The 72089-nt window shown below is 44.2% G+C and overlaps 1 protein-coding gene across 1 annotated transcript; it reads left to right on the top strand.

Moving 5' to 3' along the window:
• The first annotated feature begins 34856 nt into the window (after window positions 1-34856).
• LOC119436672 (cytochrome P450 4V2) lies at window positions 34857-65424 on the top strand. The gene is made up of 11 exons (XM_037703634.2): window positions 34857-35264; window positions 41243-41355; window positions 43133-43218; window positions 44857-45047; window positions 47274-47343; window positions 47795-47921; window positions 55023-55238; window positions 60083-60256; window positions 60336-60402; window positions 63004-63183; window positions 64957-65424. Exons 1-11 carry the CDS (start codon window positions 35066-35068, stop codon window positions 65124-65126), a joined length of 1593 nt encoding a protein of 530 aa, XP_037559562.1. The 5' UTR covers window positions 34857-35065; the 3' UTR covers window positions 65127-65424.
• Window positions 65425-72089: the final 6665 nt, after the last annotated feature.

Below are 72089 nucleotides of genomic sequence, written 5' to 3'. Positions count from 1 at the left end.
ATGACGTGTTTTGTTTGCATGTAGTCAGGCAAAATGTGTTCTTGCGAGCTTACGCAATAGGTTTGATTTCCTTTCCATATAAATAAATGTTGTGTTTCAACATTACTCATACCATGGTGATTGCCTTTAGGTTGGTTGTCTTCGTTCTGCACTGATAGGGAAATTAGCTTACAATACATGATACCAGCTTCGTTCGTATTGGATTTCACACAAATAACTTTTCCTACTAGAAAACATTAACCGTCATTCACCGCAGCTTCCCCTGCCCCTCCAATTATAGTCTAGTTTTTTCGGAACCGGGGGTTATGTGGCGGCGGACATCATGTAATTGTAGGGCTAATAAAGTAAAGTCAGGTTATTCACTTTTTAACTAATGCACTTAATAGGCGGATCGCAATAAATAAACTGAAGTGACTTGTCTGTACATGCTACATCAGCGTTTTGATTACGAAAATTGCGATTCTCGTCGCCTTTTTAGCACGAGGAATCTCCGTATTCATGCGAAACCAAAACTCAGACGCTGATGAGTGCATGCAGCCACGCCCATTAAGAGACGCCACTGGTCTGACCACAAGTGGAATTTTGATAACGATATGCAATGTCATACAGTTGACTGATAAACTATGATAATGGGGAATAGATAAAATACTAGCAGTAATGAAACATTCTCTTCGTGAAGGGAGACGTACAGATTTCTCCTAGTCAGCTGGATGGCAGTTATTATTATTTGGTTTGTACACATATAACACAAGGACACGAAGGAAATAGGGAGGGAGCAAGCTGAAAACTGCCACCGAGAGGGGCACAACGCCTGCCTACTCTTTCAGGAGGAGGGAATAGAGGAAATGAAAACACGAGGAAAGAAAAGAGGAAATAAAGAAATGACGGAGACACCGACAGAACAAAACAAAATACAAATAATGTCTATAAACGGGAGGCCAAGTCAGTGTCCTTCAGAAAAGTTAGCAGGGCTCGATGGGCCTGGTCACGTCGGGAAGCACACCCCCTTAAAAATAGGCAATCGTCAAGGGTCGCACATTGCAGCCCAATAAGTCCATATTCCTTAATTAGCAATGCGCGCTGCGCAACGAACGCGGGACACTCTAAAACCTAGATGTTCAAGTGTCTCACAGGAGCAACAAAACGTACACGATGGGCTGTCCACACGTCCTTGTCGGTATAGGCGTTCGCGCACCAACACAGACATAACCCTTAACTTATATAGCAGTGCTCTAGCACGACGGGGCAAGCCTCGATCACGAACACGGGGATGGAACGATCCGTAGGCAACACGCCGGTCTGGGTGCTGCTTTAGGAGGTATCGGCGTATCAGAAGACCAGCGTTTTCAAACATGCAGGAAATGTCAGGGCAGCCACATTCGTGGTAGGCACAACTTGAAGCGAGGCGATCAGCCTCTTGATTTCCATCAGAAGTCATCGAGAAAACGGCATTGGTTAGCGTGTTTCCGGAGAAATACAATGGCGTCCTGGGAATGCTAGAGGCTGAGTTGCTTCAATATCTGACAGCTTTAATTAAACTGCTCAGTGTTAAAACATGAACATGAAAAGTTGTTAAAACATGAACTGCGTCGAATAAGTTATAGTAGCTCTGTTAAACGCACGGAAGCGGAAACCTATAATGAAGTGCCAAGAGAAAGACACAAACCATGAGAGTATGAGCGCGAATATTATATAGTACTTCAGGGCCAATCATCTTCGGCTCAATCGTCTTAGCGAATGCACCTGTCATAGGTAAATTCTCGTGGCACTCGTGTAGGAACGTTTCGCTGCAATGTCTGGGATGCCACCAAACTTGATCTACGAGCAAACACCAGCGATAGTGCTCGTAACAACTAAAACAATATTGGCTTGAGAATTGCATAGGGGCTGACGGGCAGCCTTTAGTCAGCCCTTCATTGTATCACAGTTGCTACAAATTGAGTAATAGGCGTAAGCAATTAAACGAGAGAGAAAATTGTGCAGATTCCACTCACAGGGGGAATCAGTGCTGCGCAAAGCGTAACATTTACAGTTATTGTCTCTATATATGTCTCGCGTATGTGACTCTATCGGTAGAGCATCCGGCTATGAGCTAAAAAGATGCTGGTTCTTATCCCGCCTCTATAAAATTTTAAATTTTTACAGAAGAGGTCCCAAATCAGTCGAGACGGCAACCTAGCTACTGCAGTGTTTTGCCAAGGGGCAAAGAATGTGTTGCATCAGAACTCACATGCCTATAACCGCCCCATCACTGATTGGTGTTCGCGCAACCAACAAAAATAAGGCGGTGTTAGTGTGCAATAGAGCACGGCACGGGCCGATTTTTTCAACCCGGGCCTGGCCCAGGCCCGTTTTTACGTTGGGCTGCCGAGCCCGACCAAAAGTTTTATGGTGAGACCCGGGCCCGGCCCAGAAATAATCTACGTTACCCGCCCGGCCCGGCCCACCACCACTTTACCTTAGGCCCAAGCCCAGCCCGAGCCCGGCTCAAAACCGGCTCGAACCCGGCCTGAGACCGTGAAAGATCACCGAGCGGCATTAAAAAAAATAAAGAACAGAGTGAAAGGAATTTATTCTTAAGGCATAAATACAAGTCACATGCAATTATGAACGCCATTTGAGCGGTCTGAACGCAAATACCAGCGCGCGAAGTAGTACGAATAACCGTGCCGAGCAGTAGCGCCAGCAGTTTCCAACGGCGCGACCTTGATGCGGCCCAATCCACTTCCATCGCAGCGCCGCCACAGTATTTTTCCACGTCGGGCACCTCACTGCAACGCATGCGCCGCCCCAGCCATTCGTCCCACTCAACCGTAGTCTAGTACACTATTCGCGACTCCATAGGGTGCCTCGATGCCAGCGCCGCCGTTCAGGGTGGTGCCACCCTTTGACCGCCCCCGCGCCGCCGCTTTCTCGCTGCGACGCCATCTTGAATCACAACGAGCGGTTGCGATTGCTTAGTGCCGGTGCTTAGCTCGAGACACAGTGCACGCGGATGCTTCGCTGACGCTTCTACTTGCTGGACAGTGTTCAGCCGCATGAATGACAAGCTTGTCAAGTGCATCGAGTCGACATGACGGGCTGTTGTGTTCCCATGTGCACCGGATCGACGGGTAAAGGGGTCCGTTGTTTACGCTTCCCCCGGGACCCAGAGCGGAGGAAGAGATGGGAAGCCCAAGTAAAGCGGTATCACTGGAAGGCAACGGATAGCTCCTACATTTACGAGGTAAGTGTCAAGAAAGTTTAGACTATCGCACCGTGTTTTTCATTTAAATAAGAAAGTATTCTCTGATCCTCGCTCACGTACCTACGTTCGCTCACGAACTAAGCACTGCACCGATGCTGTCTGAGTAGCCTATGGTTTGCGAGCGCGCGTCGCATAGGCTTTTGCCGTTTTGATCGGCGCAGTCTATGCGAGTAGTACCCTTATTTTAAGTACTGACGAAGATGCTTCGCCGCGAAATAGTCTTACATTAGCTACAAATCGTTATGTAAACCACCTATTTTACTTTATCACGGGAAGCACACATCGTGTGTGTCTCTTGTTTCTTTTTTTTTCTCAGTTTCTTTTTTCGCTACTGGTTATTTGGGACTAAAGAACGCAGTGCTTCTTCTGGGGAGAGCGGCTCTTGTGTACGTGGCAAGCGAAGCATTGTGATTTTCTCTGATTTCTCAGCAGATATCTTGCGGATCTCAGGTTGTTACGTTATATAGCTGATTTTTTAGACGAATATATTTGTAGCGTGGTGCTCGTAAGCCGATGGTCATTCGTGCTCATTACCGATCGTAGTGGGTACTGTGACGGTCTTTAAATGCCTGTGCACGATATGCCCAGGTGTAGTAGAGTTCAGGGGCATCATGGGGCCAAAATGTTTCGGCGCTTTCAGGCACGGTGTCTGTTGTAGCCTGTACATTTCTTTGAGACCCACTCCTCTCTGTAACGCCCCACGTGGCATTGAGAGTATTGAAATAAATAAAGAAATAAAACGTGTGAAGCGAGGTAATACAGCATTACTTCTGCGAAAATTTATTTTTAAGCACTGTAATGGGTTCTCTGTACTTACAAGGCAACTTTTCATATCAATAATCACTTTTGTTGTTTTACTTGTACTTAGAAACACTTTGAAGAGGGCCAGTACGAGGGAAATCGACAGGATGGGCGCCGTCTGTTAAAGTCAACAGCCCTACATCATCATGGACTATATTTTCGATGTGAAAAACATTGCTAATCTGTATTTGACTGTCTTAGTTTCATTTAAGGTTTTTGTACGCGATATGTATGCAGTGTTGTTTATTTTTGCAATATAGTTATCAGTGTTCTAATGGGTATTTATAAATTGTTCTGTACTCGCCATCGATGTGTTTGGCTGATGCGACGTATTCGATGGTAGCTGATGTATTCTGGCTGGATATCTTGATTAATATTACCCACGGTTGCGTTTTCTTGTTTGTATTCTTGTTTTCGATTTATATTGTGTGTAATAAGGTTGATGTACTCACTTGAAATCCCCCCCCATCTAATGAATAAATTAATAAAATCTCTCCCTATCCCGCATTGTGTGTGTCGATCCTACCTTGCGAATTTTTTTTATCTTCGTCTTTCAACACAACCTTCACGCGCCACACATTACATATAATTTTTCATGTACGTATCTCTTTCATGATTGACTGTACTAGACATTACTAAGTAAATGTATTTTGTGCATCGTTTGGTTTCTTGTGTGTACTACGCAAGATTGACACAGACAAGTTACGTTACATGTTTCTCTACAGCACAAACTAAACCTTATTTTCACAACGCAGTTATTTTTACACCAGCTTAATCCTGTCAGCACACAGTTTTGCGGGCAAAAAAAGCAAAATTGCGCGTAGATATCGTCAAATAATTGCAACGAGCGCGAAGAGCACGCGCAACGCAAGGGAAACTAACTGCCGTGCGCGAGTGGCTGGCTACGGTAAAGGAGGCGTGACGTGTAAACCAAACTACAACAGCGAAAAAGAAAAACTTCCACACACAGGAGATCGCAAACCTTATATACCAAGCATCGAAGCGCAAAAAAAATAGTGCGTATTTCAAACATACACACGGCATATTAAATGTGATTGAATTAGGCAACTTGGGGCATGTTCCTGGCGCCATACATTTACGTCTTCGACCTTCGACGAGTTAACGGCTATTCGTTATAAAGATGTGCAGATGCGATACCGATAAAGAAATCCTCATTGAGGCAAAGCACTTGGAAGCGCGCCGCGAGTAACACTTTATGAACGCAAGCGTAGCTGAGCCTGAGCTCGTGTGATTCAATATGGCGGCGCCAGCGGGGTTGTCTCCACCCTGAACGGCGGCGCTGGCATCGAGGCACCCTACGACTCCAGCTATTCATGCGACACCTAGCGGCGAGCGCCGGAAATCTCGTACGGAGGTCGGAGCGCCGGAGCAGACGCTCCGTCTGTGTAGCTTCGCACTGCGAACGGGTGCGCGCCACCATCAACGAAACTCCGCACAGCCGTGGAATTATGCTGCGTTTTGCAGTTTTGCGGCGCCGAAGAGCCACATTGATTGCGAATCTTATCATAAGCTGCGACAATGGCAATTGTTATGTTCTCAACATCTTGCTCGAGAAAGCTTTCATTTTTTTTTTATCAGGCGAGGGTCGGTTTGTTGTTTGTGTGAAGAGAACGCGATACTGTTGCTTGTACTATGTTTGCAGTAAAGCGCTACAGCGAACTTCAGGAAGTTTGCGTTGAGGTTGTTACTGCCATCGTGATAACGTTCAGCGTATGCGTGCTGCAACAAGCAGTTTCATGTGATAGCCGGCGTGGTAATTCAGTTTATGATGCAAATGTCGCCGCAGTACTCAAGCTTTCCTTCATTAAAGCTGTTATATCGGATACATGCGGCGTACAACGTGGAACTACCGAGTATGGTACATCAGCGAAAATCGATCGTTACATCGGAGTTTCAGGTACTCCCGGGTAACGTCAGTAAATCATTCTATGTAAGTACAACATGTACGCGCCAGCATGCAAAATAACTATGGGGTGGCAAAGCGGTACGCCTTCCTTGCGACCTGGACACGCTACCCGTGTAACCACTGCAAATTAGTAGGTGCTCATTTGAAAATGCGTAATTATCAAAGCAATTGTATCTCTTATCAGTGTATGAAGGAAATTGGCAGTTCAGAGGCGAACACAGTTCTGGCCACTTAAAGTGCAGGATACGTAAATTATAATAACATGGAAATTAATTAGATTCATAATGCAGTAGCTTAGTTAACATTAATTTACACAGAAACATTTGTTTTATTTCATTAGTTTACACAGCAGCCATAAGCGACACGTTCGTAGACAGCGGGGAGTAATCAATCATGGTCAGGCCACGCAGCACAAGCCATACATGTACATGGTGTGCAAATGTGTTTTTATTGTAGTAAGCAGATATTTCGGTTTCTTATTTATCGTATTGTTCTCTACGAGAGAAACAATGCGCCAACTACTGGAATAACTACATCTAAGCGAAGCAACAGTCACGTTGCGCAAATCTTGAATGTAAAATAGGTAACAGGAACGCAAAAGTAGCGAGAAAGGTTCGCCACAGATTCGTAGTGCATGCTCGCGATAAAGTGCAAAGCTTGATTTTAGGTTCGCTTGCTCTCTGGACTGAAAAGAGCGTGCAGAGTTTGCGCCTTCGCCGAACGAAAATGTGTTAAGGCAACAACAATGAGAAAGTGCGCGCCGGCTGCGCATTTATCCGCATGTACAGCGGCAGCAGCTGATCGAGCAAGTCGGTGCGCTGCTCCAGGCCATGTTAAACGTACCAAACTGAGCAGGTTGTAATATTTCGGAAATCCTGGCGAGGCCAACGTGACGTATCCAACTTCGCCGGCCGCTGTCTCGCACGCTCGAAACACCGGACTATCTCCCGTGCCATAACAGTGACTCAAAGCAGCAGAAACGTGCTTGTACTTTTCCGACCATCCAACAGTGCACGAGTAGTTTGGTTCCACGACCAATGGGTTCAAGAATACATTGGTGATTTTCATCAGAATCTCGCGCGGGTCCGCTGTCACGCCAGATGTTTGCACACACCGTGCGACCACTTCAGCCTCATTACCCACTGTGCCTCTCTCAGATCAGCTAAAATGATTTGGTCGGCGTAAGCTACTCGCTTTCCTTCCATAAAACAGCGCAAACCGGCATCACACTACACGAAAATCATCAAACTACAGTGTACTGTACATCAAACACAGCGGTTTCGGCGACGCGGGAATCTCCGTATAACCGCCATGTTGCACAGTGTAGCCAGACGCGGCCAGTTTTCAAAGCGCCCCCTGCAGTTCATTTCAGTTGCGAATAGCCGAAGCGCAGCCACGACCTGTCGTGAGCGCAGCGCTTGGATGGAGTAAATGGAGTAAGAAAGCTTCTCCCTACCTCCATGGTGCAGCGTAAAGCGCTGCTGCTAGGCGGCCGGTTGAGAACATGCGTGCAATCATGGATGGACGTTGCGCCATATTTCAGCGGCGTGACGGATTATCTTATCTTACCAGTCATCGTTTTACCAATTCGCCTTTGAAGAATCAAGAAGTCGCGAACGCGCTTACACCACGCTGAAAACATTCATTACATTGATTTAGGTAAGGAATACAATGACATACTTTGATTTGAGGCGACTTCTGTCTTTCTGGACTTTTACATTCTGTTCAAACAGCGCAAAATACGACGGAAGAAGAAAAGGAAAGTACACAGGAGTAGCACTGCTAGCTTCCAGCTGCGCCGGGGCAACAGCATTTTTCAAAGTCGAGACGCGCGAGGATAACTCGCTGCACGTTACATGCATACCACCAGAAAGCCCGAGCCCAGCCCGGGCCCGCGTCAAAATACCCGAGCCCGGCCCGGGCCCGGGTCAAAAAGCGCATGTCATGCCCGAGCCCGGCCCAAGTCCGTAAAAAAACTGCCCTACCCGGCCCGGCCCCGCCCGCGGGCCGGGCCGGGCACGGGCTTTCGTGCATGCCCAAGCCTGTGCAGTGCTCTAGTGTGCAACCTGAGACCACCCCCGTGTGTTAGTTTAGCTATATCAGTAACCCTCGTCAGCTCTGACGACGACGAAGTATCTTCTTGATAGAACACTTGTCTCTGTGCTCTCTGAATTTTTGGTGAAATCTTCGCCTTTCGAGGTGCCTCGCCTCCCCATCTTGCGGCCATGGACGCGGAGCATTCCAGAGGCCCGCCTGGCCAGCAGTCATCACGGCCGTCAACCGCAAGGAAGCGAGTTGGCTCCCCCAGTGACACCGAAGACACCGAACTATGTCGGAAGACGACTCATCCGACGACAGCTTCATACCCGTCCGGAACAAGAGGGCGAAGAGAAAGATCGTCAACACATCGCCGTCAACTCCTGCGAGTACAGCGACTATGAAGTCAAGGCCTGCGCGCTGGCCGCACGTCATCATTTTTATGCCGGAAGAACCCTCAAGAAACCTATGACTGCTGAACAGGCAAGCCCTATCCATTTTTCTGCAACGTGCGGTGCCAGATCAAATTAAAGACATCAGAATAAACCAGCGGAAGAATATACTCGCCATAGACGTGTACAACGTGAGTGCGCTTGGAAAAATTCAAGCAATCACGGAGCTAGGCGGCATCAAAATGCGCCCCTTTATCCCGATTCACGATACATCCATAGAAGGTGTAATTTATGACATCGACAATGCCATTCCGAATGATGACTTACCTAGCCTCATCAAGCCGGCAAACGAGGGAACTACATTATGCAAGTGTGCCGCCTTGGGAATACGCGCTGCGTAAAAGTAATTTTCAAGGCGGATTGTACACTATCCCACGTTAAAGTCGGGCATTTCCGACGTCCGGTTCGACCATTCATCCAGAATCCGCTTCAATGCCATCAGTGTCTCAGGCTAGGACACGTCAAGGGCGTGTGTCCCAACTCGCTACTGTGTCCCCGTTGAGCTGAACCTCATGCAGAAGAGACCTACGGTGGCACGATTCTGAAGTGCGCCAACTGTAATGGCCCTCACGCTGCCTCGTCGAAAGACTGTCCCCGCATCAAGAAGGAGCATCCAGTTCTCAAGCAAAATGTCCAGAGACAATTCGACCCACAGGGCGTCGGCGTCGACGTCGGCACCATCGTACGTCTTCAAAGAAGGCGCATGCTCGAAGTGATAGTGCCCATTCCACTGCGGCACCACTTAGTCGCGCCGCGAAATGGCCCACCACTTCCACGAAGGAAGCGGATTATAAGACTCTTTCTTTAAAGGAATGGCCTACGCTACCGAGCCGCTCCCTTGCCAAGGAACCTCAGAAGGTCGTCGTCCCACCGGAACCTTCTCCAGCCATGGATGATGCACCTAAAACAGATCGTCAGGTCATTTTGGTTCTGCGTTCCCTCATGGAAGCCATCCGAGTGCTCTTGGTGGACATGGGGACAACATCTGCTCGAAGCGCACTTAAAGTGCTGGACGCCTTAAGCCCAGTGCTTGAATCCCTCAACTAGAAAGATGGCTACCCATACCCCATCCTTCCGAAAAGAAGTCAAGGCAGCGTCCGTCATCCAGTGGAACGCCAGAGGGCTAAAATCACGTCTTTCAGATTTTCGTCAGTTTGCGTACACCAATGTGTTTCCACTCATCGTCATTTGTGAGCCCAACTTGTCGAAACCAATCAGACTGTCCAGGGTACGAAGTTATCATGTCTTCAACAAATGGTGCATGCAGCAAAATCATCGTTTTTGTTCGTCGTGAACTTACCTATGTTTTGTAACCAATTGCGACCCACGACGACAATCCATATATATGCATCACAGTTAAAAAGAACAAACTCTTGTTTACTCTCATAGGCGTGTATATATCGCCTTCAAGCAATTTTGATACGAAAAGATTAGCGGATAGCTTGAGTGTGTGTCCTGCCCCATGGGTCATCATAGGAGATTTCAATGCACACCATCCGGCATGGGGAAGTACAAGAACAAATGCAAAAGGACGAAGATTAGCAAGCATCGCCTACAACTATGACCTTACTCTCCTGAACGATGGTAGCCCCACCTTTCTTCGAGGCGTGACATACGGCAGCTGCCTCGACCTTGCTTTCGTCTCCAACTCTCTCACCAGATGTGTGAAGTGGTTTCCAGATATTGAGACGCATGGGAGTGATCACATTCCCACTTATCTTAACATCAAAGGCTTGTCGTCTAGATCTGGTCCACGGAAGACCATTCGGAGATTCAATGGGCCACCTTCAAATCTGATATAGAAGATGCTTGCTGCGAGGGCCTATGTGATGTGCAGGTTCTTGTTTCAAAACAGGTCTCTGAGGCAGGGCCTTAGAGGACCGAATCAAAGGACGAAGCCGTTGGTTTCAAAGAACAGAACGAGACATTTAATACACACGTTATGAAGGCAAGTAGGAGAAATGAATTGAAGAGCAGAGGAAATAAATAGAAAGGAAGGCACAAGTGAAATCTAAGTTAGACAACACACAGAGGTAGGGCTAGGCACAGGTGACAGCGCGCGTAACAGTTCGATGTGGATTGCGTGGTGGTAAGGCGACGAAAGAAGGGCGTTCGTCTCACCAACTGGATGACGGGCTGGTCGACGACTGGGTAGAGCACCCGATCGCATCGGCTCCGGCTCGCGGAGGGGACACGGGCAACTGGCGGCACGTGAAGAGCGAGGCGGCGTTCTCGCAAGGCAGCTAGGCGCAAACTCGGGCCCGTAGCCCGACAGCTCGACCGCTGCTTACAGACGCTGGAGCTCGCCGGTCTCAAGTAGCAGTCTCTGACCGAGTGGAGTGGCGATGCCCAGGAAGGCAGGCGGCTCGGCAGCATGGGCAGACGGCGGCGGCGTTCTGGCCGGGCAGCTGGCTGTGGAACTCGGGCCCGTAGCCCGACAGCTCTCCTTCTGCCCACGTGCGCAGACGCTCGCCGGCCTCGGGCAGCAGTCCCCGGACGGATGGAGTAGCGACGCCCAGGAATGGGTTGGCAGGAGGCCCCGGCCGGGTGAAGTCCTGGTGACTCGGGTCCGGAACCCGACGGCCGTCTTCAACCCCCGATCCGGTGGCCGACCTTCTCCTGGTGCCGCTTCTGGAACTCTCCCTCCGTCTGCCAGCGTGCCTCGTTTTTCTTCCCTCTGGTCCGTGTGTTGCTTTCGGATTCGTTATCTTCGGGCTCCGTGGGCATTGGTCATTGGCCCCCGTGAGTGCCGTGGTTCTTTCCAATTGGATGCTTCGTTTGTTTGTTTTCTTTTCTTTGTGCCGCGGCGCCTCGTGCTTGACGCTCTTTGTCATCGTCGTCGTCTTGCGCTCAACATGCTCACGTTCACACGCGCACAATTCACTGAACTTTGTCTTCGCGCACTACCACACAACACAGCCAACCATCTGGGTTAGAGCAAACAATTAAAAGTACGATGCAAAACGCCACTCGCATGATGACGATCTCTTCCATGCGAAACGACTTCGACATAGAATTAGAGCGACTACGAGCACTTCGTCGTCGGGCGGAACCTCGATATTGGCGTACAAAATCAATGCATGACCTTAGGGCGGCCAGGAGGATGCAAAAGAAGATTCAGCGTCGCATGGATAGATTAGCATCGGAACGTTGGGCAACGTTTTGCCAGAAACTAGACCCCCGCAAGCCACTGTCTCACATTTGGAAAACGGTGCAAGGTCTGCGTTGCCTTCCGGAGCAGCGTTTTCCATTCAAGGCGCTCGCGCTCTTCCAAGGGCGGCAAGACATCGATGTCGCAGAGGACTTTTGTGCTAGGATCGCCGACCAAGCGACTCGTCCAGATCCTCCAGCCCGAGGTGACGTCCCCCATTCCCGTGATTGCTGCATGGACCTTCCTTTTACAATGGAGGAGCTCGATGCGGCACTAGCTCTCTGCAGGCGCTCTTCATCTCCGGGTCCAGATGGTATATCATACCGAGCCTTGTGCTATCTTGGAGAATCTGCACGGAGAGAATTGTTGAGCCTTTACAACTCCTCATGGCAGGAGGGAAACGTTCCTGACGAATGGAAAGTAAGCCGCCTCGTGCCACTCTTGAAGCGGGGCAAATCCCAAGTCGAGCTCACCTCTAAACCGCCCAATAGCGCTAGCCAGCTGTATAGGAAATATACTGGAACGGATGATCCTTGGCCGCCTGGAATGGTACCTTGAGCACTACAAGATTTATCCGTATTCCATGGCTGATTTCCGACGTGACCGCTCTTCCATCGACAATGTAGTTGATCTCTTTTCATATGTTCAGCACGAAAGGTACCGTAAGCGTTTATCTGCAGCTTTATTCTTAGATGTGAAAGGCGCATACGATAACGTACTACATGAGGCCATTCTCGATGCTCTTGCAATGGTTGGCCTAGGTGGTCGAGTCTTTTTGTGGATTGTAAGTTACCTACCTGCAAGATCATTTGTGTTAACTGACGATGGCCCGACTACGCGACGCTATACCAGCAGAGGCGTTCCCCAAGGCGGTGCTCTCTGCCCGACGCTATTAAACCTTGCTCTTCTTGGACTTGCTGAATACTTACCAACTAGCATCAAGATTTCAATATACGCAGACGACATCGGTGTCTGGACTTCGGCAGCCACACGTCCACAGATACGTGCGCGGCTTCAAAGAGCAGCAACTTTGACAGGGAGCTACTTTGTAAACAAGGTATCATCATATCACCAGAAAATTGCGCACTAGTGGCATTTACTCGCGAACCAATGACGCCTTATGTCATCTCAATCAATGGGCGGACCATTTCCTATGTCAGAACCCACAGGTTTTTTCGCGTAATCATTGACCGAGACCTCTGTTGGAGCCCGCACGTGGCCTACATGAAACGGTGCCTGACAGCAATTTGCCAGTTGCTTAAATACTTGACAGGAAAGACGTGGGGGATGTCAGTAGACGCAATGCTGAAATTCTACAGAGCTCTCTTTTTCGGTTTTTTAAGATATAGTCTACCTGTACTGAACAACACTTGCAAGACAAATATTCGTGTTCTGCAGGCAGAACCAACACAAGCACTCAGAGTTTGCCTTGGTTTGCCCAGATGCACGTCAGCAGAGGCAACTATTGCGATTGCTGGGGACCATCCGATGCAAACTCACATTACGATGGAAGCCCTGAGAACGCACATCAGACATTTTGCACGTGCCCCCTATCACCACCTTGCAACACTACCTTCAGACAGGAGCCAAGCATCGTTCTCTAAAACTATCATGTACAACAACAAACTTCCCTCGGGCTTCACCGCTGCATCTAAACAATCGATGCCCCCTTGGTGTCTTATTAGCCCCACAGTACATCTCAGTGTACCAGGAATCAAGAAAAAATCTGAGCTATCGTCACCTGTGCTGAAACAACTGTCTCTGCTTCTTCTACACGAGAGGTATGCGGACAGTGTACATATTTATACAGATGGTTCCACAAACCTCCAGTGTTCATCCGGTGCTGTGGTTGTCCGAGCAAGAGCTACTACCATAAGCTTCAGGACTGACCACCCAACGACATCGACATCTGCGGAACTAGCTGCTCTTCGCGCTGCACTTTGTTTCGTCAATCGGGAACCACCTCGACAATGGTCAATCTTCAGTGACTCGAAGGCAGCCCTACAATCTGTGCCATCAGCTCTGCGTCGCGGGCCATACGAACAGCTCGTATTCGATATTAGACACCTACTCCATACATCACACGAGACAGGACACCACGTGGCATTTCAGTGGCTTCCAAGTCACTGCGGTGTCATAGGGAACGAAGACACCGATAATGCCGCTCGGGCAGCTCTTGACGACACACAGGAAGAGGCCATACCACTCTCACGGTCCGACGCAGCCAGCAGACTTCGAGTGCTTGCACAGGAGATCACGCTCTCTCTATGGTGCACACCAAGCGGCCAGACCAACCGGAGCAATCGTCAATACCACCTGCCCTCTTTGATGCATCTCTGTATGCCAACTGGACTCCGCCGAAGAGAGGCCACTATGCTTTATCGGTTATGGCTAGGGGGGGCATTCACTAAATCTTATTCATTTCTGATTGGAATGGCCGACAACGCTCTTTGCAATGCCTGTCTTTGCGAGGAGACGCTAGAACACATTCTATGCGACGGTCCTGAATACAATGTTTAGAGACAGTCCCTGGCGTCCGTTCTAGCGCACCTTGACAACAGACCAATGTCAGTTGAAGTTATTCTCACATGTCGTCGACAAAAGACATCGCAGCTGAAGGCGACGAAGGGACTACTTCGGTTTTTAACAGAAACGGGCTTGGACAAGCGGCTGTTACAGTGATGTCACGTACCACGCAAGAGTGACGGACTGTGACTGACGATGTGTGTGCTGTGTGCTCTCTCTCTCTCTCTCTCCTCCCCATCTTTCATTCCTCCTCATCCCGCTCCCATGTGTAGGGTAGCAAAACCGGTTGTGCTGAACTGGTTAACCTCCCTGCCTTTCCTTCTCCACTCTTCCCTTCCTTCCTTCCTCGTCAGCTCCACGCAGAAGGTCACTCAGTGCCGACAACTTTGTATAGCAATGTCTTCCGCCTCGATTCTATGCCCACTCTTATCCTCCATCACTCCCGGCCAGCTGGTCCAGTTGATAACGCGGGCGGAATGTTCCTCCCACGCGAAATGCACGAAAAGAGATATCACCGGAAAAGCCACCGCTACAAAATTGTGGATCAGATACTCCATCAGCGCGCTTCCGTGGGGAGTCACCATTTTTAATTTAAACGGTTCACGTCTTACTGGTACCCTCATTTGATTACTCCGCTTTCAGTAATATTTCGTGATGTCAAGAGCTGCGAGTACAGTGTGTCCTGTGTGCGCATTGAGGATATCCGAAAGTCGAAGAAAAGCGCGCCGCGCAGGAGAACGCAGGGTGAATAGCCATTTTGTTCTCCTAGGCGGCATACTAAAATTTATGCAGCTGATTGTCAGGCTCATTGGTCGTGAGAGTAACCAAGAAACACAGCTCAGTGTTCGGTGCGCGCTTAAGGATATCTACATCTGGGTGCCTACGGAAGAATTCCGCAAGGGCGTGCGCGACTCTAGACAGCTGCGGCTCCCACTCCGTCCTGCCTGAGGCGTCGAGATCGCTTCGAAGTAAAGTATTGCAAACCAAATGGCATCTTATATTCCGTTTAAAGTCCAGCTGCAACGTAATTTCAATTCGACTAAGTTGGTTATAAATCAGCTAGCGTATATGCCATAGCAATATTGGCACAGATATGGGGCTGGTAATTGCCTGATTTTTTTTTATCACAGCCCGCAAGTATCCCTTAAGAAGACGGCGTGTGCACACCGTGGTTAGCAGATATGACGCAAATCCGTAACCTGATTAGCAACGTTTAGAGCTAGCTGATTCTCAATGTTTTCAATTCTGAGCTATTTCAGCGAGCGAGTGGTGTTTTTGTCAGTTGCGTTGTCGATAACGTCTCTTTTTCTAGCCTATTCTAACGCAGCCCCTGGTGTTTCAAACGTAATATTTTGCAGGAAGGTTGTTTTTGCCTGCTCTTTATGAAACTATACCATTGTAGCTGCCCAAAAGTTTTATGCAGATGGTCTTCAAATGAAATGGCACATAATTTAAGCGGTGAGCAGAATGTTTCGTTCATCTATAAGGCGGCAATTCCTCTTTGAACTTCAGTGATTTCTGTAGAGAAAGGAAAGCCTAGCACTTATGTGTAATTTTTGCACTTGCTTGATTTTAAACCCATTCACCCTCTGCTACTCAAAAAAGCCTAAGTTTGTTATTTCAGTTATCCGGCGCAATTATAGAGGCCTCTATAAGCTGAGTCAGAACACTATATGTTTGCTTTCAGAGACTGCCAAAACTGTGCGTTTTATGTGCATTTCATGCTAGATGGTATAAATATGTTTTTTTAACGTAGCACAAGGAAACGCGCATACATGTACTTATGCTTTCCAAGTCCAAGAAATAAAATCTTATTGTAAAGCCAAAACTACACCAATAAGCAACACATTGCTACGTTGTGGGAAGGAAAAATACAAAATACCAGGTATATACTTTGTTTTAGCTGCACCAATTTTTTTTTCATTGCCCGTGGAAGATAGCACAATTGTAAACTTTGAACTAAGTTACTTGGTGAGGCAGGCATTATCCTTCTATGACAAATCATAATACGCAATTGAATAATGAAAACAATTACACTAATTAACTTTTAATTAAATAATTTACGGCGCACATAAGAATTTGTGAATTGTAGCTGGTGAGTTCGCAAGGCGTACCCACTTGTAACAAACTCTCACGATGACCCCAGTTTCGAGATATTGATTTTTTAAAGAGTGCGATGAAATACATGGGCGTTCCAGTTACTTATGTGCTTCAATGCATAAAACAGCATTTAAAAATAAGTTAATGGAGCAGTGCATTTTTACCGCAAGTTAGACGGCGCATATTTCAAAACCGCTGCCATCCTTATAATTCGTTCCAAGTCGATATGCCTTGCAAACTCACTAACTACAATTCGTACATTGCTATATGTGCTGAAAATAATTCGTAAAGAACCTCATTTGTGAAATTTTGTTTATTAATCAGTTACACATTTTATTGCTCGTGTAAATAATTCCTGCCTCGTCGAGCAATTTATTTCAATGGTTAGAGTTTGGCTACCTGCCACAGGTGATCTTTTTTTTTAATTTGGTGAAGCTAAATATAAACACCCTACATAATTTTTGAAGATCACCACTGATAAAACAAAATTATAACCGAAAACGAAGCTTCAGTTTTCTGTTCATACCCTGACTGTGAAACTATGTCCTAAGTGGCTTTAAGAATATATCACACTGGATGGTATTGAACCGCTGCCAGCATGGCATGGGACGATAGGTGCGTGCATCTAAACCATACAGCCACTGCTCCCGACGACTCAGCAATGATACGCTTCGGTGTATCAAGATACCACGTATACGTAAGATACGTAAGATACGTAAGATAGCCTACGTAAGAAAGATAACTTATATAAAAAAACAAAAAGACAACCATTTAATGTGCATCTACTTGATCGTTATAAGCAGTATTGTAACACACTGAATGCTGTAATGAAGGATGCGAAAAAGCGTTATTATGAAAATGTAAATAATTGTACTGGTTCAGACATAAAAAAACAATGGCGCTTGATCAATTCCTTTCTCAATAAAACCATTAATCCGCCTATTGCCAACATTCATCATGAAGGATCAGTAATATCTAACCCATTAGATATCGCTAATGCATTTAGTGATTACTTCTCCTCTCCCATACCTGTCCCATCCAGTACGCATGACGCACTTGATCATTGTGGTCACTCATTTTTTTCTTTTTCCTGCTACCCCAGAGGAGGTAAGAAGAACAATTACTGGTATAAAATTCTCTAGCGCAGGTATCGATAACATTTCTGCTAACCATGTGAAAATGATTGCTGATGATATTGCGGATGTACTCACATACATAGTCAATCTAATTTTTGAAACCGGTGTATTTCCCCGTGAGTTAAAAATGAGTAAGGTTATTCCGGTATTTAAAAAAGGTGACAGATGCTTGATTTCTAATTATAGGCCGATATCCATTCTCCCCTTTTTTAGCAAAGCAATTGAAAAACTAATGCATGTTCGCCTGTCTAGCTACTTAACAAAATATAACCTATTTCATCCGAAACAATTTGGGTTTAGACAAGGATACTCGACTAACCTAGCCCTCATTTACTTCACAGAAAAATGTAAACTAGAAATTGACAATGGTAACTTCGTTGGTTCTGTTTTCTTAGATTTTACGAAAGCCTTTGATACACTTAATCATGACATTCTGTTTTCTAAACTTGCATCTTATGGCATTAGTGCCAACTCTCTCAATCTTTTCCGCAGTTACTTGTGTGATCGTGAGCAATTAATATCCATCTCCGGCATCTATTCCACTAAAAAAATAATTAACATCGGCGTTCCGCAAGGCTCAATTCTGGGTCCACTTTTATTTCTATTATACATTAATGACCTTCCACAGTGTCTAACCACACTATCAGAATGCATCTTATATGCTGACGACGCGACTATCTTATGTTCCAGTAATTCTCTAAGCAGCCTTACAACAACCCTTAATGCAGAACTTATTAACGTTAGTGCATGGTGTGCTAAAAACAAGCTCTTGATAAATCCCTCCAAAAGTAAGTTTTTAGTTTTCAATTCCAGGTCAATAAATAACACGCAAGTCATGCCTCTCTTTATAAACAAGCATCCAATTCCTCTATCAGATCATTGTTCCTTCCTTGGTATCAAGCTTGATTCCCGCTTAAAATTTCATTTGCATATTAATGAGCTGCAGCGGAAAACTTCTTATGGTATTAGGGTATTACTAAAAGCTAGATGTTACTTTGACTTGACTACTTTGATCACCTTATATTATGCATTCATTCACAGTCATCTAAACTATTGTATTGCTTCCTGGGGTCAAACATATCATTGCCACCTTTCTTCCCTCCAACATATACAGAATCAAGCCATTCGCATTCTCACCTGGAGCAACCGACGTTCGCATGTTACTAATCTGTACCGGGAACTGCACATACTGAATATTGACAATCTAATGAAATTTAATGTCTGCACATTCGCTTATCAAGTAGTTAAAGACCATAGTCTTCTGAAATTTGTTCTTATTCAATACCTTACTAATTCAAATATTACGCGCTTTTCCACCAATAACAATTTTATACTCCCCAAGGTACGAACTAACTATGGTTCTCAAAGAGTAGCATTTGTTTTAATCAAACTTTGGAATTCTTTGCCTTATAACATTAAGTGTGCCTTTTCTATATCGTCATTCAAACATCAGCGTCGCAATTTCATGTTTAACCTATAGCACCGTTTATTGAACAGGTATTTTGAACTCAAATTCCAATCTGTCGTTTTCATTACTGTTTGCTTCGTTTTCTATTTCAGCTTATGCCTTATCCCTATCGTTTTTCAATTGTACTACTGTTTCGCCTCAATATGTATTTGCATTTGTATTTGTATTTTTGTATTTTTATAATTCACTGCTTTTCTGCTGTTAAGTAGTATTTGTGTTTTTTTACCATTATAAAAGGTCCCCCTACAGTGTTTACACTATGGGACCTTTTTCTGTACTAAATATCTATACTTTTGTAGCTGCACTAAGTATTCAATAAACTTCAAACTTCAAACCCAGCCTCATGGTTGGAAGTTGGGTAAGATTGTTCCAATTCCTCAGGAACGCCCCTCTACTACCGCCCAATTTCTCTAACTAGTGTCCGCTCGAAAATCATGGAACACGTCATTTACACCCATACAATCAACTTTCTAATTCAATTTTTCAATTCAAGTCAAGATGGCTTTTGAAAATGCTTCTTCAACTGGCACTTTTTCTTCGCGACATTAATACTAACATCAATCAAAACATACCCGTTGACACCCTCTTCATCGATTTCGAAAAGGCATTTGACAAAGTCCCAAATAATCGTTTGCTATTAAAATTATCACGACATAACCTACATACCCTTGTCCTAGGTTGTATTAAAGATTTTCTTCCTAACCGACCAATATTCGTGCATGCAAATAACACTGCATCCCATTTGTCTCGTGTTTTATCTGGCGTGCCACAGGGCACTGTTGGTCCACTACTTTTTCTCATTTACATTAACGCCCTGCCTAGTAACATTTTTTTCAAAGATACGCCTCTCCGCAGATGACTGCATCATTTATCGCCCAATCCTTGAGATAACTGATAACAAAGCACTCTAATGTGACTTACCAAAATTAGATAAATGGTGCAATTACTGTTTAATGCAAGTGAATACTAACAAAACGTCGTCGGTTTCCTTTCATAGGCGGCATGAGTACCCTGTATTTAAATACTTTCTTAACGGCAACAACATCTCTTCACAATGTTATGCAAAGTACCTAGGCAATACTCTCTCCAAGGACCTAACTTGGACAACGCATATAACCAAGATTACAAACGACGCTAACTGTACCTTCGGTTACCTCAAGTAAAATCTAACACACTCCTATCCTTCTGTAAAACTACAAGCTTACAAAATACTAATTCGACCCAAATTAGAATATGCTTGTTCTGTTTGGGATCCTTCCGACCGCGCTTTAACCGATCTCATTGAACCAATACAAAACAGCGCCATTAGATTCGTATATTCTGATTACTCTTACACTACCAGCGTAAGGAACCTGAAAGAACAAGCATACCTACCTAGTATGCACGTTCGCCGCAAAATAGCAAGGCTTTCACTGTATCACAATTGTTTTCATGTTTTGCCTGATTGTGCTCCCATCAATCCAGCTCACCGCACGTCTCTACGCATCAGCGATGTTAAAACTGTATACCCCCCCCCCCCCCCCCCTTGGCCGCACCATCACGCACTTTCAGTCGCTCTTTGTCAAGACAGGCTTCGACTGGAACAATCTTCCCTCAAACATCGTCCTTACCGTCAACCCTGTTCAGCTCAAAGCCACCGTTGGGTCCCTCTTTGTAAACATTGACTAACTTTTTTTCCGCTCAACCCTCATGCAAAACCCTGTGTACAGGGTCCTTGAGGTATTATAAATAAATAAATAAATAAACGATTTTTAACTAGTTTATCAAATGGTACCACTCTAACAGCAACTGCCTCAAGTGTCGTTCGTAGTTGTAAGTGCTGGCAAGCAACACTCTCATCAACTATTATAGGCACACCGCCCGATGAGGTGGTAGCATTGTCGCGGTCTTTCAGCAAAAATGGCATATTGCCTGAGAAAGGTTGTGTGTGATGAGTTGAGATGCGTTTCCTGAACACACAGCACCCTCGGACTATATTTACGAAAGAGATGTTTGACGTCATCAGTGTTATGGAGAAGACCCCTGACGTTCCATTGCAATATCTGCATGTCCATATTGAAAAAAAAAGTTTGTGCTTTCAGTTTACGGAAAGCAAATCAGCTTACAGAGACCTTGTCGGACTCTGAGAAGCGGTATTTTCTTTTTTGGAGCGATCGCGAGGCGGCGCCGTCCGGCGCCTTGAGGGCACCAGCCCGGAGGTCAATGGCTCCTTCTTCCGGTACGGCGGAGCAGCGATAGCTGCAGCCACCGAAGGGGCGGAGGGCGTCACTGCCGGCTCCCTCTGTGTGGGCCAGACAGCCACCGGGGGCCTTGGGAGCCTTCATGCAAGCGCTTGCATGTAAGCTCCCTGCGAGGGCCGTTGTGGCGCTACCCCTGATGCGCCACTTCGGCAATGCTGTTCTTTAGGAGGTATGATGCCCACCTGTGTGCCTCCTTGAATAATTTGTTTTCTTTTTATTTGATTGTCACAATTTCTTTTACTTTGAGTGTCACAATTTCTTTTACTTTGAATGCCACAATTTCTTTTTCCTTCTTCCATAATGGGCAGGACAGCGAGTACGTGGCGGGCTCCCCATCACAATTCAGACGGTTTGGAGCGTTCTCGCAATATTCGGACGGATGTTCATGGGCACATTTGGCACAGGTTAGTCTGCCTCGGCAGTTCTGAGAACTGTGGCCAAACCTCTGGCATTTGAAGCATCGAAGAGGATTGGGATATAAGGCCTGACCCGAATCTTTACGTAGACTGTCTCGATAATCTCGGGTACCACACTTGAGCCAAATTTTAGAATTACAAGCTTAGCTTTTATCTCTTTTCCATCACGCCTCATCTTAATTCTTTTCACATTGATGACATTCTCGTCACTCCATCCCTCTAAAACTTCAGTCTCGGTTAGCTCCATCAGATCATCACCGGAAATAACACCACGAATGGTGTTCACAGTACAGTGCGGGGTGACGCTAACTGGAACGTCCCCGAAAGACACAAGATTATGTAGCTTTTCATGTTACTTTTAAATCACGGAGTTCCAGAAGGAGATCACTGCTTAAACTTGCAAACTTTATAATTTGAGCCAAAAGCTTGAGTCAATGATTTCGAAACCAGGAAAGGTTAAATCATTATCGCTAACTTTTCTGTTTTCTAAGAATGTATTACATGAAATCTTGGAAAATTATCATTGTCGGCCAAAAAAACTTGAAGATCTTGATCTTGAAGATCTTGATTGACTTAACTTCCAACTTGAAGACTAAAACTTGAAGAAACTTGAAGAAACTCCGGCGCGCCCTCATTTCTGAAGGCGATCAGGGAGGGGTAAAAGAACTTTCCATGCGTATAGATAAAATTTTCGGCAGCAGTGCTAGCCACCCACCATGGAGCCCAGCGAGGGGACACTGCAAATTCTGGAAATGGCAGGTCCTGCAAACGAAAGCTGTACGCCACTGCTATAACCAAATATGAATAACCAAGGATGGTTATGTGATACAAGGTTAACCCTTACTGCCCGGAAAATTAGAAGTAAAAACAACTAAGGAGGGCACAGGAACTATTGAAAGTGAGAGAGAAAAATAAAGATAGGAAAGGAGTGCAGGAAGATGCAACTACCGATTTACATAGGGTGGGTCGGTCAAGAGGTACCTTCTACATGAAGTCGAAGCCAAAGGGGTGTGTTGCTTCCTCCGATGTGCCTTAACGGTCCAAACACTCAGCATCGGTGCAACCCCCCGGATGCCCTTTTTCCCGGACATGGCTAAGCCGTGCACGGTTAGACGCGGGCGGGTCCACAGCTCATGTGCTCGGGAACGTGATGTCGCAACACACAAAACGACTGCTGGCGCAGACGCCCCTGCAGGGAGACACGATGTTCATCATGCTAGCAATAAATACTGGATAAAAACGTGAGAAACGGGCATTTGTTGCTGCTTCAAAAAAAAAAGTTTTCGCTCTGCTAATTGTTGTTCTCTTTTAAGTAAAAGTGTCAAAAGCTGCAGTTGTGCGCATGAAGAATCGATGCTCCTTCGCTGAATATTTTTTTATTCCATGTTATATATCCCTTCACGAGTTAAATAGTGTAACAAAACAACCCTTTTCTGACCGTTCTCATTGCTGGAGAAACATGCTTTATTCTCCCGTCCATCGTTATAGCTTACTCCATTTTCTTTACTTGTATATTTGCTCCATGACTCGATTGAATCCCGTTCTCATAATTCATTGGAATTGTTACTGCTAGCTAATAACATTCACACATTTCTTCAGAGTAGTGGCGTTTCGTGCCCTTTCCCACGTCTGCACTATCCACGGCGACGAAAAGAGACACACTAAAACGACAAAGAAATCGAATGTAGAGAGCAGGCGAAGGGGGAATGGGTTTTTCGTCATTCCGAAAGCAGTGCAGTTTGCTTGCATTGTGTTCGTTGTCTTTTCTTTTTTATGGTGGCGTCTGGTAACGTTACAGAGCAAACGCTGTCCGCAGAAACTCAACAGTGGCAAAGCCCGTCTGGTGGATCGACGACTAAAGCAGACGACTATAAATGCAGACGGCGCTTATAGCAGCCGCAGTCGTTCCGGAAACCAGCTAACTCGAGCTGATCGAACCACATCGCGCTGCGATAAGGCGTCGACGTTCTCGTCATTCGTCGATCACGTGATATTATTATAAAAACTTCAACAAAGCATCTTCTCCATCAGCAATCGGCACAGATTAGTGCTATCTGGTTGCTTCAGTCAGCATGTTACCCAGAAGTCGGCAGCAGGAGCCCTGCAGATAACAGGAGCATTGTGGTGACTGTATAGCACGCAGACGCTGCAGATCACAAACAGCGGAAGTGTCCACAGAACACTTCAAACACAAAAAAAGAAATTAAAAAGTCAGACAGGTGTGCACACGGCCACAAAGGGGAAGGGCGCAAGCGTGCCACCGCCTATTACGTAATCGAACGAGTATATCTGGAAGCGCTACACACAAGGGACAGAAATTAGTTGCAATCACAGTTCTGAGCGCCTGCGCACGAACGAAAATACCGTCCGACTCTCTGCTACACTTTAAGGCAGAGCGTTTCATTCATGAATGGATAGGGTAAAAAAGCGAATGCGGTAAAACAAATGTGAACGAACGAAAAAAAGGAATGGAAGTATATGACAAGTATTAATACCTCTAATGTGTCTGCGTTACACTACGCTTATACTTTTGAAAGGAAGGCAATTTGGATTGCTCTTACTAGCGAATTAAGGCAACCATTTGCACTAATCTTATTCGCACTTTGCACCACAGTCAGTCTCAAAGCCAGTCTCTTTATCTCTGACTGTAGGTATCATACGTGAAAAACATCGTTCGTGTGCCTCCGTTTTCTCTTTTCTTGCTAACTTTCCTGAGAGCCTGCCTGCAAAACCATCTGTAAGGTCACGCAAAGTGATCATGACGCTTAAATAAATCTGGTAGCTGGTAAATTAACTAGCACTTAAAACGCCAATCTGTTACTTCCACGTGGTAGAGACCTCTCAGCACGCGATTAGAATTATCGCGCAATTTTCACTTGTCAGAACTAATCGAAATCGCTCTTAGATCCTTATACTGCCCGAATAATTAGCGGGCTCTCTTTCTGGGTCTTTCGCAAAAATGTTCAGCAAGAGCCAAGACTACGCGACAATTAAAACCAGGTCACAATCAGGGCAAAAATACCGCTTAGTAAGGTTGTCCAGCAAGGACCCGATATTTTCACGGTTATTCACTATACGTGCTCGCAAGAAGCATTCAAGACTCCATCCTTGGCATGATTAGGTGTAAGGATTAACGGGGCAAAATCTTACCAACCTTGGTGGATAATGTTTTTCAGATGACACTGTCGTGTTCAGCACCGCTGTATATAGATGACGTGTGATAAGGGAGTCATGACCTGAACTGGCGATGTACACGGAAAGCTAAAAAAGTTAATATGAAAAAAAAAGGGTTCAATAACTTCTGCAAAGGACCAAGCGTTCGCGATTTGTAACCTCTTGAAGCTGTCAAAGAGTAGACCTGCCTCATGAGAAGGAAATTTTTGAATGAAAAAGAATAATAATAAAATGGTTTGGAGTGCACATGTCGGGTCATAAAGAGCAGATTACCGAAATATCTAAAACTGTATTGTAAGTGCATTACGGTGCACTTAGATACAGAGCAGAAATCTGGCGTACCCGCCACCGTAGCTCAGTAGATATGGCGTTGCGCTGCTGAGCAGTCATGAGTTCGATCCCGGCGCGGCGTCCGCATTCCGACGGGGGCGCATGGCAAAAACGCCCGCGTGCTTAAATGTAGCGGCGCGTTTGAGCTCCAGGCAGCCAAAATTAACCCGTACTCCTCCACTACGGCGAGCATCATAATGAGATTGTGGTTTTGGCACATAAAAGCCAAGAATTTAAATTGAAACATGGTATATAGTAAGGAAACTTGAGCACAATCTAAGCACCGCGGAACGAGCGACAGAGCGGGAAATTAGAGGCGCTACGCTAAGAGACCGGAAGACTGCAGCGGACAGCAAACGCGGGTTGCGATATTATGTTTGAGACGAAGAGAAAGAATTCGAGTTGGGCAGGTCAGGTATAGAGCAGATAACCGGAGGTATGTCCGAGTAACAGAGGTGGGTGCCAATTGGTGCCAAACGCAGTCGATGAGGGCGGATGATCACGTGGTCTGATGAGATAAGCAACTTTGCAGGCGGTGTCGGCTGACACAAAACTGGAGGATGCCTTCGTCCTGCAGTAGGCATAAAACAAGCCGATGGTTATTGTGATGATGTGAAAGAAGGCGAGGTCCGCTTCAAGAAGGGCCGCACAGGCTTCGCCTTCGCACATCGAATCGCCTTAGCTGTACGGCGTTTTACCAAAGGGACGCCAAGAGACGGCTCCGTGTAGGCCATACTATACGTATCCGGGACAGAATACAGCAAGGCTATAACCGTTCACGCTGTTTCGACACAGCCCGAGAGTGCGCCAAACTGAATAAATGCAACGCCAAGAATTGAGAAGTTGTATAGCGTACGTTCACGACAAAAGTGACAAGGAAAAACCACCCTTGAGGCTAAGAATAAACTCGGCAACGATTGGGTATGCGTGAAAGGAAGAAATAAACAAAATGAAGTTATAGATTACACTAAGCAGAACTCGCACGGGGATTTCAGCTCTTCCAGCGAACAAGAGCGAATGCGCCAACTTACTTGTAAAAGAAAAATAAATAAAAAAAAGAATGAAGACAGCAGTGACGCGCAAGTTAAATAACACAAACACTGAGGAAAGTGACGTAATGCTACAACTGGCTCCTCGGCGAGATGCTCGAGCGGGAATGCAGCAGTTTAACAAAGTATTCATGCAACACCATAACAAAAAGACAGAAATGATTCACCCACCTCCCGGCATGTAATGACCGCGAAAGTAACAAACCTGCCTTACAATTACTTTTCTTTCTTTCATTTTATCTTTCTTTCATTTTTTCTTTCTTTTTTTATTCTGTTTGACGAACGAATAAAACTCAATATTCCATAGCACCTTCGGTGATCGCATGGCCTCGATTCCCGTTTTATTTATGTGCAAATTAGACAAATTGTAAGGTACCTCAGCTGTATACATTAGCCAATTAACGAAAAACATCTTTACTTTTTTTCCTTTTTTGATGATGACACTGCTAATGCTTTTTCGAGAAAGTATTACACACTTATACACATGCCTGTTCGTCTGGTGTATGTGACTTTCGTGTTGCGACGCCATGCATACGTTGCCTTTCGTACTCCCCGTGGCGAGTATGCCACTTGCCCTTTTTCCCGTCGTTTTTCTTGTCGCTCGTCATTACGATCGTTTGAGAAATTATACAACTGACACTGAAGTGTATCATCTTGGTAAAATCGAATCGCATCGCACTTTGTCAAATACAGTCAAATACCAATCGTTAAAGGAATCCAGTAACCAGAAGTGCCACCGTTTCCTCAATATTCGTTATTCGCAATCTTCCCCTGCTTCTCTTGCTCTTAGATGTACAAAGACCAGCCTTCGGAAAGTAAGGACATTGTGGTGTTCCAGATGAACGTAATTAAATTAATCAGCTTAGTCAGAACGAAGCAGCGCGCAGTTCTAACTTTTGGCTGCTAGTTCAGCTGGAGCGGAGTTTCACCACTTGACTATAGGCTAAGTGGAAATAAATAAAATATATAAATATCACAAGTGTGTATAATAGTTTGTAAATAATCATTTGTACATGTGTCATCAATCTCACCTCACCTACTGCGCATGCGCGCGCTTTCCAGAAGTTTTCCTACGGCCATAATACTTTTCATCATCATCATCATCATCATCATCATCAGCCTATATTTTATGTCCACTGCAGGACGAAGGCCTCTCCCTGCGATCTCCAATTACCCCTGTCTTGCGCTAGCGTATTCCAACTTGCGCCTGCAAATTTCCTAACTTCATCATCCCATCTGGTTTTCTGCCGACCTCGACTGCGCTTCCCTTCTCTTGGTATCCATTCTGTAACCCATAATACTTATAGTTCTCTGGATATATTCGATCATGTCGGGAATGCCCTACGCGATAGTTCACTTCGCATCTTCGCCAACTAGACCTTTATAGAAGCACCTATCAACAGCCCGAAAGACAGTGCATATCCAGCTACTAAACTTTCGACCAGGTTTAAAGGTTAGAGGCGTGAAAAAGTTTATTCTCTCGACGTGAACGACGTGTTTTCAAAAGCTTGCATTTAATAACATTCATCAGCTATGTGAAGCACCGCTACACATTCTTTTTGCGTGCGTGGTGGACAACATGTAAGGGCCTATATTACTGCTCTACAAAGATGCTGCGCATTAATATTCGAGCGTGACATTCCCAAATTACGATACTTTGCGTATAGAGGCGGTGCTGCTCATGTGTTTACATTTCAGTAGTTCCTTGACCGAGGATGTAATCTGTGCTCGTATTGCAATACGATGTACCACCGTGCGTTGAAACTTCCTTAACGACGTTTATTTGCCCGAAGTAACATGTTTTATGACAATGGGCAATATCACAGACGGTACGTGGCACTTCGAAGTGGTGAGCATTATCGTTGTGGTATGTTCGACTGGTCGTTTCCAAGCGCTCTGATAGTTGTGTGAAACAATAAAGCTTTGTTACACGGTTTTTGTTACAACGTGTTTGTTTTCCCAATGAAGCTGAGGCGATCGGTTTAACGACCTTTAAAATACGCAAGAATGCTCGGAAATGACCAGTCGAATGTGCATTTTAAAGGAATGCCAAATTTATATGCGTGCTCCGACCAAGTGAAGCATTGGGTATGCTTCTGTGCTTTTATTTCGCTGCAGAGAGCGTAGAAACGCTTAAGTGAACTAAATAACTGCTTCGGTCATTAACGTACGAGCACAAAGTTCATTATTGATTGCGTAAGAGCGGTTGCAATTTGTTTATGCCGCGAGCCATGCTCGCTAAAGTGCACCCGCTGTCCACGATCCTGCGGTCAAAGCGTTGCCTGTCAACAACTCCAGAAGTTTAAAAAAAACCGTCTTACCTTGCCAATAAGACCATTTGAGTTTATTTTCTACAGTCGGAGATGTGGCTAGCGCTATCGAGCACCAAATGAGTGCAGTTTACGACGGCCGAGACCGGCTGGGCGAGCATCACTTCGGATTGAGCACTCGCGTGTAATGAATGTCTGAATATTGTCTGGTATAGCCGTATTTCGTCACCGTCTCTTTCACAGATCGTTTCAAGACTTCACCGAACACAACTGATCTAAAGCAGCAGGTACATCACTGAGACCAACCTCTCCTGACCTCTCGTCTCTTCATATATATTTTCGCGTCCTTCTCAACATAACTGTGTCCGCTGTAGCACAAATGCCTCAGTGCCACGTTCCATGCCTCGTTATCTTTCGGTAAATTTTTGCAAGATGCTCTAGGAGCCGCAGCAGTCTTTCAGGAAATCAATTAAACCTACAAAACAATAATTTCTTATGCCTGCCTTTCTGCAGGGCTCATTTACGACCCGGGTCCTTAACCATGCATTCCTGCGGACAGCTCGTGTCTTTTCGAAATACATGAAGACTTAAACTTTTTTCTTAGCATCTTGTTGCACTACACAGGCACGCAACAGTTAATTTCTTTTCTGTACCACCATGATGCACCAATGAAAAAGCGTTGCAAACGATCAAAATGCTCGGCGGATTCCGTCTCTCGTACGCCTTTTGTGCACGAACGCAGCCAGAGTATACTACAAGTACCAGCGTGCACCGGGGCGGAGGTGGCTTAGCGGAACTCGAAGTGAGATCGGTCTCTTATAGGCCTATGACTGAGACCTGCAAATGAGAGGCACATTCTGCACTTGAGCGTGCGGACTGCGTAGTGCGTTCATGAGGTCCATGCTCCTGGCTTAGGCCACTGAGTATTATGCGGTTTCACAGTTTACACATTCCGTAAAGTCTTCTGGGTAAATTTACTTATTTTCTCCAGTCGTCCTCATTCTAGCGGGGAGTGACCTGCCTGCACTAAAAGATAATAATCGCTCGAGGGCGCTATAATTGCAATGAAAGAGGGCCCTAACAGCTGCCAAAGCACCGCTCAATTTTTCAGGATGGAATTAATAAAGACGTCCGATTATCGTGTGATCGTGGCACATACTTCTGTTCACGTCTCAGTGCAATAGGTATTTCGTGCTGTTTTTATTCCCTGTTCGTTCGTTATGCAATTCTCCGATCGTGAGGTAACCTCCCGGAGCTAGCTATGGTTAACAGCTGTGACTTATTCTACGCCTTTCACCTTTTATTTTGCATTCGTGATATCAAAGTAAAGCAAGTAAAAGTACGTGCAATTACTTCTCAGCCTAACAAGACACTAAAACATAACATGCCATCGCATATGAATATTGAAGACAAGCATGCACAGGAATATTGAATACAACAAAATAAAAGGACTAAAACCCACAATTTGTATTGCTGGCTTCTGGTTTTCTTTGACGGACGCATTCTGAAGGAGTTGTTTTGACATGTTCACTTTGGGCACTATAACCAGCAGCTCTGTATCTTTAACAACATAGCTAGGCCCTTCAAGGAGGGGATCTATAGCTCTGCAGTCACTCCGCGATATGTGGCACCTAACGTAACATGTTCGAAAGTATATTAATTCATTTAGTTGAAAAGCGTGGCGTTCTTTTCATTTCGCCGGACTGTTTTGCCAAAGTGCTGCCAAACATATTATTGCCCCGCAATTCATTAAAAAAAATTTTAAAATCAGCCGGTGCTTTTATAGTACTGACCTCTTTCATACTTTTCTTTCTTTTCTGTTCGGGCCGCTCACATACCTGTGAATCTAGGCAGAAATGAATATAAACGCCAGTCATAAGCAAGAATTGTTCAGCTACCCCGGAACAGCGAACATTCGATTGTCTAAAAGACGAGGCTTGCACAGGTTCTCAAGCAAATGCTGTAATTGTGTCGCCTGAGTCCACAGACATACCGCAGGTGAACTTCCCTTTGAGATGACCAAACCAACACCACCTAAACTAGCTTTAAGGGTACCTGACCGTGTCATAGAATGCGCGCTAACGATCGTGTCTACAAAGTATTACATCCCTGTGAGCCGCGGAAAGAGCTGAAATTTCAAACCAAACGCAGGTTGCCCTTCTCCTCGTGAGCGCCGAGCTGCCAGCCGGAGATTCGACGTCTATCGCGCAAGTGCGCCTACGTACATGGCAGTGCGGTGACGTTGCTCATAGTGACACCAGATTTCGAGAATTATTCAAGGCAACATCCGTTATTTAATTTGTTGCTTCAATAGACGTATTAAAATTTAGAAAAAAAAACATACAAACGGAATGTCGGCGTGTTCTTGTTTTACTTGGTAGCTTAGCAAGAGAGATTTACTTCCGTTTCATCTGCTTGTTGCCATGTCGTGTAGTCGCGCGAGCGGAGAACAAAACAATGTCATTTTCTACCATGTTCAAGCGCCTCGATCATGCTCTTTCATCTCCTCGCGCCTGCCTCAGTGCCCGTGATTGTGCCATTGACTTATTCCGCTAATCAGGTGTTCTCGTGCAGAGCGTTCAAAATCGTCAGCTACGTGAAACGCGACAAACGCAACAGCTCGCAGACGAGAACGTCACTGGAAGTGCGCCACTCAGCAAAAACGCGAGAGGGATAAAAAAAAGGAGGCGGGGCCTGTGACGTATTCGTCACGTGAACCTCTGGCTCCGGTATGGTAGAACATAGGTAAGGAATTTCGCTTACGGAGACTAGGCGGGGCGAGTGGAGGGAGTGTATATGCTGGCGGTGACGCTCGCCTCCTGAAATCATGGGTACGGGGCACTTCAAATATTTCCATGTCTGTTATGAATGAACTAATTTGAAAAATTCTTGCGGTAGAACACTCCTTGAGGGCACGTCACCCGCCGTGGTTGCTCAGTGGCTATAGTGTTGGGCTGCTGATCACGAGGTCGCGGGATCGAATCCCGGCCACGGTGGCCGCATTTCGATTTGGGCGAAATGCGAAAACACCCGTGTACTTAGATTTAGGTGCACGTTAAAGAACCCCAGGTGGTCCGAATTTCCGAAGTCCCCCACTAAGGCGTGCCTCATAATCAGATCGTGGTTTTCGCACGTAAAACCCCATAATTTAATTTTTAATTGAGGGCACGTTACAACTTCCAGCGTATAACTAAAATTTTCCTTGTGGCCTGGTGAGGGGCCCTTTAAGGCCTTGTGATCCCTCTCTCCACCACGCGCCACGCCCTGTCCTGACGCACCCGTCGCCTTGTCTGTCACGAATTGTGGCGGAATATTTCTAATAGCTGAGGCTTTTAGAAATTCTCTGGAAACAGGAAAGGCGGAAGAAGTGAAGAATTATGCGTCGTCGTTTGAAGAACTGAAAAGCAAACTGACCGGTGTAAGCAACATGAAGTTTTGGACAGGGGCCTTGAAAGACGAATGCGGTATTTATGTTTCTTCGTGTTGAGACTGCCCTGCTCCTAATGTGAAGTTTTCGGTCACAGTGCAGCCGAATATTTCTCTTAGTGTTGCAGCTTGCTTAGTGAAGCTTCTGTCTGGAACCGCAATGCCAGACAGAGTGCGCGACATTCCTTCACTATCCATGCTGCTGGAAAAGATAGAGAAACATTCGACTGTGCTGCCAGGGCTTACGACCGAACCAAGAGCAGCGGCAGTTTAGAAGCTAATGAGCAGCCTGCTGGATGAACTTTCAGAAGAATCGCCCGGTAAATGAATCAATGAATTTTGGGGTCTTACTTGCCAAAATCACAATTTGGTTATGAGGCACGCCGTAGTGGGGGACTCGGATTAATTTTGAATACCAGGGTATCTTTAACGTGCCCCCAATGCACAGGACACGGGCGTTTTTGCATTACCAAAAATGATGTCACTGTTCGCCAAAAATCCTCATTTAACTATTGTGTATCCGCACCCGGCTGGCAAAAGTCGTCGCCTCTTCTACGTCGTGGACCCGGTACACCTACTAAAGTGCATCTGAAACAATAGATCAACAAGAAGAATTCGGGCACTTGCTTCTATTACCCTGAGATATCACCCTCTGGAGTAATGCCTGATGGCCCACCGCGAATGAAAGTGGCCTTCTTTGAAGCAATCAGGAAACTGTACTTATTAGAAAAATCATCTGAGATGAAAGTTGGTTATAAACTAAACGCGAAGGCTGTAAATCCAACTTAGATGGAGCGACAAAAAATGCAATTGATTTTGGATGTCTTCAATACATTTCAGTAATGCACTCGAGACTCGAGGCATGACACTAAATATCATCCATTCTACATCAACAGTTAATTTTATAGATATCGTCGTAACCTGGTAGAAAGTTGTCAACGTAAAACGCCCTTAAAGGGTCGCTGACTCAATGACACTGTCCAGAATCCGGTCCGTTCTCTCGAAGACGAACAGTTGGATTTCCTTAACGCCGTTGTTGATTGGCATGACTTATAGGAGAGCACCAACATGACAAGTGGGTGCTTAACGAAGGAAACACACTCTGCAATTAGTCACACATGTATGCACTCGCGGAACTAACAACGTATTGTTTGGGTGAGTAGCACTTTAAGTACGCTCTTCTCGGAAAATTCCAGACGGATACACTCGAAGATCGTTTCCGCAGCGGCCGGCAGCTTGCTGGCGCGCAGTACCATATTTCTGTTCGGAAGCTATTAGGTGGTGAGAAAAAGCTCAGGCTCCAGAAGAAGCTAGCACTTCCGTGTTAAGAACATTTCGGTGACGCTGACGGACTTGTACAAGACAGTCAAGACAGCACTTGACTTATAGCGGATCCGTGATGATCAGCGATGATGACATCACCCCTGCAAAAAATGACATTGATGCTGTTCTCTATGTCATTGGCTGCTGTGCGCATGTCGCCTTAAGAAAGCTGTCTTGAAAATTATGCTGCACCACTCTTGTTCTGGAAGACAGAGACATGGAAGCAGAAGATATGCAAATGTTAAAAAATATTTCGCGAGGTGGCTTGCAATTTCCACACCCTTCTACCGTTCACATGGTACTAATTACAAAACAATTTGTTGAAAACCTACAAGTGGAAACTTTGCGAAAGACTTCCTTTCGAACATGGATCAACGGTGTGTTGTTAGATCAACGGCAAAGTCTATTCTCAGAGATTCCCTGGATATAGAGACCTGCTCGAATGGACACAAATCCGAAACTGTTATGCGCTTAATAGTGAACGCAGCGAGAACCCACTGCTGTACAATTTTTGCACAATGAGGAACGATGCGGTGCAGTATGACGTCCAGAAAAAAGCTGCTGTGCGCAAAGCAAACACATTAAAAAAGAAGAGAGGCGTGCGTGGTATAGGGACCTATTTATTAAAGGTAAATGTGCTGCTTGTGTTTGCGAACTTTTTTGGCAATATATTGGCCATTAGCCATAAAGAGCTTGTTTGACAAACTTTTTTATATGTGCTGAGGAGTAAAAAAAAATGGAGACACTATATGAGAATGGCTATTCGAAAACGTACGATTTTCTAGCTTACACGGGAAAGTATGACCAAAGAGCGCTCCGCCTGTCTCAAAGCGAGTCAATGATATTTGCGATTCCTGCTGTAAAATTACCAAACCACTCGTTCTTAGTAAGCGCTCACGCGAAATTTTAACCTTCGTTAAATTATTTCTACTGCGTGCGTCCTCCCAACGCGATAAACAGAGGCAAATGTCGGCAGTAGGCAAAGCTGCGAAGCGAGCGGCGCGGGCAAGTAGCGTGACGTCACAGTGAGCGTGGACGGGCCTTGAACCAGTCTATGTGGTGTTGACCAAACGCGCATTGCTGACAGGTGAATGACATTGCTTACTACCCTTGCGCTCATAAAACATGAGCGAGTAGCGTAGCTCTGCAATTACCGGGCACTCTCCGCAACACCGCATTCCGCATTGAAATCAATCTTTCGAAGACGTGAATCCCTTGCACAGCATGCATAGCACTGGTGTTTCTAAGAGACAGGCTGCCGCCGCGCCACGTGACCATGGGGTGGGCATGGTGTGATTGTGCCTAATAACAGAACTCACGGCGAAGCTCGGGCTGTGACGTCATCCTGTCAAAAAGTGCTGTTGCTCCGTAGCCTCATCCATGCGTAATTTTCCCCACCTTCTTTTGTCTATTCAGATTCTGAACCATCTTTCACTTTGTGCTTTCCGACCAGGATTTAACCTTCCAAAGCAGCCGACCGGCGTGAAGGAGTCAACAAATGCGTCTGCGGAAAACACACGGTCTCCGAAGGAGACGCATGCAACGACGCCGAAAATAAAAACAAGCCCCGATATCATCAGTCCCCCTCTTTTTTTTTCTTTCGTCTGTTTACTTGAATAGCCGGTCGCCACTTTTCTTGCCGGCGAATAATTATCGATGGTGCGCTCTTTGCGAGCCCCGTTAGCAGTTCGGAATAGCCCTTTCTCTTTGCCGACTATGAGGTGGACGTTGCGGGGGAGAGCGAATAGCGAGCGAATGAGGTTGGCTTACTGTACAGAGCCAGATCGAACGAGGTGGCCTGGCTGATAAAGCGCGCCGCGGTGGACATCGAAAGGCTAAGTAACCCCGCGTTCGATGCTCACGCCTGGCTGTCATTGGAGAGGAGAGATTGGCGAGAGTCCCGACAGCAGAGTAACAACGACGGAGCTTTCGAGGACTCTCCTTTGAATATAGAAATTGTGAAATAAGTGGCGGCGGATCTCTCGTCTAACGATGATAATCATCGTCTACGCCTTCATCGGAGCCGTATTGCTCGTCGTGACTGCAGTTTTGGCAGCGCACGTGGCCCGGTGCAAGACTTGGAAATACGTGAAGCACATGCCGGGACCTGACGAGACGTTCCCGATGCGCACGGTACTGCAGGTGCAGCTGAAGGCGTCTGCGATGAAAGACGTGCTGCCTCCAACTGTTGGTGAGTGTTGGTGCTCGAAACAGGGCCGTTTTTTCAGTGTGCTCGTTTGTGCGCTTTTTCCTGTCCGCCGAGCGGAAAGAAAGGTAGCGGCGGAAAGCTTTCGTTATAGATGAGGGAACGAGAATTCGCCGCCGCCTGTGACGAAGGTAGACCAATGTGTTGTCTGTTGGCTGTGTGGTCTGTCTTAGTCGCGCTGTTTGTTAACAATGAAAATCGCAAAGCAATCACGTCGACATAATGATTGCTAATATTTCTTTTATCTGTACAACCTTCTACTGTGCCATTTTGTCACGGTGCATACGTTTTTAGCCTATCGACTTTATTGATATAGAGTTAACGATGAGCACGATGAGCTAAGTATACGCAGCCAGAGGTTTAGATGAAAATTCAGATGGTAGCTGCTAGATTACAGTATTCTAATAACGTTCACTCCTACTGCTCCGGAAGACTCTTGAGCTCATCCAACGATTTCAGCTCCAGCAAGGCTTTAATTCCTAGTGACTTCCGAACAAACGGGTGACGATGAAAGAATACGATCATAATTGTTCATAAGGTATAAGTTTATTATATCAGTTATTTTGCTCGAACACGAAGATAACAGCTCATGGTTTTTATGATAGTAACAAATGAAATTTTGAGACCAAACCCACTTGTAGGCTTCTATACTAACTCAAGCGATGTACTTATGCTACCCCACACGTCTTGTCTACTATACAGCTACAAAATGTTGACAATGAAGATCTAACAAACGGCGAGAGAAATATAATACAATTCGACACAGCAAACGTCTTTTGCACTCATTTCCGCATTGGAAGCCAGAGAAAGAACTAACGTATACTACGCCTAACTAACGTGCATAACTAACATGAATGCGTTAACGTGCGTACTAGCAGCGCAACATATTGACCAAGAACAGTGGCGTAGCCAGAAATTTTTTTTAGTTAAGAGGGGACACGCACTTCACCGAGAACGGGGGAGGGGGGGGGGAGATAGTATTAAGAAATTTTGGAGAAAGGGGGTACGTGCCCCGTGTGATCCCCCCCCCCCTTCTTTTTCTACGCCCTTGCCACAGCTGCTAGCATCAAGGATTCCCATGGACTCTTCAAAGGCATGAGAGAGATCTCACAGGACGTTGATACGCGTTGCGATACTGCGGATGGCGCCATCGGAAAAAGCCAAAATCAATTCCACAAAGACTATCAGTGCCATTATATCCTTTATCCGGCGACAAAGTGATAGTGACTCAGACAACTACAATGCGTTCAAAGTGCAAAGCGATATGCCATTACGCGTGCCTTTCCAACCAGCTGCAGTACTGACACCGCAAAGTTCTCAAAGACGTCATGTTTCATACCGAGACTCGTCGGCGACCGAGACTGGCAGTTCCTCTCAAAAGTCATCGTCGATATTTTCAATCTAGCTCGACACGGCACAAGGAGATATGGGAGGAAGAAGAGCGGGAAAGACAGGGAGGTTAGCCATTATATGGACAGGCTGGCTACTGTGTGCTTGGGCCAGCGGGGGAAGAAAACTGAAGGAGATCAAATGAGGGACGAGTTAAAATAAAGAGTGAGAGACAAGCTCCACACAAGCCTGATGTAGCGCAAGATGATTGTTGAAGTCTCACTCAGTTCGCATGCCATTAAAGAGCGCAACAACGCGTTCAACGCCTTTTGTGCTGAGAACGCTCTGGACCCGCTGTACGAGAATTGTGTCTTCCGACAGCGATTGTCCAACCTATCCAGTGCGGTCAAGAGGTTTTTTTCTAGGAGCTCTGTTGCCTCTATCGAGTGAGCCACAGAACGTCTGCATTCTATTTATTTGCCTAATTATCCAATATTAATAATCAACTTCGCAAGCCGTAAATTTGGAGAAATACTTCCAATAGGAAAATTTGAGAGAGTTCTAGGAAGCATCCGATTCAGCAATATGCAAATTTGCAGCTTTTATGCAACTGTCTTTAAATCGGTCGTAAAGAAAGCCCACGAAATATGAAAATTCTCACGCCCCTACGCGCTTGCGCGCCGTGATTGCCGTGCTTTCTATCGTACCGCGTATGAAAGAACAGTGCTTTTCACCTTCTCTGCGCTGCCGCAGAGAAGGTGAAAGGGAAGCGATAATTTCAGGTTCTCCAGGGAACTTTTAGCGTCTGCTCATTTCCCTAAATAAAGTTTATTCCTCCTCCTTCAGGGAACTATCGTGAGTCAGGAGGTGCTATACGGCAGTTTGAGTGTGCAACTAAAGTAGGCTGACACCGTTCGGTAGAGAAGCCGTGATAATACCACGGCATTTTGAAAGATAACAGACGGGCACATGTATCAACGTTTACATTAGCACGATGCGTTCAATCATGCTCTGTTCATGGCCATACAGGTTGAAAGGCGCGTGTGCGATCTCACACGCCGGTGGTCCTTCTACGTCGAAAGCTGGTGTGCGATCTTGTAATGGCTCAAAAAGTGAATAATGCTGACAAGACGGTTATTCTGACCAATCACGCGAAGGCAAGGTTCGCTTTCCGAACTGTTATGAGATCGCACCCCCGGACAGATTTGCCTCAGGATGAGCGGTGGATTTACTGACGCGAAATCGCAGCATCTGCTACTCAAAGCATTTTCCTCCCCTCGCTAGAGAGAGTAAAGAAACGAAAAGGGGAAAGTATGGATGTTAACAAAGGACGTGCCCAGGTTGTCTACCCTACACTTGTGGAGGCTCTGTATTACGGCGCTGATGCGGCACGCGCTAAATTTAAGCGCTGTTTCCCATAAATGGCTCCATCTCTTATTTTCGACAGTGCAATCAGCAACTATTGCTGGCGTGAATTTCGAATCAATGCCTCCGTTACTACCCTGTCGCTTCTACAGCTACAACGCGCTAGGCAAAAATTACTGTTCATCCATATGCGGTACAATTGAGGTCGCGCGAAAAACGCGTAGTCACGTGGGCACTTTCGTATTTTGCGGGCTTTTCTTATGGCGCTACGAAAAGGCGATTGCGTAATACGCACAAACTTAATACTGCCTAATGGCAAGTTTTCTAGAACAATCAAGGACTTCACATTAAAAGTTTTTCTAAATGTAGGGCTCGCGGAGTTCCTTTTAATTTGACTGATTATCCAAGTAAAGAGAATGGGAGAAGAAATGTGTGATTTGCTTGATAATGTTACCGACAAGGTGATTTTAGTCGCATAACACACCCGAATACTTTAAACCTTCGATAAAATTAGCATAGCCACCCTGCACACATGCTCTTGATAGCGAAGACGCAGAGTCCTTGGAAAGAGCGACGAAGAACTTGCGCTCTGGCTCACACGATCGATCCGCTATATTAGTCACTATGTAGCCATCACTTCACTGTAAACTGTCACTTGCCAATGCGTTTTACAATATTCTCCCAAACTTACAATTACAATATTCTTACAATATTGTATTATAGTTACAATATTCTCCCAAACTAAGAGAGCTAATGGCGCACAGGCAGTCGTTATGTGGCCTCAGTAATGCACAGCATACTATGCGCACTCGTGGTTGTTAGGAGGTGGTACTGTTGATATGCTTGGGCGCACGAGCATGCGTTGTTATCGAGGGTCTTGTGTGATACAGGTGGCACATCAGTTGGTGGGATCTGGTCGTTATTATAGGCGCTCCGGCAGGGAAATTAGGCTCACCATGTGTTGGCAAATAGTGGCCATAAGCAGATCATGGTTATATGGCTAACTGCGTCATCGTGCGTTTTGAATATTCATGCTGTGTAGGTGGTGCACCTATTTTTGCCACCTGCGCCCTGTTTTATGCATTGGGACCAACAAGTCTTATTACTGTCAACGCGTAAGCAATGGGCAATCTTACCCGCCGTGGTTGCTCAGTGGCTATGGTGTTGGGCTGCTGAGCACGAGGTCGCGGGATCGAATCCCGGCCACGGCGGCCGCATTTCGATGGGGGTGAAATGCGAAAACACCCGTGTACTTAGATTTAGGTGCACGTTAAAGAACCCCAGGTGGTCCAAATTTTCGGAGTCCCCCACTACGGCGTGCCTCATAATCAGAACTGGTTTTGGCACGTAAAACCCCATAATTTATTAATTTAATGGGCAATCTTTTTAATGTGGTTTTATTTACTTACATTTACTGAATTTGCGTCATAGGAAAAATGAAAGTGAAGGAGGCAGCCCTGGTGATGTTAAGAACGATTAAGAAAAACGAAAGGCACAATAAATGATCACGTAAGTGGGCTGACAGCCTTTTCAACGATAATGAAATACTCACTTGTGGAAACGACTTTGAAATCAGTGTAATGCCTGATGGAAAGTTACGAACTTGTCGGGGTGGTCATATAGGCTACAGTACGAGCTTAAGCTATATTTATTCTGATGAGCTTAGGCAAAAAAATATGGGTGAGGTGAGAATCACAATGACATGCGCCGGGGTGGCTGGTGGCTTTAGCGTTGCAATGGTAAGCCCGAGACCACGGGATTCAATCCCGGCCATGTCGGCCGCATTTCGATGGGCGGCGAAATTCAAGAACGCTCATGTGCCGTGCATTGGGTGCACGGTAAATTATCCCACATGGCCAAAATTAATCCTTAGTACCCCACTACGGCGTGCCTTATAATGATATTGTTGTTTTGGCACGTTAAAGCCAGTTTCTTTTTAATTTCTAAGGCACCTACTTCCTAAGGATACCCCAGCAGAATGGTGCCCGCGCATACCTTGTGCGCCATCACAGCATTGTGTATAGTCAAGCTCTTGCTGACGGAACGCGGAACAAAGTAAAAAATTGCGTCAATAATTTTAGCAGTATCAACTAGCAATTCTAGCAGGGCGTTCAGAACTATAGTGGCATCACCGGTCTCTGGAGCGTGCTCCGTTATGCAATGTGTGCCAAAATTTAACAAAAATATGCAATTGCTACGTAGGTGGACCGAACTATGATATTGTTTGCCGTCGTTGGATAATGTCACACTATTTTTCGTATTTCGCCTAATGACATAATTAGTTATTACTTAAATAAGTTTACAAATATTGTATTCAGAGCAAATGTGCCAATGAGAAAATTGTAGACCACCCAATTCGCGATCCTGCTTTCTCTTGCTCAATACGGGCCGCATACAAGTATTTTTTTTCAACGCTAAAGAAAACACGCGAAACACACAAAAAAAGCAATTTTTTAGGTTTCGCGTGTTTCGTGTACCCTCCACCGCACCCAAACCTCGGCAAAGAAGAAAGCGTGGTCCTCAGACGCCTACAAAGTAATACCTACACACACGGCACTATAATGCACCGCCTCTACCCGACATCCCACAGCTACCTCTGCCCACTATGCAACGTCCCCGACACCCTGGCACACTTGCTGTTGGAATGCCCGTGGCATGAAGACAGCGAAATGCAGCCGGAAATGGACGCTAACAGAGCACCACAAGCAAACGAAGACCACCTGTTTGAAACGTGGGAGGCCAAGCTCACCCTCGGGGACCTGGAAGACCAACGACAACTCGTCGCCAGGGCCAAGAGGGCAGCCAAAGCCAGAGGGTTCCTGGACTAAGGAACCTTCCCACCTCAGGGTGATACCGGGCCTCGCTCGGGACACTGTTTCAATAATAAACGTTTCTCTCTCTCTCTCTCGCGGGCTTTCTGTCCCTCGACCTGGCACTTGCACATTTTTTTCTTTTAATTTTGGCGCAAGTTACGACGGATACGTGAAAAATAAATTCACAGTTCCGTGTTTTCTCCATGGCGCCTTGTTACAAATCGTCATGACTCTCGGTAACGTTAGCAAATGCGCAGCCTATAAAGCTGTGTAAGCCGATATTTTTATTTCTTTTTTTTTCAATGCAACGACAGAAAGGAAGCAGTGCAAGCACAGTGTTGTCAATGTTTCCTTTCTGTTCTTGCGTTTGTCTCCCGGAGCTTAGCAAAAATGTTCCACTAACCATAGAAAACCTACTCTTTGTTCCTTCTATCCTGGCGTTTTTTATAATTTCAGTGTACATGCAGTCACGTTTTGCGTTAACTCTGAAGTATCAAAAGGAGGGATTCTTCGCCTTTTACCTTGGCACAAGACCATTAATCACAGTATACAAGGCAGAGTACGTCGAGGTAAGTTTCTTTGAAGGCTTTCATTTTTAATAATTACAAATATCACCTAAAGTTAGAACGCTGCAGTTGCCTGAAATATTAGAAGAGAACCTTCCTTTCCATTTTTTTCCGAAATTGAACAGACAAATTGGATGAAGCAAAGAACACGGTAGATTACTGAACTAACTAAATTTTTAATGATGTTGAACCATTATGCCTGGTATTCAGAAAAGAATAAAAAACAATGAAAGGTTATCCAAAATTTCTGAACTCTACTCTCGCTCCCGTTAAACCGTGCTGATGAAATGTTCGTTTTTTTTTCCTTCTCAATGTGACCGATAAAGCACTGACACGATTGGCACTGTTTTCTATGATGACGAATGCTTCTAATATGTCATGTGCTGTTTCAGCTACCTCGATAGAGGCATCTGCGTGTCCGATTTATAGCATAAAACCTGTCGTATTTTGCAATTCAATTGTCTGCTGAAATATAGTAAAATATGAGCCAACTACCTCAACTGCTAACCATCTTCGTTTCTATGTCGAACATTGTTACATGCGATCTTCGCACCAGCGAGGTGCAGACCACACGTTGTAATTTATTTTACAAGCATTTTTGAACACATTGATCAAACCAATGAGTGCAAGTGCACGGCCAGGAACATAGCAATAAAGCACCCAATAATTTTTTAATCACCTCCACAACCTAGACAATCATATTCGGTGCTGTTACCGAACACTTTGCGAATATATGAGCCATCGCGCTCATTGGGATACCTGGGTAAATGACCAGATCGGCACAGTGATTTGCTGACTTGAAACGTTATTGCATGCGGGTAAGCTGCTGCTGCTTGGCGAATGCATTAGGCCAGAGAAGAAGAGGGATCTTTTTTACGAACATAATAAAGGCAGCAGACAGACACAAGTTTGATGAAATCCTTATCTAACGTGAGCATTTATAGTGAGTAGATGTGGAAGTAGTGAAATGTTAACCTCACGTCCTGATATTAAAATTGTTTAACCTTCTGCTAGTCATTTGTGAAATTCAGCTTTGGGTCATTCAGACAAAACAAAATTCAGTACGTTAAGAGTGAGTCAAATGTAGTCTGGTTGGAATCCTGGTTTTGTACTTAAACCGAATAATTGTTCACGCAACAGAAACTTCTGACTCATGCTGGATAACTTGTGTCGAATTGCCATGTCTACAGCAGTGGGGTTAGCTTAGAAACGACAGAAACCGACAAACAAAACCACTAGTGGTCTTCCAACAATACTAGATGTTATCATCTCAAGTAAATATTGCAACTCCACTCACAAATATCAACTTTCACACTGTTAAATGTGGCAATGGATGATACAGGCCGGTTACACCTAAACTAAGACCTGTTTGTTCCGGGCTGTTTGCCCACTAGAAATATACGAGCTAGTTTGAAATGCACATCTTGCACCCATTATCAACCAACACCCAGGTCAATTCAGATGCATTGACTGCATGTCTGAAGATTCCATTCGGTTGCTTGAAAATGACAATTCTTTCGGATGGGCCCATAGCTTGATTTTACCCTGTAAAGTTTTTTTCCCTCATATCTGACGTATCGCTTTTATTGTTCCAGCCGAGATGCGCTCATTTGGCTTTTCTTGTGTCTGTGACGCGTTGCTCCATACTGTTAATAATGTAGTTTAAATGATGACTTATTTTCTTCCCATGACCAAAAGAGTGATCAATTCAAAGGCATGGCAAGCTGAGGCACAAAGAAATTCAAAGCAGTACTTTCAGTCCAATATTCTGCTTTTTCAGACGTTTTTGACTAATCGCAACACGCAATCAAAGTCTTTTCATTACGGGCTCCTTCATCCGTGGCTGGGAACTGGACTTTTGACGAGGTATGTGGCTGCATCTGGTGCGCATAGGGTTTATGGCACAACTGAAATAATAGCCTTTTTTGCAGAGCCAGCTACAACACATATTGCCATTGTTTATAGTACCACGCGTCATCATTTTAGTCATAACTACCTAAATAAATTTTGAATAATTGTAGTGAGACAACGTACTCATTGAGTATGAACAAAGTCCAACTTTAGTTCAAAAGCGTTATTCGCCTAATATACGGGTGTTTAACTACTTAAGACACACAAGAATATTACCTGTGAAAATGTAAACTATCTTTCGTTTTTGGCATTGGTAGTTTCTAGTAAGAATAAAACTTGTAACCGAGCGCAAAATGCCATCAAATAATAGGTTGGTGATTGAACATACCTGACCCTAAGTGTAAAGGTGCTTAATATCGAGTAAATGCTTGAACCTTTATTCCGTTGTGTAATTAGGGAAAAATCACATCATCTCACCCTACGGGCAGCCATGGTGGGATGTGAAAGCATCGCGGGGGGTGCGCATCGAGTTTCCGTTTCGTTTCACTTGGCAACACAACCCAATGAAAGAGTGAGAGAATGTATTGAGAAGAGAGGAGACGTCTGTACGGGGTTGTTGCGTCTTTATTTAGAGATCGTACGTGATTCCTAGCGTCGGTGCGCGCGGTATCTGGTTCATGGCGTTTCGCACATCGTTGCACAGAGAGAGAATGACGGAAGCACAGCGAACGCATGCTTTATACTGCGCCGCGACACTTGCGCCGCCTACCGGCGTACCCTTAGAGAAAGAGTGAGAGAGAGAGTTATATGCAATGATTTGCTGCGCCGCACCTGTGGCGGAGAGGGGAGGATGCGAGCGCACACCTGCGTAGGAGATGAGAATGAGGGAGAGTTGCGCATGCGCAGTATGGGTGCTGACGCCGCAGAACGGACACTGCCCCGAGCATAAGATGCTCTCGCATCTAAAAGAGCATTCATCTCTATAAAGCTGATGCTTAATTTTCTGATAATTGAGCAGAGCATCAAGGTCTTTGTAACTTTCGATTCAGCATAACTTGCACAGCGTTTATGCGCATCCGCCATTTGTTGGCGTTCAAAGTTCCTGCTATTGCGATCCAAATCCTGCATGATGATGATAACAACTAATGGCATCTCCTCTAAATCGCGGCGGCGACTAGTAACCTAACCTAAACGCGTGGCGGTCCCATAGTCGCGCCACCTTTCGGGGCAAACTGCAACTACTCTGACATAAAAAAAAGAAATGTTATTAAAATTTTGTCTTTTCGTGCATTTTTGTGAAACCCGAATCGCGGTACTGCCTGTACTTTTCAAATTAGTGAGCATTTACTAGTTCTGTTGTTTTTTTTTTTTTTTTGATCTCGTTGTATATGGCCCGTGTACTTTTAGGGTTTACGGAACGCCTGAAAACAAATTGTCCAGGTGTGATGACTGAAGTAGGGAAACGTGACCTTGGCGACAACACTTCCGCGAACGTTGTCCGTACCGATGACCTTTTAAGCGTTCATTTTCACTTTTAGTGGAAGAATGAGGGACACAATATTGAAAACAAGCTTAGGCCATAAGCCCGTAGATGGTTATGCTGTTACTGCGCTGCCTGCGGCACCGGTCTGACATTGTTGTGCCTTTTTGCAGCGCGGGACCAAAATGGAAAAGCCGCAGACGAATGTTGACGCCAGCTTTCCACTTCAAGATTCTTGAGGACTTTGTAGCTCCAATGAATAAGATGGCCAGGCGCACAGCCGCCCGAATCGATGACCAATTCAAGGAGCCCTGGATTGACACGGTACCTATGGCAGCTGCATGCGCCTTGGATGTCTTGCTCGGTATGGAGATTGCTATGAAACTTTCCAACGACCACATGGTTAAAAAGAATGCATCCTGAGCTTTACTGTGAAGCATTGACAGAGTACACATTTAACACTAGTAGCTCTTGCACGTGAAAGTATGACGGGGATCACTGGGTGTACGGCCGCTAAGCAGGCTGCATCCGGTGGTCCTGCGTTCTTGTTTGAATCACGCCAGTGTCGCACAGATTGGCGAATAAAGAAACAGATGGAACGGTTATACTTTGTTGTAATTAATTTGCACATGTTCTTCACATAAATTCTGCTCATAGTACCAGCGTACCCAATATTACCGCTGCCGATTTCTACTGTGTGTAACGTGGAAGAAAAAACAGCTTCATTTGCCTGATATTCAGTGTTCCCTACTGGAATACGCGAAGGTAATAGTGCTGCACTTCAGAACCAAAGATCAATATTATTGCGCTTTAGCACAGTGATTCCGCGCCATATACTATCGTCACTGATGTGGTGCCGTTAAAGGTCATGTTATATCGGAATATTCACAGGACAGAATGTGCCCTAACCAAACATCGGTTGACTTCAACATGACTTTTACCGGCAATTTTTCTTCAACCAATATTTCTTAGAATCCAACTCGCCGAAAGCGATCTGGATGCAAGCTAGGGTAAAAATGGCCGTTTTTGCCGTTTTGGTCATTTCAACACTTCCATGCGGTTTCGTCTCTGTAGTCCCTTAAGCCCCGTTTTGCATATGTGTTACACTATTAGCAAATATGAAATCTGCCGGGACTCTCTTGGGTCGTGTATAGGACGCTCATGATTTCAACTTTATAGGCAGCTCAACATAATGACTTTGCTGCGGCAGCACACAGAGGAATATTTGTAACTTACGTTTTCTATAGCATTTACTTTGGCAGTCTAAGGCACGAGTATTTTTGAATGACAGCTTCCCATCAGATTCAGTGGCCCAATGACGGTTAGTGCCACTTTAGCATCATTCGAAACAAGATTTTGTGAAAGGGAGGTGTGGTAAGAGCAAGTCTAACACCACGCCGCGCAGCGCAATTATATCTGATTATCACCAGCGAGCTCGCGAAAGAAGACCATCGCTCTTTCAGCTCTGTCGCCTCGCCACTGACCGCTATTGGCATCACATGTGGTCCTCTGTTAGCTGTTTATATATTCTGCTGACGTAGACTGGTGTTGCAAGAGACGTTGGTACTTAAAAAGAAATATAAAATAACTTTAGACCCCACAACATGACCCCAATGGTGAGTGCGCTCTCTATGCCTACGAAAGCCGGACGGTTTCAAACTTTCCTTATGTGTGTGTTCTGCCAAAGGGAGCAGCCACAATTACTGCGCCTTGTTGGATGCCTTAGGCAGCTAGCTGCAAATTATGAACGATGGCCTTAGGCAGTGGCTATAGGCTGAGAACCGAAGGTGTCCATTTTCGCCACAGGTGCCGCACCACACAAAATGCCGCTGCGGCCGTCCGTTAAGTCAGAAGCTCCTATAATAGCGGCCTACCCATGTGGCAAAGTTAGCATTTCGCAAGTTAGCTGTTTAGAATAAGACCGGCGTTGTGTCCTTGAATGTGATTCATGCTGTCTCAGAAAACGGCGCAGAGAAGTGCCAGAAGCCACCGCTGCCTGCGCTGATGTAATAAACTAAAAGCAACATGTCGTGCTTTTTACTGATCGACCAGCAAACATTATCGTCTCTGTCATTTAAAGGTTATCTATAGTGTATTTTCTCAGCGGTATCTTATGTGCGTCTGTATGTCACTTAACGGGTCTGTAAAGCGATGTCGAGTTCTTGGACTCTTCCCCTGAATCCAATCATTTTATGAAAGCCTCCGATTTGTTGATGAAAATATATTTTATTAATATATATTTCACGTAGCCTAACAGTTATATCTTCTGACTTCATTTTCACATTTTACAGTTGCTCTTTTAGGTGCGTATAGATTCTCACGGCATGTCTTACACAACTATAGCCTTACAAGTTCTATCAGTACTTGTGGCGCCGTTATTCTTGAAGCTCTAGCTATGATGGACGATTCGGAAGGGAAATAAAAAAATACCCTCACGCAATGTTAAAAGAACGAATTGCATGTACTTTTGCCCACCATCTTGCTTGGTGTTCAATATTAAGTTTCTGCATAATAAAGAGGTTCTGCAATGAACTAATGCACAAGAATTTGGGGAAAGACTTCTTTCTCTCATTTTTCTTGAACTTTTCAGATACCATAATGGGTGTCTCGAACTCTAAGATTGACAGCGAATGTCAGCGCTACGTGAAAAACGTGAAATCGTAAGAATTTTTTTCACCCTTATATTCGCACATCACATCTCTATTACATTTGATATCAGCGAATCTTAGCGATAGTACGACAAGCATAGGACATGTCTTCCGCTGTTCTCGTAAAAGTACTTCAAGTGTCTCGATGCTAGGTGCAAGTCAGCGCAGAGGTGATTTTTCCTTTAATTAACGCATACTGCCAATCGCACCCGAGATTTTTGCAGGAAGGGCACAATAAAAATTGATCATGACACAATAGAATCCGTAAAAGCAAATACAATACAATGTAGAGTAGTATAAGTGTAGAACAAGTAAGTAAGCCTAATTTTACAGCTACAATATTAATGCCCAGGTATGCTTAATGTGCACGTAACTTTCCGACAATTCGGTCGTCGGAAAATTTTTATCCCTTCCAATTAGTATCAGCATATCCACAAGATTAACATTTTGTTCTGTGTTCCAGTGTGGCGGAGCAAACAATAAAACGGTCGCAGGCTCCGTGGCTTGCACTAGATTGCCTGTACTACAGAACAGAAGACGGAAGACAATATCAAAAGAACGTGTCTCAGATTCACGCCTTCACAAAAAAGGTAAAACACGAAAAATTATATCTGAAGTTGATATATCTATGTGTAATTTATATAGTGCAAGCTTTTTAGTTTCTTCGTCTGTATAGGGCACCCGATGGAACTTTACAGAATAGAGAGGCAAGAAAACAAAGACACGCCGGACAGTTACCCAGACAAACGTCCGGTTGGAAACTTCGCTTAGGGAAGGGGGATAAACAAATGGGAAAAAAGAGAAAAATCTTGCGTCTACAGTAAAAGCCATGTCCACAGTTTGACTAGAAGCGGTCTCCTCTCATGTCTGTTGATTTCACAAAATATCATTATGTACCACTCGTAGCATTCTTGAGAGACGGTTAAAAAGTGAACTCGGCATACAGGGCAAGGTTATCGTAGTGTTGTTTATTATGTGTGCCTATTAGTTAGCCGGAAATAATTCACCACCGAATATTATTCTTTTCCTAAGCGGAGAAAGAAAGCAACATGTGTCCTGCATAGATAAAAAATGTGGCCTCGAATATCAACGCTGGTAATCGCGCGAGGCCGTGATTATGGTATGTTTAGGTAATTAAACATTTGTTTTAAGTATGCGAGACGGCGTCATTGCTTTTGGTGGCGGAGGTAGGATGCGTATAACGTGAAAGCTCGCGACTTGAACGCAACTTCATTGCAAGTCAGTAAGTGTCAAGTGTCTTCATAGAGGCTTATACAATGCCGAGCCTGCCTACGACCAGTTACCAAAAAGAATTGTAAAAAAGTTTCTACGTGGTCGGCCTGGTGGCACATTGGAAGAAACATTAGAGGGCTCGGCTAGTGATTTCGGAGGATCACGATTCTGTGGCGCTCTCGAAAACGTATCGTTTGTGTCCATGCCTGCAGCTGTATCTTAAGAAAACATGTGATGAATGTTTTAAGCAAAACTTTTAAACTTCCAAGTTCTCTTGGTTATAGTTTCGCGGATGTTGGGAACACTGGTTGTTAAGAAAAAAATGCACGTTAGAAAAAAATGCAACTCGAAACGATTACATTTTTTACTTGAGTGCAACTGCATTCTAGCTACCTGGGTCACCTTAAAAAAGTGAGTTGGCTCCCGTGCAGACAACGAATCTGTAATTCATGTGTTAAGTTTTCACTACGACGACTTTCAAAATAATACGTGTAGCGGGAATAATCCTTGGATTTTTTTCCAGAACATTGTACATGACTGTATAGAGAGATTTGTCCCCAAGGTTACAAAGAAACCTGGGCGCTAAAGTCATTGGATGAGTCGAGATACTCTACATTTAAAGTTTAAACTCAAACGGCTAGAAAAGAAAAAAAAACTCCGTGAAACGGAATTTTCAGGAAGTTAACAGAACAACTGATGAGGTTTCAGGGTAGCTTAAAGTGTGAATTGCGCGATAAGGAAAAATACTTTAGTGTGTCACTACCCGCTTCCACAAGCCCCTCTATTAAAAATTTTTTGGAAACGAATTCAACAGCATTCTTATCCTAGCGATGTGTTCCTCATAGTTGGGAAATGTGCGAGTGACGACGATGTAACGATTTCTTCTTTCAATAGCTATTTCATAAGTGTTTTCACTGAGGACAATGGATGTTTGACGGAACCTAATTTGTCCATATACCTTTGGATACCTGATCTTGAAATTGCCTGTACATGGTATTTTAAATCTATTCTTAGAAATCTTGATATTAGAAATTCTCGAGGACCTGACGAGGTACCTAACGTCTTTCTGAAGCTGTACGCGGAATGGTGCTCAAACTACGTTCATAGGTTATTCGCGAGGTCTTTGAGGGAAGGTGTGATACCGGACGACTGGAGAACTGCCAGAATCAAACCCGTTCATAAATCGGGAGATAAGAAGTGCATTAAAAATTACCGCCCCATATTATTAACTTCTAATGCATGCGAAATTCGGGGACATATTGTACATAAGCATGTAACTGATTTTCTAGAAAAAAAAATAAAGTATTAGCAAAAGTGCAACATAATTTCCGACAAGGGTATTTCACTACCACGCCGTTAGAGTAATACTGCACTTCACGAAAGCTTTAAATAAAGGAAGGCAGATTGATGTAATCGTCATAGATTTTAGAAAGGCTTTCGACAAAGTGTCGCACAAGACATTAATTCATAAATTAAGCTAGATAACCAAACTGAAATGTTGTTAAATTGGATCGAGGCTTATCTTTTAAATCGCTATCAGTTTGTTTTGTTAGATCCGGTTTCGTCCATTCATGTCGCGGTTGGTTCTGGCGTTTCCCAGGGGTTCATTCTCGGGCCCTTGCATTTTTTCTGCTTTTTATAAATGACATTGCTAAATATATTTCTGTTAACATTAGATTGTATGCTGATGATTGTGTGCTTTATGAATCAGTTAACTCTGTACAGGACTCAACCAGGTTAAATACTAATTTCGCAAAAAATATTTCTGTGTGTGAGCAGTGCCAAATGCCCACCATTTTCGAAAAAAAAAAAGACTGTTTATATGAGAGTTACCCATAAGAAAAAAACCCCTGTTGCTTAATTATTCTTCTACGAACCAAGTTCTTTCTCAAGCAGAGCAGCATAAATATTTAGGACTGTTGATTACTAACAAACTCTCTTGGAATAGACATATAGACAGTGTTGAAGCTAATACCTTACGCAAGTTATTCTTTTTTAGGCGAACGGTGAAGCTAGCTACACCCCACGTGCGTGCACTTGCCTACAATGCGATTATCCGCCATATGCTAGAATCATCATCATCATCATCATCATGATCAAGCCTAATTTTAAATCTACTGCAGCACGAACGGGTCTCCCTGCGGTCTCCAATTACCCCTGTTTTGCGCTAGTTGGTTCCAACTTGCGCCTGCATATTTTCTAACTTCATCACCCCAACTAGTCTTCTACCGTCCTCGACTGCGCTATGCTAGAATATGCTGTAATAATTTCGGACCCGTTCGCAAAAGCCAACATTAAAAAATCTGAAAGAATACATAAAAAGGCTCTTAGATTAATGGTCGCAGTTCTATGAGCGTGTTAAAAAAGTTGTTCTCCCCCAGTTAGTCAGTCAGAGAAATAGGGTTTGCAGTCTTAAATTCTCTATCAATTAGTCAATGGTAATTACAACATTGACACTTCAGCTATTTTAACTTCTACTGGTTACTCTACATAGAGTCGACACACTCTGATAATTATGCCCTTAACCCAAAGAATCAATAGTCTCGAATAGCCTTTCTTTCCACGAACTGTCACCGATTGGAATAACCTTATTAACGATATTGTGAGCCAAAACTTCTTCTTCGAGGCGCATCTAATTTGAAGTGCGTGTGAATCATCCTGCACATTGACATACTGTTTCTTTTTGTATGACCTTTATTGTTTCCATGATATCTTTTATCGCTCTTCTATAGTATCGATACCGAGATCGTAGTATCTGTAAACAATAAAAAAAAGATAGCGGAGGGGGAGGGGGGTTGTTGCCATACGGCGGCACCGCGAAAACAGGCGTTCTCAGAAAACCGATAAATATAGTTTTTTAATCGCAGAACACGCCTTCATTGCACCACAAGGAAGAAGGACATATGAAACACGTAAGAGTTAAAGTTGCCAGCAGGTATACAAGAATAGGCTCAGGACTACGCATAGTAGGCAATGTGACAAGTACTCCACGTTGTTACAAGAACATAAATAAATTAAATCCTTAAATAGCCCAGTCGCGGTATCGTTGTTAATGAGATCAGCTGTTCTGATACCATTAGGTCTAGATGCCACTGAGCAGCGAAAGTGTATTGCTTTCTCTCTACCAGGTGGCATCACAGGAATGAGCGTTTTCATTCGTTGGCGATGTGAAACGCTCAGAACGCTTTAGTTTCATACCATTTCATTTAATTCTGAAAGTGCCCAAGAACAGCTCTATGCCTTAATATTGGTGCACTTGTGTTACACACAGAACAGAAAACAAAGAACAACAAACAAAACAGAAAACCTGATAGAACAGTGGTAAAATGCAACAAAAAATTTAATTACGTCAATGACAGAAGTCAGATAATGAGCAAGTACAAGAGCTGAAAGATCAACATCAAAACGTAAGGTGTTTTGTTGTGTCACAAGACGTGTTATAGCGTTAGAGGTGCAAAAGGAGTTTACGTAGAAAATGCTGGAATTACGCAAGTTTGGGCGAGGCACGCAGAACGTTACAGCCGACAGTAACCGCGTACATGAAAAGAGGTTATGAATTAGTTTATACAAGAATAAGTAATCACAATGTTTTCGCCTTATTTCTAGGGGTGTAATATAAAACATGTGCAGTACACGCTCACAGGCTTATAAAATACACGGCGTCTCAGAAATCGATCGTACAGGATACGAATGAAATGGCACTGAACACATCCAATTTTAGCCACATTGGTCAAATGAATACAGTTCCATACAACCGAACTAAACTCTAGCTTGGTGCGTACCAAAGAAGAATACAATAGAACAACGTAGTTGACAGTTGTAAACTTTTTGTCATTTCTGATATGAGACCTAACTTTCTGTAGGATGCAATAACAATGCTTGAAACATGTTCTAAAATTAGTCGGCAGTCAACCAATATTCCTAAGTCGCGCGTACAACTCGCTCTCTTCAAAGGAATATTATCAAGTGAGTATTCGTATGATAAAGTGGTCATTTTGCGACTAAAGTAAACAACAAGTGCCTTAGTTGGGTTAATACGCAAAAAGTTAGAAGCACACCACCCCGCAACAGAATTCACATCTTCCTGTAATATTTCACAATCCTGCGCTGATTCTATTTCACGGTAAAGCTTAATATCATCAGCGTACAAAAGGAGACGAATGACGCTAACATTCGTCAAGATTATTAACAAAGATATTGAAAAATAATGAGCGTAAGATAGACCCTTGCGGAACACCGGAAGTTGATTCATCAGACAAAGAGTATTGAGCACCAACGCGAAATTTAATTTAACCGAGTGGACAGGTAGTCTTTAATTAGCGTGCACAGGCTGATACTAACGCCATAACTCAAAAAGTTTATAGATAAGAAGGACATGAGAAAGAACATCAAATGCTTTTGACAGGTGGAAGTATACTGTGTATAACTGTCTCCTATTAGCAACAGCGGGTCCCGCTGCATCAAGAAAAGATACAAGGTTTGTTTCTACACACCTGCCTTGAACAAAGCCACGTTGGCATATACTAATCTTATGGTTAAAGAAAAACGACAGATGTGTAAACATAGCGATTTCAAACTCTTCTGCAAACGGAGACAAGAGGAACACGGGGGCGATAATTTTTTCTTGTCGCTCACGCTGCCACTTTTATGAATTGGCACAACTACTGCATTCTTTCAACAAGAAGGGAATGCACTCGTATGCAAAGCAAGATTTAAAATGTGCGTAAGGAGAGGAACAAAAATAGAAGAGGAATTCTTTATTCTTGATCGCGTAATAAATTTATTGGTACGCTCAAACATGGTATGCGATGTCGGCATGCGGCTGCGGTATACGGCGGTTCCTCGAAGAGGTGGCGCATGCTAGGTGGGCCTTTCGAATAACGTATCACGGCAACATATCAAGAAAACCTAAGCGATTTAATATTATAGTATGCAGTTAGCATTGTTAACCATTCACCTGATATCGAGCGATCAGGTGAAAGTGAACGTTGCATGCTTATGAAAGGGTGTTATAAAATCTAGTGAAGCATTGTTGTGGCATTTGGATGGAGAAGAGGCTGTGTACCAGGGTCGAATAAACACACATATTCGCAGTTATATTGAGTTTCAGAAACCATAAGTTGCGCTAACTAAAGGTGATGTAAATGTCACTTTGCGGTAATCGTTATTGTCATGGTGAATTTTATGAACGACAATGCAATCCGAAATTATGAAGTTTTGAAGGAAACATCATGTCGTTAATTCTCTATATTTAACAAAAGCAGAGAACATGAACACACAGCAGGGGAACGGACAAGCATCAGGCTGAGCGAAGAAGAAGAAAGCATTAATTTATGGTGATGCTTTGTCCGCAAGACAACGTGTTTGTCGCAGCAAACTCATCGGCTAGATACAAAATTCACAGCCTACAAAACTTGGCTCGAGATTTCGTTGTCAGAGCTGAGAGGAAAGTCACCTTTGAAAGCAAAACAGCAAATGCGTTGCGCATTTGCTTTAGTGAAAATCAAGGACCTCTACTGAAAAACGTGCTTTATAGGTAGGAAAACTATCTTCTCAAACGTAGCTTCTGAAAGCTGAGGTGAGTGGGAAAATAACATACGTTGTAATGTATGGCATCGAATTATGGCCAGGTAAATTGGGTGACAGTTAAGCAAGCGATGGTGCTTTGCAACTAAAAGTGAAGCCGAGTGATTCTGAGTAGCATGTTTTTAATTTAAAAAAGCGATAATCTTATCAACACACTGGCTTCGCGAAGTCGTTAGAACTTGTTTTTTTATATATATAATTTCTTTATTGATGAAAAGAATCAAAGGTAGACAATTCCAGCACATTAATAATTAATGAGAACAGACAAAAAATGACCTGATTTGCACAGGATAACAACGAAAGCCGCTGCATTAGCTGCACCCGCGTAGTTTGCACAAACAATATTTAACAGCCCAGCTCTGACAACCAACTAATGACATCGCTAGGCGAGAGCTAACATCGTGCTGTGTGCCATGTCCGGGCAAATTTCACGCGCAGAGAATGCATCTTATTTATTTCGCCTGTACAGCTACCTGTGAATTACCTACCCTTATATTTAAAGTTCTCAGAAAAATCTCAACAGTGAGGTCAACCAACATCTCACGGCGCGTATATCAAAGCATTTTCGTGATAGCGCTTTCACCAGGACAACGAGATAACGTGCGCCTATCAGGCGATAAATTATGCTTAGTTTCTAGCGTCGCAAGCAACTCGACAAGATGTGGTCAAATTTGCATGAGTTATCGACAACTGCAGTTTGCATTTACCTGTAGTTTTCAAGTTGCCACGAGACGCAATGCGAGCCATATTTTTTCACGAGGATGTGCAGTACAGCGTAGACAAAAATGATCGCTTTCAACCATGTAGAAGCTGGTTATTTTGAACCACGCTGGTAATCGGCGCATGTCAAAAAATCATGCTTTGTTTAACAGGTTATCTCCAAAAGAAGAGAAGACATAATGAATGAAATAAACTCGGAAAACAAGGAAAAAGAAGCGAGCCCAACACTCGAAGACGACCTCCACCTTACGACGAGAGCATCAAAGAGATTGACTTTCATTGACATCCTGCTTCGTTACAGCATACAGGTCGACTCTTCCTTGACTGACGACGACATACGAGAGGAAGTGGATACATTTATGTTCGAGGTAATGTAGTGGTGGTGGGCTATAGAGTGTGAAGACGGGCAGAGTTGCTGTAGAAGGGGTAGCGTAAATAAGCCCAACTATTGGTAAAACTTCCAATATCACTTCCTGGCTTTTCTAAACAATTTGGGCCTACGTTTGTTTTGTTTAGCGCTGTAAGATGAGTGAGGTGACGGAATGTTTATGAGGTTAATAATCCACAAAACTTACGAGTAACCTAGGTCAAGATGATATAACGTAGCGATTACAGTTACACTCTCATCACCATTGCTCAGTGTCTCCACAGCATCAAAGCAGCGTTATCAGCGGGAGTGGACATGTGATGCGACAGATGGAATGACTGGAATCGAAGCAAAGGAAATAAAGTTGTTGGATTACCGGCCAGCAGAGTTGGTAATGCTTGGAAGAAATGCACGCATAAGTATAGATGTACTGCATGATGAATAAATTGCGGTCACTGACCAAGTCAAGGTGAAAATAACACGGACGTTTCGGGATCCGTACGGGTTCCTTGATCACACTAATAGTAAGTACTGCATGTAGGGACTAATTTTGTATCAATATAGAGCGGTGATGGATAAAGAAAAATGAAATAAAAGTTGATTGAAGCAATTTCAACGGCAACACATCACAAAACAAGCTATATTTCTGTATTCTCAGTGTAGCACCCATGTGTCATGTTCCAGAACGGGCGATGTTGCAAGCACTGGAAAAGAAAAGAAAGACTGGTGCAACGGGGTAGATCGAAGTTTTTCTTCAAGGGCACTATACCGTAGAAAACATTTTTAGTAGCCGTAGAAACATTTATTCACGTGTTTAGCTGTTTAGATATGTAGAAGCTCACAGCGTTTTGACAGTATTGACAGCATCCCATTTTTATCGTATATTTTGCTGTTTACGTCGATGAGTCCATGGTTCCCGCAATTTTCCATTGCAACCAGTTATCGCACGCGCTCAGTCAACGAATGTTTGTAAAATCATAATTTCATTATGATGTACTTCCGTCTTAGTTCAGCTAAGAAACGACTAACAGGAATTTCTCTTGAGTCAGCGTCTAGGTTAGGCGTACCCCATTTACTTACGAATGCACACAAACAGTACCCTCATTCAAAGCCAGAGATGACCAATAAGTGTTGTGCCATTCCAAAAGGAGTGTCAATTGTTTTCCTCAGCGAACAAGTGTTTATTTCGGTATTGGTATTCTTGGTATTGTAGGTAGTTTTCTTAAATTTAACGAAGCTTGAGTGTGATTTTTATTGCGATTGATTTCGTTCGTCAAAAATATAAATAAATGTTCAAAAAATTCTGGTGAGGTTGACGCCAAACTAGCAACATGACAAAGCTACACTGGAAGTAACAGTAAATGTAACGCATTTCGTATCATCGCGTGTTCGGTGTAGCTCCATTCCACAAAGAAAATCGGCAAACAAAAAAACACATGAATGAACCGCCTAATGCAAAGACTTTTTTTTTGTGCGAAATACTCATATGCATACCAATTGCAAAGAAAGAAATAGCATTCTTGTTTAATGATTTGTAAAGAGGGATGAATTTATCCTATATCGCTCCACACAATAATTGAAAAAAAAAAAGATTGGTCCTCGCTGCAAAGTAATTCACTTCTCAGATACACCCTTATGGTGAGATGATGATGTGTACATATGAACGTACACGTACTCTTACACCCTCACCACGTTGAACGGAGAGAGCTTGAATGCCTCCCTACATCATATCATGAGGGTGTTTTAAACTTTTTGTTTATTGATTTATTGAGCGAATAAATTTATCATTCTTGCCTCAAACTAAATCAAAACGACCCTGATCTGCACTACGATGTAATTCCCTTGCTGCATGCACATCTATGGGGAGCTGCAGAAAGTATGTACATGCAGTATTACACCCTTATTATGTTTAAAGGAAATAGTTTACATAAAGCCTTTCGTTCTAAACCCAAAGGTATTTTTTACGGGAACCTGGTTTATCCAGATATAATACAAGGTTCTCAAGCGACATTATGTTTAAGTAATTCATGCTTACCAAAAGAGAAATGTATTGCGTCCCAAGTAAGATAGAAAGCGGAGCAAACACAGGCCCCGCGTTGCCTAACTGTGGAGTGCAACATCGTATAAATGCTGCCTCTATCGCTGGTATTCTTTATATATACCTAATGTAACAATATTAGAATGATCGTTAAACTTTTTTGTAACATGCCACCTTGCATATGACATACGTTTAAACCACTTTCATTGTACGATAATCTTTTGTAACGCTTTTCATTTAAGAAGAAAGAATGGTTTAGCGCTTGCTAATCAAGATATTACAGTGTGTATCTTTAGACTACATCATCTGCAAACAAAAATTACTTATATGCGCTCTCACTAGATCCTAGTGCTTTGAATACATCATGCAAACAAGTGATCACCACTGATTGAGGATGTTCCCTACTGTATCAAATACTGCACTCTGTTAAATACAAATATGTTGCACAGACACGCTAGGTGAACGCAGAGCTAGTTTCCCGCCTACCACCTATATGTTCGGACATAGGTAATGCAGTGTTACTCACAATCCCTAATTTAGGGCACAGAGAAAAAGAGCGACTAAAAAATAACAATACACTGACACCCATCTCTTGTTCAATCTACCGGGTGTTTCTGCGAAGACTATCAGTAATTTTTTAAAAAATCACCTGTAGCAGATAGCGCAATTATGATCTTTGAGCTGGATTGTCCAAATAGGGGGACATTATCTGGGCGAGAAGTTGAAACACATAATTGAATAACTAACAAAAGTTCACTAATTAAATTTCTAAGTAATTACTGCACAGCACACATTGCAATTTTTAAATTGTAGCCAAGGAGTTCGCAAAGCAGATCCAATTGGAACGAATTCTGTGGATGACATTATTTTCGAGATATGACCCATCAAACTTTCTGTAAAAATTCACTGTGGTTCCACTTACTTTTTTAACAAAATGCCATTTTATGCACTGAAGCACCAAAATAACTGAACCGCCAATGTATTTCTTCGCAAAGTTTGGGAATGAGTACTCGTAACTGATGCCATCCTGAGAATTCTTTCCAATTGAATATACATTGTGAACCACCAGGCTACATTTATAAATTGAAAGATCTGCTGTACAGTAATTAGGTAAAACATAATTAGTGAATGTTTGTCAATTATTTAATTATGCATTTCGATTTCGCGCCCAGATAGTGTGCGCCTGTTTGGGCAATCCAGCTCAAAGATTATAATCGCGCTATCTGCCACATATCACTTTTAAAAATCACTGAAAGTCTTCGCAGAAACACTTGGTATATATAGGGTGTTCTTGTTTTTTTAGATACGCCAAATTTTAAAAAATTGCCTGTGGCAGACAGCACATTTCTAATGTTTGCTCTGAATTACTCGATGAGGCGGCCATTACTTCTAGGAGAAATCAAAATGCTTAATTGAATAATTAGCATAATTATCCTATGTAAAATTTTACTTAATTACTATTTAAAATCTACGAACAATAGCCGGTGAGTTCACAAAGCGTATGCACTTCGTACGAGTTCTCAGCACTGCACCAGCTTCTAATGTTTGACGAAATGCATTGGCGTTCCAGTTACTTCTTTTAAGAAAACGCAGTTTGATGCATTGAACCACGAAAGTAACTAAAACACCAATGCATTTGGTCGGACGCTTTGAAAATGAAAAATGAATATATTGAAACTCGTACAGTCCTGAGAATTCGTTCCAAGTGAATACGCCTTGCGAACTCAGTGGCTACATTACGCAGATCACTATATGTGCTGTAAAATAAATAATTAAAAAGTTCATTTGCGTAATTATGTTATTTACTTATTTAATTATTATGATTTATCGTACACGTAATAACCGCCTCATCTAGTAATTTAGATCAATGGTTAGAATTGTGCTATCTGCCGGAGGAATTTTTTTTACTTTGGTTCCGCTAAAAAAAGTCTATATAAGAACATATGCCACAAGTGCAGCTTTCACAAAGTTCAGGCTTAATTTTTCAATTCTGAAATAGTTTGGTGGACAGAATTTTGCAAGGTTTGCAGCTTGTTCTATCGTTATATCTTTAAAGTAGGCCTGTGCTCCCAAGCTCAATTAATCGGTGGGCCACCTAGTGTATGAAGTACTCAAGCGCCACTCCGCCATTCCTACAGTTCATTGCAGCGTTACGCAACACCACACGTTCCTCATTTCAGGGTATGTGCAGAGATCGACAAAAAATTACGCAGGAGTTTTATACAGGTACAATTATTCGGAATAAATCAGCTGCACAAGAACCCACCAAAAAATGTCCCTCATCAAAAATGAGAACTCTGAAAGACGTTCGTTAAAGCCAATATTTTCAAAACGAATGCAACGTTTTATCCGTGCAACTCGCATATTCTCTCCTTGATATGAAGTAGGGACCTGCATTTTGCTTTCATGCACACTTACCCTTTATTCCAGCTTCCATGTCACACCATGACTCTCAGATTAACCTGACGTGAACCATGGCCTTGAACAAATTTTTTGTACGTTCACCAAGATAAGAGAGGGGCTAGGAAAGAGGATAGACCTGTGCGCTAAATTAGATAAGATTACCAAGACCTGAAACCCAATGATGTAAGCAAAGGCTCCTCAGCTATAGAAGCAGATAACTGACGGGCGCTGGGGCACAGCTCAAATCTCGAGACGTTGCTTTGGTAGATACGTTTCAGGAAACACGTGTCGTGGCCTTGATATAAATAACATATTTCTTGCTTACATAGTATTTTGTGAAGAGAAATATTTTCAGTTCTGCTTCAAAGGACCTTACTGACCACCACGCACGTCGCGCATTACAGGGACACGACACAACTGCCATGGGCATTGCTTGGTCCCTTTACATGATTGCATTGCACTCGGACGTTCAAGCTAAAATTCAAGAAGAATTGGACTGTGTCCTGCAAGGTGACTTAGATGCTGATATAACGTTGGAAGATTTGAAGGAGCTCAAATACTTTGACCGCGTGCTCAAGGTAGGCGCATATTTAAATATGTTACAACAGGAGGGAGGAATGAATCGTGATAGAGATGTTTACCTGTTCTCTTTTACAGGAAAGCCAACGCCTATTTCCATCGGTACCCGTTATTGCGAGATCGGTAGCGCAAAATATTAAAATAGGTGAGTTGACTGTCCTGCAGTGCACCCAGGTGCAATAATACAGCAATGCGTAGACACTTCCTGCATTCTTATGAATAAACCACGGGACATATAGAGCCAAGCACAAGCCAACTTCGACCATTTATGGTACGTCTGAAAAGTATGAGAACAGAGATAAATAGAGGCCGTAAGTAGCTGAATCCCATCTGATGAGTCTATGCCCACCAACTGTGAGAACGTCACCCATTTTCTAAGTTGCATCTGTTCACCGAGGCGCCATAATATAGTAATAAAAGCGCTACTAAGAAAAGTTCGCATGCTGATTTGTGTCCTCTGACACTAGCCTAGCGTAATATTCATAAATTTCAACTGCTATTCCTTCATGACAAGCGATGACCCATTTCTCGAAAGTTTTGCTATGGTTACTTGTAGATTTCCGGAGCCTGTATTTTCTTTCAGGGAGGCGTTCGAACGTTATCTAAAGCCTGTTGTAGAATTGGCTCCACTCTCCGCATTCACGACACCTTCGACATTGCTTAGATGCTACAACGGGTCGTTTCCTCCTCAGGAGTCTGTCTCGGCCGGTCGGTGGGACATGCTTCGGTTTGCTTTCTTTCAGTACAACATTCTGCTCCACTTTCGACACGGGCTTGGGCAACATGTATACAAGGTTATCAACGGCGACAAGTAACTCAGTTTACTTGTCGCGTCATCTGTTCCAAAAAAGAATCATAACCCCTCCCACCCTTGCAGCCGCAAACGTTGTGTTCTTCAGACAGTGAGGGGATTCACTGAATTATCCAGTATTTGCCTGGTTCTGGAGTTTAGAGTCATTTGCAACCTTTGTAGTTCCCACACTTTTTTTAGAACCGACGTACACCAACGTCTGCAGCGGGGCGAGAAAGCCTCACACACACTCCGGCGGCGGCCGCAAGGGGACACACTTTTCACAGGCACTGCATTTAACTTACATGCACGTTATTATTGAAGACAACACTAAGTCCGCGACAGGCTGGCGCATATACAGATATCATTGTTGGGTAAATGACAAGCCATGTACTGTTTGATAGGTGGCGCAGTGTAACCAGCCAAAATTTTGTTTATATAACTCTTAAAAGAGTCTCGATCGCGGTGTGTTAATTGCAGTCGAAATATTGATGACGTGCATTTCCTTCCAATAGGCGGTATCCACTGGCGCCTCTAATAGCTAAGACGCGCACGTTTTCTCCAAGAGCACACGCTAGTGATTTTTTTTCAGTTACCTCCACCAAGACTCACCTCACTTACCTTCTCCGTTGTAGGTTGAGAAGAAAAATCCGGAAACAAGGCGCGTACGTATAATTAGTTACAAAGATATGAACTACGCTGATGCAGTTTCCCTGCTCTCGCTTGGTGGACGACGCACACGCTTTAACAAGAGCCGAAGTGAGCATTCGCCGTTGTACGTGACCTTCGGTACATGTATATGCACGCACGTCCTTGCTTTGATAATGTGTGCCCGCTTGGCAAGGAGCATCCTTGCAAGTTGCCACTTGCTTATGCACATCGTGAAAAGCTTGGAAAACGCTGTTAGCAATCAGTGCTGGTCACCGCTTGTGACTACCGTAATTCGTTAAAAACCTGAACCTCTTTGAAAAAGAGTCGCTACAGTGTCTCGGAGGCTCGACCGTTTTTCTGCTCGGCACATAGTTACACGTTCAATTTTCGTCTTTTGCGACTGCATTCGCACGAGGTGGTATAGCAAAAAGGCCTGAAGGCCTAAATGTGAGTACGGCGTCAAAGTGAGCCCAGAAGAAACTCCTCTGGCACCATGGCCCTCATACCCCAGTTGGATCTTTGCGATGTAAATATGTACCCACGATTATCATCAGCAATAATCATTCCGCTCAGGCAGCCGTACATTTAGTTATATTTAGTTTACCATCACTCCACGTTTTACGAGGCTATTTTATCAATTATATGGACACTCAAAAGCAGATTTCTGCCGTCGGCGTCGCCGTCGCCGTCACCGTGAGGTTCCGTATGACGTCAATGGAGATGAAATCGTCGCCGCGTACCGAACGCTGTATGTGCGAGTGAAAGGGCGCGAGGGACGCGCGCTTTCACGTGGAGTGAACGCACGGCGGAGAACAAACGCGCGTTCTGCGCCGTGCTCCCTTAAGGGCTGCAGAATTAGGCGTCTCTTTCCTCCTTTACAATCACCATGTATGTAGAGAAAACGCGCCTTCTTCCGACGCGCGAGAGGCCGTGGGGGGGGGGGGGGGGGGAAGGGAGGCGACGTTTAGCTGCGGCACCAAGTGCCTATTTATATCAGAGGCTCCGGCAACAGTCACCAACGCCGCACGCATTTTGAGCGAACGCGGGCAAAACGCCGACGGCGTCGACAACAGTTCTGCGTGTTGCCGGTGCTGCTGCATGTCCAAGTTTATACAGCTGATAAAGCTAACATCATTGCTCCGTATAGCTCTCTACAAATTTGCTATCGCAATTGATGCTTCGCCTTTCAGGTGAAACTGCGACATTTTTCTTGTAACGGCCTTCTTGTACCAATTGCTAATTACATCTGATGCACTAAATCGGGCTAATTTGTTTGACGCTAAGTAATTTCTTCTCTCCGTACAGGTGAACACATTGTTCCAGAGGAGAGCGACGTTGACGTCTTCATATATGCTCTACATAGAGATCCAAGTGTGTTTCCAGATCCTGAAGTGTTCGACCCCGACAGGTTTCTACCAGAAAATGTTGTACACAGACATCCGTACGCGTATGTGCCCTTCTCCGCGGGTCCCAGGAACTGCATAGGTAATCATTGCCTCTGTATTTCTCTCGCCAAATCATCAAACACACGCGTGCACATACCAACAGGCACCATGCCTATGCCTACACACATCTGAACACACACGAAGCATCAGACATCCTCACTGCTGCCTATTCATTTTAAATTCGGTTTCTTTTTTATCTTTCTCATCTATAACAGGTGCCCAGCACTAGTGTAAGTCATAATGCATGCGAATGCTCTCTTTTTGTAGGATATAGAAAGTTTTATTATTTTTATTACTTTTCCAAGATCATATGTAACCAATTGACGTTGGCATATTCGCCATCCTTTAGTAATTGAGACTGTCGATTTTGTTTAAGCATGAGCTTCGTTTTGCTAGTTACAGTGTAATAATGGAAACCAAAATGTTTTGAATGAGAGACTTCTAGAAAAAGTAATATTGGATGACCGGAAAGGTTTCCTGTGCTGGGTAGCATAAAACCATTCGTAGCATTCATGCCGCACAAAAAGCTAGACGGAATGAAGGTTACTCACTTTTTTAATCATCTTCTGAGCCGTGGAACACCGAAACTCTCGAAGACGTTTCACCGTGCTTCTTAGGGACAGCCGGCTCGGCTAGCGGGCACAGTTTCTTCTGAAGTTTCTCTGAGTTTTTTCGAAACTCTACGCAGCCTTAACGCAATAACAAAAGCCTGTCATATGAGAATATACTCCAGCGCGCCAAAAAAAGCAATAATAAAACAAATAAAAAAAGTTGTGACGCTAGATTGCATGATTGCACTTATTGCTTTACTACTCCCCCCCCCCCCCCCAAAAAAAAAAAAAAAAAAAAAAACTCGTAGACAGATTAGTCATTTTATGCCTTAAGAGCTTCACTATAACTTAGCTGGCTGGAACTTGAAAAAAACTGAAATGATCAATTTATAATCAACAAAGTTTCGGTAATTAACATTTTCCTTACTGAGCAACGCTACTGCAGTGTTGAAACTTTTTTCCTTCTAACGTTTTCTTCTAACGAAGCTCTATGCCATTGTTGTCAGTTAAAAATTACTATTCCAATTTACTATGTCTGTGTTCTTAAAGAGTGAACCCTACTGCGATTCCGCTTATCTAATTGAATGATGCGTGGACTAGCCTTCTTTCCCAGTACAGCCGGCCTGTACTCCAGCTGTACTGGCCGGATGTGCAGCCGGCCTGTATTCCCAGTCGGTAGGTTATTTTTTGTGCCGATCCTTACCACGCGTTATATAAAAATGTGCGCCCAAACGTGGCAAATAATCTTTTCTTTATCTTACCTTTATGTGAAATTATGATTCCCGACGGTAAGAAGCGACGTACCAGTGTTGCCATATCGCCTGCTCACGCCACACTTAAACTAACGCGAGAGAACTGCCATTTTCCTAAGTGGATATCCTAGACTGGCTATGCTACTTACGACTATATGTATATATACTGAAGCACTGCCGTGTTAGAAGTAGAATCAACGCCTTAGAATATTTTGGCGAATTGTATTCAAACATCTACTGTTAACTTACATGCCATGAACTGACAAGACAGAACGTGAAGTGATATTTTGGTAAGCGGTTGATGAATAGTAATTGGTGCATTACGCTGTAGCGAAAGCGCTAGAAGCCAGTTAGAGGTAATTTACAAATCTTTCGGCATCATGGAGTATCCTAAAGGCTGCAATGATAACGCTGTGGCAAACCAAGTGGATCTAACGTAGGCGCACAAATCCGCTGACCGGAAACTTTACGATAAGTTGTAATAAGCGTTTCTTTTATTTCTTCTTGCAGGTCAGAAGTACGCTTCGATGGAAGTTAAGATCATCGTCGCTACCCTTCTTCGACGCTTCTTCTTGAAGGCAATTGATCGGCGAGACCAGCTGATGCTGACATGCGAACTTGTGTTGAGGCCAGTGAATGGACTCAGAGTTGCTTTTACGCCACGCTCACGGGGCATCTGAGCCCATGCTCCTGGTCTATTTCTTGAGGTATCATAGCGGTGACTGTCTGGCTGGTCTTTCCGCCAAGAACTACGATCGCGCAAGATCATTGATTAGGAAGCAAAACGGGAAATGCTGACCTCGTACACTTGCAACCAAAGGACTGAAGATGTTCCCATTTGTTTCGAGAGTCCCCATGTCAGGGATCCGTACGTTTTAGGTCGAGGATGAACCATACACGTATAGCGTTGGATAATCGGTCATGAATCCCCTAGAAACTCTCAACGTGGATGGACATACTAAATGTACAATGAAGTAACATTCCTTTACAGGCTGCGTAGCAACCCAGAACAACGTATTTACAATAGAGCAAGTGCTAGCAACATTGTAACGGGGAACTACATTGGAGAGCGTCATGGTTACACGCGCCACTGTAACAAAGGACAAGTGAACTTCGTCCTGAGCTTTGTGTTACAGAGAAGTGATTCTAAATATCATGCAATACTAGCCAGACCACTTTTGCCAGACTAGGTGTATTCAAAACCGTGACATTGTTAGAAAAACTCTGTCTTTATCTGCACAGCACCTTGTACGCAGCGCATCGCCGTTTATTGGTAGAACTGGCTACGCTGTACTTCCTTCTATGCAGCTGCTATACTATGAGACATCAAACGCTCTTAACAACTGCAAAGGACCATAAGCCAAACAAAAATATACCATGTGCCCATGTTTTATGCCATTTACTAAAGAGGACAGTTCTATGTTCCATGATTAACTGAAACGACTCAGGAGTGCATGTATTTTTATACAGAGCGACAAACCCATGAAAAAAAGTAATAGTGCCGTTTCTCTGTGTTGTGTTGTCCGAGCATTCCTAGAACTTGACCCTATTTGCCATTTTGTGATATGGTTGTGGTAAATGTTTGGTGTTTAATATCAGATATTTAGATGTTCGAAGATTTAAATGGCGTCAGCTATACCTTTTCACATATAGTTACTACAACAAAAAGCCACAGAAATGGAAAAATTGTATAAATGACTCTATCACATAAACCCCACTCGCATAAATAAATGACAATATATGCTACATCTCACTAAATACAGCTGACAAGAAGTGTCGCTTAAAGACCCTGAAAGGTAAATTTCAGTCACATTAATATATTGAAGTCCAGGCACAAATGAAAATACGAAGGTGAACTGGTGAACTTACTTTTTCTTTCAAGTACCTGGCTTTGTGGCTATGCAACCATACACTCTGGCCATCTTGGACCCGTATTTTTGTTGCCTCTTGTATATATGTACTCCTGTGCAGTGACGAGCTGTGCATTTTGTTTCCCAGCATGTCCTTTGTCAGGTGCGAGCAGGCTGCACCGCGTGTGACTATACGGCTGACAGCAGGTATTGAAATGCACCACCAGTGTTGTGCAATACAAGCCGCGGTATTGTGCTGGGCCAAAAGAATTATCTTCTTCACTCTGCAGCACTTATGGCATTGCTTCCTCTATACCTCAAGGCTTGAAACGCGGAGTCATGGTGGTATAGATGGCTGCGAGCTCATTCTGTAAAATTGCGCTAAGCGAAGCAGTAAGCTAGGGGCGGAACTTACAGTGCATGTATATCTGTCCCTGCGTGCTTTGAAACGGAAAGATAGACCCCATAACGTAGTGTCCTGGCCCTTGCTAGAGCTTTGTGGTGTATAAGGCATTGCTTTGGGACACTTGGACTGCAGGAAGTGATTGGGAGGACGCTTCAGCTTCGCGTCGGCAAGTAATGTGTGTACTGTCATGTGGGCTTTCAGCGAAGACTGCGATTACGCTACGAGCAGTTGTGTGTGTGTGTGTGTGTGTGTGTGTGTGTGTGTGGTGTGTGCTGTGTGTGTGTGCGTGTGCGTGTGCGTGTGTGTGTGTGTGTGTGTGTGTGTGTGTGTGTGTGTGTGTGTGTGTGTGTGTGTGTGTGTGTGTGTGTGTGTGTGTGTGTGTGTGTGTGTGTGTGTGTGTGTGGTGGTGCCGTGCGTGCGTGCGCGTGTGCGTGTGCGTGTGCGTGCGTGCGTGCGTGTGTACGTTTCAGTCCGTCCAACCCATTTCTTTTCAACATGCAGGTCACTAACAAATTCTGTACTGATAAAACAAGTGATCCCTACTTCGTTCTGTGGACGTGCCCTCGTAGCTATCATACAGGATGCTACTATACGGGATTATACGGCTCGTTTACGGGATAGTCAGAATGATTTCCAGAAAAGACTTCATGGTATCGAGTTAAAACTGAAAACAGTTAAAGAATCGAAGCATCTTAGTAACCAATTTGCAAGTCAGATCATCTCAGATCAGACTCGAGGAAACTGTTAAATGCCTAGAGTATAAGCTTTACTGACGTGGTGGACCGGAGCACGCGAAAGAACGTGCTTATTTTCGGTGAAAAAAATTAAATTATGGGGTTTTACGTGCCAAAACCAGTTCTGATTATGAGGCACGCCGTTGTGGGGGACCCCGGAAATTAGGACCACCTGGGGTTCTTTAACGTGCACCTAAATCTAAGTACACGGGTGCTTTCGCATTTCGCCCCCATCGAAATGTGGCCGCCGTGGCCGTGATTCGATCCCGCGACCTCGTGCTCAGCAGCCCAACACCATAGCCACTGAGCAACCACGGCGGGTTTATTTTCGGTGGTACCGACGATGATGAAACATATGGTCCCGCGGCCACAGTTGTGAACACAATATTTAAGGATACTTCAGGTGTAGGGTGCCCAATCATTTGAAAGGATACACAGAATAGGGTGCAGGCAGCACGGTGAAGCACGTCTTGTAATTGTAAAGTTTTTTTATCACAAAGAATAAATAAGTGTGTTAAAGAACTGCTACAAATTGAAAGGCCGGAACATTTGAATTTCCGAGAATTTCTTAGGAACCTTTAAGAGAAAATAGAAAATGCTATGGGAGAGTGCGTCTGATGCTAGATGGGGAAGCGAGAGCGTGAAACTTGTCCATAACAAAGTCAGGGTTGACAAAAAATAGCTAATATGGTATAATGAACAGAAAAATGTGGTTCATGCCGTTATCTCCTTTTTTCTTTATGTGGTAGGCCTTTGTCATTTAATGGGTTAGCTGGTAGTTGCTCTAGTGGGTTGATGTTCTGTTGGCAAAGAACATCGCACGAAATAAAACTCATAGGTACTAGGTACAATGTTGATGCTCTTTTTTCAGCCAAACACAAACTTCTGACAATTTGTTCGCGTATTCGCAGGAAGAAATCGCAATGTAGCACTAAGCACACCACAAAATTTGTAGAATGTGCGGTGGGAATAGTGTATTTCATGCCGTTTAGTGTTTAGTTGCGGCAAAGTATACGTATACATAGGACAGCCCGGTCGCTGCGTCAACGTGCGACTAAGAGAACCCCTGGCGGCAGTCAAATCATCCAGAGCGTCACAAATATCAGCCAACGGTAGGAACTGCTGCTGTTATCCTGTTTTGAAAGAAATTGAGATTATCTTCAAGAGCAACAACGAGCTAATCCTGTGAAATGGCAGAGGCCTACCACATAAAGAAACAAGGCGATAACTGCATCCGCCACCCTTCGGTCTCGCTACTTTATAAGGAATTTAAGTTTCTTGATAGTTAGGCCATCTTCAAATTTTGACTTTGCCTGTGGAAGCTTTCACCAGTGATCCTTCACACGCATGCGCAGCCCCCTTCTCCGTCTTTTGCGTGCATAGATACCTTTCCATTCAATCAATTTTTGCAGTTGTGAGCAAGCGCCTTGTCCTGTGTTCGCTCTTCAAACTCGTCTTTGTGCGCTAATACAGTTTCAAGATGCAGTTGATAAAACAATCGACGCGCATAGAGAATTGCTCGAAGTCTATCTTGGATCTTTTTTTAGTTAGTAGAAGTATGCTTTCTTGGCGTTCAGAAGTTAGCATGGTCAATGGAATATCCGATCACAAAATGGTATGCCTTGAAGTGTGTTTCAACCAAGTCGCTACACCTGAGCGCAAAAAGCGTTCAGTGCTTGTTTTCTCACGAGCCCACGATGTGCAAATACTAGATGCAGTGGACTTAGCATTTCCGGAAAGCGTTTCGCTTTCTCAATCTGCGTAATGCTCAGTAGAGGATCTTTGGCGGTTCTTTAAAAACCTTGTATTTCAGTGCGTGAGTCACTTTGTACCAAGGAAAGTTATATTTGTCCGCAAAACCACCCATCAATAACAACAGAATTCGTGTGCATGGAACGAACGGTGAAGAAAAGAAAGTGGCATCGGCAGCACCCTTGTACTGATAACGTGCACAGGCGTTAAACGCTACGCACTCTTAACCATATCATAAGGAATGCAAAATACTACTAACACAGTGGCACTATAAAGCCATTTCTCCAGTCGGCACCAGCAGGGTTTTGGCGGGATTTCTTTTCCAAATGAACAACCGGGCCCAGCCTTTGCATCAAAAGGGAAACAGTATCTGAGAAGTTATGAACTGCAGAATTGTTTGAGGACTTTTTTTGTTCAGTGTTTGCAGTTGACACCAGTGAAAAGCCCATTTTTTGTGCCGTGAGTTGTTTCCCTAATCACTGATGTTAAAAAACAGGAGAAGGTGTTCTATCGCTTTTACTTAACATTGCAACTAAAAAATATTCTGGCGTGGACATACCCAACGCATTAATTGTCTGATATGCCGAGTGGTGCTCTAAATGTTTCTACGTGGTTTTCAATAAGTCTGTATGCCAATCCGACTTACCTAATGACTGGACATTTGGAAATATTGTTCCCATGTCCAAAGGAGGAGACGCATCATTGGTTTCTTTGTATACACACATTTCTATACTTTTCACATGATCTAAAGTTATTGAGCACATTATATTTAAACATTTAACAACTTTTCTGGAGCTTCATGTTTTTCTCGATCACAGGCAGCACGGACTTCTCAAATGGCTTTCTCACTAGGCAACTATTAAAAACTATTCATAATGTTGCAGCTGTTTTAGATGAGCAGGGGCAAATGATATTATATTCTTTAAATTATGTTATATTACTATATATTTTTCATCGCGAAATCAGATAAATTTCATTCTCACGTTACGCTTATTGTACCACCGCTAGAGCTCATCTGCGCATGCGTTCGGTTTGGGCACCAAGAAGGTGTTTTGTCCGCTTCATCTGCCAGCCTCACTGTTCTATAAACTTTTGCCAGACCCTTTATGATTGTTTCCACGAAGTGTTTGTCCGGTACCCAACCTAATAAATTCTGGGGTTTTACGTACCAAAACCACATAAGATTATGAGGCACGCAGTGTAGGGGGGTACGGACTCCGGGTTAATTTTGACCGCCTGGGGTTCTTTAACGAGCACCCAGTGCACGGTACGACGGTGTTTTTGTATTTCGCCCCCATCGAAATGCGGCCGCCGCGGCCGGATTTGGTCCCGTGACCCCGGGCTTACCAGCGCAACACCAAAGGCACTACGCCGCCACCACCACGGCGGGTACCAGTAAGGAATGGAATGTACTGCGTGTCGTGGTGGTTGCCTGTGACATTGTAGATTTATTTTTAAACGTACTGAAAGAAATAACATACATACATGTGCAGGGTGCATCGGCTGCATTGCTCCTGCCTTAGCTTTTCAACCTGTGTTTTGATGTGATCCCACGCATGTATTTTTTTCATGCCACTGTCAATGTTTCGTCTGCTTATACACACCCATTTCACTGTGGGAATTTAACTAGATAATATCGCACGACACCCATAGCTACATGTCCGTATACATATTCCATCTGGTTGTCGCATTTTCTTCTTTTTCAAAGAAGACACTGCAGATCTAAATGCCATCTTCTTGGCAAACACCATGCCTTTCATGTTTTGTTTCATTCCTTAATTCAATTTCTTTTTATGTCAAACAACGTGCCTTGTGTTTGATGCATGGATATTATGTTATTTTTTCAACGTGTTTTGAAAATAATCCTGCCTAAGGCCTCTTATGAGACGCGGCCAGTACGACTGAAATTTTAAGTAATTTACAGGGCGTTATTTTCCAAAGCCATGATCTGGCAAATCCAGAAGCCGTAATGGGGGCCTAGGATTAATGATTACCAGCTGGGGTTCTTTACAATGCTCTTAAACGTCGGTAAACAAACGTCTTTTGCATTCCAACCCCATCGGAATACGGCTGTCGCAGCCGCAAACTGAACACACCATCCTGCTTTCGGCGGCAACGTAGAGGCTCATCTCAGCGCCAGCTTCGAAAACTTTATCGTGCTGTTTTGGCGTCTTTTTTTTTTCTTTCATTGCACTTCCCATTGCTTTTTGATCGCACCAAGGCTTTCGGATGGCTCAAGCATAGTACATGAGGTTTAATGCCAGAATACAATACAGGTGGTATCACAGACGCCGTAGTGGCCTGTACCTGATTATTGTCCATTTGCGGCCGGTTCTGGGTTCTTTCTCTCACTGCCATGAAACACAACTGAAAGGAAAGCACCTACCTGCAGTTTCCGGCACTTTCTACGTTGAATGGTGATGCGACAGCATCCCTGTGCTTCACCACTTCGCTGGAGCAAGCCGATTTGCGCTGACCACCAATGCTTCGTCAGTCATCTACGGCTACAGATCATGCAAGATTATGGAGGCAGTGCCCAGTCTCAGATACAGCGCTCAGTCTGCCAGCGCTGGCTCTGTTGATCTTCGGTTCGCCATGAACAACGTCATCACGCAGTGCCGAGTTCATAGGCAACTGTCATCACCCTAGCGTTTTCAGTAGACATGGTCAAGCAGCAGCAGTGCAGTCGACTAAAACCAGTTTCCTCTTATACAGCGTGGTAATTTTCACTCATGTCGCTTTAAAATTCAAATAACGCGTTTCTGGTTCTCGTACCATGCCCAAGCATACTTTACCTATTTTCGAATGTTCACACGCAGGAAAACTGTTACTTTTTAGCGCAAACGTGGAATCTAATCCGTGTCCCGATGACATTGCAAGTTTCCTTAATGAAGCGGCCGA

The sequence above is a fragment of the Dermacentor silvarum genome, chromosome 1 (assembly GCF_013339745.2).
Source record: "Dermacentor silvarum isolate Dsil-2018 chromosome 1, BIME_Dsil_1.4, whole genome shotgun sequence".
In the NCBI taxonomy this organism is placed as follows: domain Eukaryota; kingdom Metazoa; phylum Arthropoda; class Arachnida; order Ixodida; family Ixodidae; genus Dermacentor; species Dermacentor silvarum.
This window is presented reverse-complemented; position numbering and strand designations above follow the sequence as displayed.

Coding starts and splice junctions, on each gene's coding strand:
- LOC119436672 (XM_037703634.2), top strand. CDS start 35,066: ATGATAATCATCGTCTACGCCTTCATCGGAGCCGTATTGCTCGTCGTG. Junction 41,356..43,132: donor ACAAGGCAGAGTACGTCGAG/GTAAGTTTCTTT, acceptor CTGCTTTTTCAG/ACGTTTTTGACTAATCGCAA. Junction 63,184..64,956: donor GGGTCCCAGGAACTGCATAG/GTAATCATTGCC, acceptor TTCTTCTTGCAG/GTCAGAAGTACGCTTCGATG.